This window comes from Bos taurus, chromosome X (assembly GCF_002263795.3).
Source record: "Bos taurus isolate L1 Dominette 01449 registration number 42190680 breed Hereford chromosome X, ARS-UCD2.0, whole genome shotgun sequence".
Lineage (NCBI taxonomy): Eukaryota > Metazoa > Chordata > Mammalia > Artiodactyla > Bovidae > Bos > Bos taurus.
The window spans coordinates 86,713,073-86,773,115 of NC_037357.1; the positions used below are offsets into that span (position 1 = coordinate 86,713,073).

The 60,043-nt window shown below is 44.5% G+C and overlaps 2 protein-coding genes, 2 non-coding genes and 1 pseudogene across 12 annotated transcripts in view; 3 read left to right on the forward strand and 2 right to left on the reverse strand.

Annotated features, from left to right (window-relative positions):
- The window catches only part of WDR13 (WD repeat domain 13), a 7,051-nt gene extending 5,976 nt beyond the window's left edge, over window positions 1–1,075 (forward strand). For 8 of the 9 annotated variants that reach the window (XM_005228134.3, XM_005228136.4, XM_005228140.3 and 5 more), the window contains 2 exons: window positions 263–381; window positions 804–1,074. In XM_005228134.3, coding sequence (XP_005228191.1) covers window positions 263–381; window positions 804–988 — 304 coding nt within the window. In that variant the 3' untranslated portion in view covers window positions 989–1,074. Of the gene's footprint in view, window positions 1–262; window positions 382–803 lie in introns of all 9 variants that reach the window. The other variant, NM_001075850.3, reaches the window with a different exon arrangement.
- A 27,817-nt stretch (window positions 1,076–28,892) lies between these two features.
- On the reverse strand, window positions 28,893–28,999 carry LOC112445308 (U6 spliceosomal RNA). The gene has a single exon (XR_003033665.1). It is a non-coding gene; the product is annotated as a U6 spliceosomal RNA (small nuclear RNA).
- A 6,535-nt stretch (window positions 29,000–35,534) lies between these two features.
- On the reverse strand, window positions 35,535–36,158 carry LOC107132067 (single-stranded DNA-binding protein, mitochondrial-like; annotated as a pseudogene).
- A 7,940-nt stretch (window positions 36,159–44,098) lies between these two features.
- Window positions 44,099–44,171, forward strand: TRNAE-UUC (transfer RNA glutamic acid (anticodon UUC)). The gene has a single exon. It is a non-coding gene; the product is annotated as a tRNA-Glu (tRNA).
- Window positions 44,172–52,441: 8,270 nt separating this feature from the next.
- WAS (WASP actin nucleation promoting factor) lies at window positions 52,442–59,701 on the forward strand. The gene is made up of 12 exons (XM_024988630.2): window positions 52,442–52,609; window positions 52,963–53,103; window positions 54,225–54,311; window positions 54,414–54,516; window positions 54,621–54,662; window positions 54,756–54,809; window positions 55,607–55,781; window positions 56,773–56,815; window positions 57,018–57,171; window positions 57,380–57,795; window positions 58,055–58,169; window positions 59,393–59,701. The coding sequence occupies exons 1-12, from the start codon at window positions 52,478–52,480 to the stop codon at window positions 59,446–59,448; spliced, it is 1,518 nt and encodes a 505-aa protein (XP_024844398.1). The 5' UTR covers window positions 52,442–52,477; the 3' UTR covers window positions 59,449–59,701.
- Window positions 59,702–60,043: the final 342 nt, after the last annotated feature.

A 60,043-nucleotide genomic window follows, 5' to 3' on the forward strand; every position in this document is an offset into this window, starting at 1 on the left:
CCAGGATATCTTAGGGATCCTTAGAGAAAGGAACTAGTGAATTAAACAGCAGAGGTTCCCCACATATATCAACAGATACAGCTTCCAAACAGCCACTATTGCACTCTAGCCTATGCTTTATATGTTTATGCAGTGGTCTCAAAACTGGATTTCATGAACCTTGAAAGGAGCTTGGGTGTGGGGATGGGGACACAGGCTAGCCCATCATTTGTCTCCCCCGGGGCTGATGCTGCCCCCCAACCCACTCTTCTCCTCCTCTCAGGGTGGTGGACAATGAGGGGACCCTGCAGCTGAAGAGAAGCTTCCCCATTGAGCAGAGCTCACACCCTGTGCGCAGCATCTTCTGCCCTCTCATGTCCTTCCGCCAGGGGGCCTGTGTGGGTGAGTCCCATGGGGTTGGGGTGTTGGGGTGGCCAGGGAGGAGCGGGGACCAGGGGTGGTGCTGTTCTGGCTCAAATATCAGGATACCCTAATTCCCTGACTTCCTGGGCTTCAAAAACTCCCGGCAACCTCACACTTTGAACACAGACCCCCAAACAGCCCAGAAACCTCATAGCCTGAGACACAGACCCCTCCTCATCCCCACCAACAAAGAACGCAGAGACCTCACACTCTGGACACAGAACCAACACAGTTAGGTGACCTCCCATCTAGGGCTGGTACACCCCAGGGCCCCCAGCCTGCGGACCTCACACCTTGGACATAAATCCGTCAACACCTCAGACGCCTCAGAGACTCCACACACAGGGCATCCCACTGCCTCCTGCGACACCTTCTGATGGTCTCTCCTCTCATCTGGGCAGTGACTGGCAGTGAGGACATGTGCGTGCATTTCTTTGACGTGGAGCGGGCAGCCAAGGCCGCCGTCAACAAGCTACAGGGCCACAGTGCACCCGTGCTGGATGTCAGCTTTAACTGTGATGAGAGCCTGCTGGCTTCGAGCGATGCTAGTGGCATGGTTATCGTCTGGAGGCGGGAGCAGAAGTAGACTTCCAGCCTTGCTACTGTTCACCTTCCCACCCACCTCCTGCCCCAGTCTTGTATTTGTAAATAAAGTTCCTATGGTTGTGCCGATGGTTGGCTTCCAGTTCTGCAGGGGGCGAGATGGGGGATAGGGCAGCTTTAGGACCCAAGATAGGATGAGGTTCACCTCCTCGTTCATGCCTTCGTACATTGATTCATTCATTCGTTCGACAACCATTTATGAACATCTCCCATGTCAAAGGCACTACTTCACGTGTTTTACACAGTGATGCATTGGACAGACATTATCAAGCACCTACTGTATGCCAGTAACTGTTCTAGGCACTGAGGGTACAGCTGTGACCTAAACTGACAAAAATCGCTGCCCTTGTGAGGCTTACGTTCTAGTGGAGTCAGGTAGATAATAGACAAAAATATATAATGGGTCAGCTAAAGTTGAGTGTTGTGAGGAGAAAGGATAGGGGATAGAGTTGCAAGAGGGTGGGGAGGATTAGGCTCTTTTGGGTATCATGATCACAGATGTTCCTGACCATGTAAAACTTATTTTTTATGTATTTTGTAAAATAATTTTATTTATTTTTGGCTGTGCTGGGTCTTCGTTGCTGTGTGGGCTTTTCTCTAGTTGCAGTGAGCAGACTTCTCATTGAGGTGGTTTCTCTTGTGGCACAGGCTTCAGTATTTGTAGTACGTGGGCTCAGTAGTTGTGGCTCCTGGGCTGTAGAGCACTGGATCAATAGTTGTGGCCCATGGGCTTAGTTGCTCTCTGGCATGTGGGATCTTCCTGGACCAGGGATCGAACCAGTGTCTCCTGCATTGGCAGGCAGATTCTTGACCCCTGAGCCACCAGGGAAACCTTTATTTTTTTAGATTTTATATTATATTGGAGTACAGTTGATGTACAATGTTGTGTTAGTTTCAGGTGTACAGCAGAGTGATTCAATTATATATATATACATGTATCTATTCTTTTTCAGATTCTTTTTCCATAAGGTTGTGACAGAATGTTGAGCAAAGTTCCCTGTGCTGTACAGGAGGTCTTTGTTGGTTATCTGTTTTGTGTATAGTAGTATATGTATGTTAATTCCAAACTCCTAATTTATTAATATTCCTTCTTCCCACCTTTTCTTTTGGTAACCATAAGTTTGTTTTCCAAGCCTGAGTCTGTTTCTATTTTGTAAATAAATTCATTTTTTTTTAGATCCTGCAAATAAGAGATATCGTATGATATTTATCTTTCTCTGACTTCACTTAGCGTGATAATCTCTAGCTCCATCCGTGTTGCTATAGATGGCATTATTTCATTCTTTTTTATGGTTGAGTAGTATTCCATTGTATATGTGTATCACATCTTTTTTGAAAAGATTTCTTTTCTTTTTTGGCTATGGGGGTCTTCATTGCTGCAGGCTGGCTTTCTTTAGTTGGAGCGAGTGGGGGTTACTCTTTGTTGTGGTGTGCAGGCTTCTCATTGTGGTGGCTTCTGTCTTGTTGCAGAGCATGGGCTCTAGGTACCTGGGCTTCTGTAATTGCAGCATGTGAGCTCAGTAATTGCAGCTCATGGGCCCTAGAGTGTAGACTTGGTAGTTGTGGCATAAGGGCTCAGTTGCTCTGTGGCATGTAGGATCTTCCCCGAGCAGGGACTGAACTGGTGTCTCTGCATTACAGGGTGAACTGTTAACCACTGGACCACCAGGGAAACTCTGTGTATCACATCTTTATCCATTCCTCTGTTGATGGACATTTATATTGCTTCTATGTCTTGGCTATTGTAAATAGTGCTACAATGAACACTGCTGTGCATGTATCTCTTCAAATTATGTTTTTCTCGGGACATGTGCCCAGGAGTGGGATTGCTGGACCATATGGTAGCTCTATTTTTAGTTTTTTAAGGAACCTCCTTACTGTTCTCCATAGTGGTTGTACCAAATTACATTCCCACCAACAGTGTAGGGGGCTTTCCCTTTTTTGCCACATCCTCTCCACCATTTATTGTTTGTAGAATTTTGATAATAGCCATTCTGACCAGTGAGGTGATATCTCATTGTAGTTTTGATTTGCATTTCACTAATAATTAGTGATAATCAGCATCTTTTCTTGTGCTTTTTTGGCCATCTATATATTTTTTGGGGAAATGTCTATTTAGATATTTGTTGGGGTCCTTTAATGGACCAGAACCTGGTGGTCTGGAGTCGACGATAAGAAAGTGAAAGAGAGAGCCGGAGGGAGGGGGAGAGAGAGAGAGAGAGAGAGAGAGAGAGAGAAAGACACGGGAAACCAAGCTCTGATGGAGCAAAGGTATTTTATTAGCAGAAATGCAGGCTTATATATCTTTAGTAAGATGATTACTCAGCTATTACACAGGATGAAATTTTATGAATAGCCACAATATGGATAGTCTAATACATACAAGGTCACTGACGCTGAAGAGTCACTGAAGGGAGTTACTGAAAGGAATCCAAGCAGATAGCGTTTCCCATGATCTCAGTCCTGAGAGCTGCATGCAGCTCTGCTCGTTCCCTGAATAGGAACTGATAAGGAACAGAGGATTTATGAGAAACAGCACGTAGGAATCCTCCTGTTAAACATTCCCTGACAGAGCTGCTCATTTTCGCCTGTTTGTTTCTTGTTTGGCTGCACCACACAGTAGGCTAGATCTTAGTTCTCTAACCAGGGATTGAACCCATGCTCCCTGCAAGGTAAGTGTGGAACCACTGGACCCCCAGGGAAATCCCAAGGGTTGTTTGTTTTTTTTATATTGAGCCACATGAACTGTTTGTATATTTTGGAGATGAATCCCTGTTGATTGCATCATTTGCAAATATTTTCTCCCATTCTGTGGGAGAAAATTGTCTTTTTTGTTTTGTTTATGATTTCCTTTGCTATGCAAAAAGCCTTTAAGTTTAATTAGGTCCCATTTGTTTATTTTCATTACTCTAGGAGGTGAATCCAAAAAGATATTGCTGCAATTCATGTCAAAGAGTGTTTTGCCAATGTTTTCCTTTAAGAGTTTTATAGTATCTGGTCTTCCATTTAGGTTTATAATCCATTTTTAATTTATTTTTGTATATGGTTTCAGAGGATGTTCTAATTTCATTCTTTTACATGTAGCTGGCCAGTTTTCCCAGCAGCACTTATTGAAGAGACTGTCTTTCCTCCATTGTATATTCTTGCCTCCTTTGACATGGATTAATTGACCATAGGCATGTAAGTTTATTTCTGGACTTTCTATCCGTTTCCTTTTATCTATATTTCTGGTTTTTTGCGCCAGTACCATAATGTTTTGATTACTGTAGCTTTGTAGTATAGTTTGAAGTCAGGAGCCTAATTCAACTCCATTTTTCTTTCTTAAGATTGCTTTGGCTATCTGGAGGTCTCTGTGTGTGCTCAGTTGCTTCAGTTGTGTCCAACTCTTTGCAGCCCTATGGACTGTAGCCCTCCAGGCTTTTCTGTCCATGGGATTCTCCAGGCAAGAATACTGCCTTCCTCCAGGAGATCTTACCGACCAAGGGATTGAACCCTCATCTCCTGCGTCTCCTGCATTGCAGGTGGATTCTTTACCCACTGAGTCACCTGGAAAGCCTGGAGTCTCTGACAGTGTGAAATTTATACAAATACCTGAATGAAGTGAGAGAGCCACTGTGTGTGAGGGAGAAGAATATTATAGGTTTAGAAAAGGCAGTGCAAATGCACCAAGGCTGGAGTGTGCCAGAAGGACCATCATAGAGGCCAGTATAGCTGGATCAAGGTTTGGTAGGAGATTAGGTTGGACAGGTCCAATGCTGGAGGGCTTTAGGAGCCACTGTGAGGACTTGAACTTTTTTTTTCTGAGTGAGGGGTGAGTTCCCAGAAGATTTTGAGCACAGTAGAGGAATGATCTGACTTCATTATGAGAGGATCCCTCTAGGCACTGTGAAGAAAACAGACTGAGGCAGGGGAGCAGGAGCAGGGGGCCAATCAGGAGACCCTGCATTAGTTGAGGGAAGCAGTGATGGGGTGGTGGCAGCAGAGGGCCTAAGGGAGGGAATATTGGCTTCTACCACGGAGCTTTCATCCTATTAGTCTGCAGGACTCCGCCTGCTCCTCAGAGGGGCTGAGGTTCCTAGGCTCCCCCCACCTTTGGGGCAGCCACTCTGTGAGCCCCACACCTGTTGGTGCATTGGTTGTTTTCTGCAAGTAGGGAGCAGAGGTGTTGAGAACGCCAAGGCAGTGCACAGCAACCATGGACCCCAAGGCTGAGGTGATGGTTCCTGTTGTGGGAGAAGGGGGATGAGGAATCTCTCTCCACCTCAGAGAAACCCCAGGCCACCCCCACCTCCTCCAAAGCCCACCCAGGGCCCAAATTCAGGGCCTGGAATAGCTCAGAGACCACAGAGTAATGTTCAGTATTTGAGAGGAGCCCTGAGTGTATTCTTGGCCTGGAAAATTCCATGGAGTTTGGCAGGCAGGCTACAGTCACAAAGAGTTGGACATGACTGAGCTACTGAGCACTGAATGAGGAGAGAAACTTTGGGGTATAGGCAGGGAGACAGATAACCCAAATCCCTTATCAATGACCTGAGTCACCCAGAAAATGTCAAAGTTCCATAATATCAAGGAGGCTCTTGCTCCAGTTGCTCTCTTCCCTCTAGCTTCATAGGCTGCTGGCTCCAGATGCATCAACGGGAAGTGTAGCTACCACCTCAGACGCAGTCCACAGAGTCACAGAGACCCCAGCCTGGCCCAACATAGTTGAGCTGCTGAACTAATACCAGCAGTCCTGTTGATGGAGGAAAGTAACCTCTTGTTCATCCAAGCCACTGTTACCGGACAGTGTGGTTACTTGCAGCCAGAAGCATTTGTACCTGGTAGTTCCATCTGACAGACCTTAAGGTAAATGGTGATGAGATAGTGGTGATAGTCCAGAGAGCTGGACTGTTCACAGAATCAGTCATTTGCTAGAAGGATTCTCAGTCTCACATATGGTTGTATGCATGGCTTTGATTTTTACAGCAAAAAGATACAGCGTACAATCAGCAAAGGGAAATGGCACACAGGGGTCAAGTCCAGAGGAGACGAGGCACAAGCCCCAAGGTATCTTTCAGCAAAGCCTCACAGGACACCCTTAATTCCCTCAGGTATGACAGCACATGTGAAACATTATCAACCAGGGAAGCATCCATGGTTTCTACTGGGGGCTGGTCACATAGGTACCCTCTTGCCTAGCACATACCCAACTTCCAGACTCCCTGAAAGAATGCAGCTATTTAGCATAAACCACAGTGCTTGGGTGAACAGTTCAGGCACATCACGTCACTCTTATCAGTTAAAAGAGTGGTGGAAATTTCCCAGAAGTTTCCAGATTCCAGCCAAGCACCCTCATTGAAGCAGGCTTTTCCAGGCCTGCTGCTAGCTCTTTCCTGCATAGTATGGAGCACCAAAAAGATGCTCAGATTTAACTAAGATTAGTCAACCTCAACATCATTTGGGGGAACCTCATTTTCCACTAACACCTTTCTTTCTTCACATTTTTCATGTTCTTTATTGCATCTGGATTCAAGATGACTGATCATGGATGTTGTTATACATGACTTGGGGGATTTTCTCCTTGCGAAATTCTGAAGTAACAGAGTTGACATTCTGTTTTAAATTGATCTTCATGATTTTCTTGACTTACAATCTAAGGAGAAATTAAAGAACAAATAATAAAAAATAAACTTAGTCAAACCTGGGCCTCTGTTAATTTGTCCATCATCACTGTGCCTCTGATTTGACATCAGATCTGGAACTCAACCATGCCACCATCAGTTCCCCTCTGGTCTTATTTGGAAATGAAATTCTGCCGACTGTTCTTTGGTCCAAACTTGAATGTAGCCCTCTAGTTAATATCCCACCATCCCTTGCTTTCTGCTCTGACTGGGCCTTTTTGAACTCTAGAATCATCAAGGCATTTCTGGTATGACCTCAAATTCAGACTCTGCTGGCTCTCATGGCATCAAGACCATCTTTGATACCACATGAGAATTTCTTAACTAATCCAACATGATAGGCTTCACATTCAACCAAAACCCAGAGCTTTTGTTAGTTATTCTACTGCTGCCCTGGCCTCTATAAACTATTCGACCATCATCAGCCTTCCGGTCTGACTGTGAGTAGAGAATTCTGTTAGCTATTCGAACATGAATTCCTCTGATCTAATTTTGTACTGTTTTAAGATGCCAGCCTCTCTGGTTTGACCTCCTCTATTAACAGTTCCACCATCAGTGCCCTTCTGGTCTACCTTAACAAAGTCTCTGTTAAGTATTCTACCATCACCACTCCTCTGACATGACATGAACCTACACCTTCATATTCTAACTGAAAGGCCCTTCTGGTATCAAATCAAATCCAGATGTCTTATTAATTCTTCATCTAAGACTCCTACCTTGGTTGTACCTGGGCTTCTTTTGAACTATTCAACCTTCAACCTCTCTGATCTGACTTTGGACCCAGGCCACTTTAACACAAGTCACAATGCTCTGTTAGTCTGACCTCAGACACGGTCCACTGTTAACTTCTGTAACAGTCTTGGTCTGTTCTCAAAACAGGGCCTGTTTTCTTGTCATCCCATCTTCAATGTCATCCTGCTTCCTAATCAAAGCTTTTCTACTATCCTTGCTCTCCCATCTGTCTAATGTTTACTCTTCCAGATTCAATGATCTACTGTCTTAACTATCCAACACAGCCATTTAAATCCCTCCACACCAGGCCTATCCTCAAACTTCTGTTACATGTGCCACCATTAACTCCCCTCTGACTTGACCTCAAACCTGATCTTCTGATGACTGCCCTGTGAGTCTATCATTGAACTGGTACAGTTATTTCTTCCAACATCAGTGTTCCTGGAATCTGAATTCAAACCCCAGGCTCTATGAACTATTTTAGAATTCCCCTCTTGACTGACCTCAAACCCAGATATTTATTCAGTTGTCTCCATCTCTGTTTCTCTGGACTGACCCTAAACCAAGGCCTCTGTTAACTGTTATGGCCTATCTAGTCTGAATTCAAGCATTTGCTAACTAGTCTAACATCAACACCACTCTGTCTATATAATCAAAACAGAATGATTGTTAGCTAATTAAAAAAAATCCTAGCTTCTCTTATCTGACCCTAAATCTGGGTCTCTTTATTCCCCCATCAGTGGTTTTTCTGGTCTATTATTACTGAACCCTGTGTGTTAACTCTTCTACCATCAACACTCCTCTTATCTGACTTTGAACCGCAGTCCCTGTTACTTCTTCCACTGTCAATTCCCCTCTGGTGGTGCTGCCTTCCACTGGGGCCTCTGATAAGGAAACTACTGTTACTGACCCTCTGGCCTGACCTTAAACACGGTTAGTCATTTTACCATCAACACTCTTGTTTTAGAGCACAGACCCTGGCATGCAACTAGTCTATCACCCATGCCCTGTTTTCTGACCTTGAACCTGGATCACTGTTATGTCTTTCACCATCTGTGCCCCTTTAGTAAAACTTCAAACCAGGACTTATGGTAGATACTCTAGCATTAGTGGCCTTCTTGTCTGAATTCAAATATTGGGGATAAAAACTACTGAACTTATAAGGACTTCAAAGTGGTTACTACTGGTGAAATACAGGCTACAATCAGATATAATGGGGTGGGAGATTGCAATGTGCACCAAACTGTTCACAGAGCTAAATGTAGGTTCTAGTGAAGTCACAGGCTGGAATATGGACACTCCCATCATGCATACCTGACTGTGTGTGAGCCAAGGAGTCTCCATATCATAGTCTTTATGAACACAAGTGTCCAAACTCCAGTCTGTAGACCCCCAAAGTGTCGACACTCCAGTCTGTGTGACTGCAGGAGGTCCCTACCTCAGGATATATGTACCCAGGAGTGTCCACATCTAGCCTTTGTGACCTGAGCATGTCAATACCCTAGTCTTTATGACTCCAGAAGTGTTCATACCACAGTCTGTGTTATACAGGAGTGTCTGTGCCTGGTCTGTCTAACCTGTTTCTAAATTACTCTGTGTGTGACTCATGGGACTCCGCATCCCAGCTGTTACCCCAGATGTGTCTGTACTCAGTCTGTGTGACTCGGAACATTCAAACTCATGGCTGTATGACCATAGGAGTGTTCACACTCCATTCACAAAGGAGAGAAATGAATAGATATCCTTCATTTCTGTTGTGGATAATTAGATAAAGGTAGATTCAACAAAGTCTTTTTTTAAAAAGACTTAGAGATAATCATAAGTTGAATTAAAAACAGGAGAGAGAAATTCCCATCACTTGAAAAACAGAAATTATTCTGTAACAAAAGATAGACCAAGAAGGAAATACCAAGAAGGCATAAAAAATACTGAAAACATAAAACAACACAGAATTAAAATTCTGAGGATAAATATTAATGGATTAAATTCCATACATTAAGTGACAAGGACATGCAGATTGGGCACACAGATTGAGTAAAAATTCAAAAATCAAATAATGTCTAAATCAAAATAATTCAGAAAGATTTTTTTAAACAGCAAGTAAAAATGTATGAGAAAAGTAAAGACAGAGAAAATAGTAGTTGCAATATAAATTCAAGATAAAATTAAGGAAAACAGCATGAAGCAGTCAAAAAGGACCCTTTTTATTGATCTAGAGCATGATCAAGATTGAAAATATAGTAGTCACGAATTTTTATAGTCCATATAACAGACCAGACCATCAGCTAAAGAACTAGAGGACAGCCAATTGAATCCTTGCCAACTTATCCATATGGCTGGATCAACAGTCTTCATACTAGACATTTAAAAATGAAATAGGCCTGCAGTTAGGTTTAGTGGAAAATGCAGCAAAATAGAGGAAGCGGTCTACCTGTTTTCCTCACCTCTGGACTCAAAGAAGGGTACTCTCATGGCCTTGGGTGTTCTCTCTTGCAGTGAATATGAGTGGCCACAGGTATAATGTCTAACGTTCATATTAGTTCTTGACTACCCTAGGCCCATTAAAAAAAAAAAGAATACATATTTATGATTCATTTGGTTGTGTCAGTCTTAGTTGTGGCATGGGGGAATTTTTGTTATGTCATGTGGGATCTTTTATTGCAGCTTAGTTGCCCTGTGGCATATGGATGGGATCTTAGTTTTCCAACCAGGGGTTGAACCCAAGTCCCGGGTACTGTAAGGCAGATTCTCAACCACTGGACCACCAGGGAAGTCCTATTTTTTTTTTATTTTAATTGAGGTATACTTGAAATACTATATTAGTTTCAGATGTAAATATAATAAAACATTAATATTTGATACTTTATATATTGTGAAGTGATCACCATAATAAGTCTAGTAAACATCCATCACCATATATAGTTACAAGTTTTCTTTTGTGATGAGAACTTTTAAGAGTACTTTCAAATATGCAACACAGTATTAACAGTATTATTATATTACAGTATTATAGTCACCATGTGATACATTATCTCCCCTTATTTGTTTTATAACTGGAAGTTTGTACCTTTTGACTCCCTTCACCCATTTCACATTGCCCCCACCCCACCTCTGGCAACCACCAATCTGCTCTCTGTATCTATGAACATCCCCTACTCCAGGTCCATTTTCAGGTTTTATTCGAAATGAGAAGTTACTCGTGGTCAAATTCTACCTCACAACCTCGTCTGAATAAAAAAGATGTGCACTACTCTATTACTGAACCACAAGAAACCCTCAAGTTATTTAAAAACATAACTTTCAATGACCATACTCTCAGACCATGATGCAATAGTGATTAGAAATTAGCACTCAGTTCTAAAAACGAAGACATCAGGGTCCTCCCACCACCCTAAATGAGGTTTGGGCTACATTCTCTGAGGCTGTTTCCTCTACCTGTCCCGGGTGATGCTCTAGTTTCCTGACAGGATTGATCTGGTCTTACTCATTCTTGCATCAGAAAGATTATTCAAGCATCAAGTATCATTGCTTTCTACTCCTCATTGTTGAGTGTGTCTTAAGCTAGAATAACCTGTTTGACATGATTCTTGAGCTACACAGCATGTTACATGTTTCAGGAGCTCTCGGAAGACTGATTTCCCAGATCCAGAAAAATGCAGTCCATCTGCTGTTCCCTTGGGCTTTTAGATTTTTTTCAGTTCCCTCAGAACTGCATGGAGATATGTTCTGAATAAAAGCCATCCCTGTGTTTTCATGCTCCATCCCACCTGCCTGCTTGTGTTGGACTGAGTTTAATACAACTCAGCACCAGTGAAATAAACACCGTCATTTCCTGCACCTTTTGGTTTGCATCATGTGCCTCCAGTATTCTCAGGTGAGCTTTAAATAAATTGACTTTTTCAACTAGTTAGACATCTATATTTAGCTGATAAATGAGGTAGCTATTCTATTCACCTGCTTCCCCCAAACTGGTGTAGAACTGGAGGCAGTGTTAAGGCCCCTGGGATCACTGGGGCATTTTATTGGGCCCTTGGAGAATAGTCAGTGTCAGAAGGTGGGTTCTCTCAAAGCAGAATTTCAGATGGAGTTTGGGGTATAACATGTTTATTAAGGATTGGTTCCTGCACAGGGAAGCAGGAGGAAGTGGGATTGGGGGAAGGGCCAGTTGATCTGTGATGAGGGCCCCACACAGTCTGGGTGGTCCCAAAAAGGAGCTCTGGAGCCAGAGCTGCCCATCAGAATGACCCTGTTGGGAGGAAACCATGGGGATTTATGTCTGGGCCTTGATGGGCCATCAGATGTGGGCTGGCCAAGGCAGGGCTTGACCTCGGGGAGGTGGCTCTCATCACCTGAGGCCCACCCTGCAGAGCTGACAACTGCAGCCAGGGCTTCCTTGAAACGGGGTCTAGGTGGTGCAGGGAGAGGGCTGGGAAAGAAACAGGTAGCCACTGGGTGAGTGAGTGAGGACCCAAGTTTTTAACCCATAGTCCTGAGCCAGTCACCTCTCTACTCTGTGGGTCAGTTTCCTCTGGACCCAGCTGAGGGTTAGGGAGTCAGTTCATTCATTCTTTTGACATGTAGTACCTGAGCCTTCACACTGTGCAAGGCACTGCAGCAGGATTTAACAAGAAATAAAACAGATAAAACCTCTGCCCTCAGGAAAACAGCCTTCCTGGTGACCCCTAAAACCCATGCAGTGATGCAGACTCAGAGCAGAGGTCACCCTTGGCCTTGCTTTTGATGATTGTGATGCCCGGTGAGCGCCGTGGCCTCGATGCATATTCAGACAGATGGCTGGCCAGCACAGAAGAGGAGGAAATGATCGGCTGAATCCATGTGATGACAGGAAGGAGGGAGCCACTGTGCGTTCTTGAAGAGGAGAACACAGAGATAAGTGTGGCATTATAGAAAGGCTATTCCAGCGGCAGCAGTAACAAAAGTGCAGAAAAAAGAAAGTTTTACCGCATATCACCCTACTTCTTGCAGGGATGAAAAGAAAAATAGACAGTCAAGGCCAGGCCATACCGCCTGCCCCGCTGGCTGTTAAATGTTTGTTTTGGGCTTATTGTAATCAAGTTATTGCCCATTGGTGGCAGCAATGATTGGGAATTTGCCTTTATGATCTGACAATTTGGGGGCCTCTGTGAATGAATGAATGGAGGTTGGGCAAGAGACCATACAGAGTATCTGGTGTGGTAGTTTGTACCTCTTGCAGCTAGCCCCTCCAAGGCCTCTCTCCTCCACATTGCCTTCATGGGATAGCCTGTACTTCTTTATATAATTGGCTGGGCTCCAGCTGAGGGAGGGAAAAGGCAATGGGTGGCAGCAGGGAGAGTGGAAGCCAGCAGCAGAGAATGTACCTAAGACAGAAGCTGCAGTCTTTTTATAAACTAACCTCAGAGATGCTACCTCATCACTTCGCCTAATTCTACCTGTTAGAAGTGACTCTGTAAATCTAGGCCACACTCAAGTGGAAGAGATGATATAAGTGCATGAGCCCCAGGAGGCAGGGGTCATGGGGGACCATCTCAGAGGCTGCCTACCACATTGCCTCTAAGGTGTTCGGGGCCACAGACAAATATTTTTGCGAGGTCTCCATCTATATGAATAGTTTGAATTAAAAATGTATTAAAATCATGGGTCCATATGTGGTATTATGATTTATTAATGAGGATTTAGAAAAAAGTGTAGAGAAGAGGTATTTTTATTAGAATATAGTTGCTTTACACTACTGTGTCAGTTTCTGCTGCACAGGAAAGTGAATCAGCCATACATATATACATAGCCCCTCTTTTAAATTTCTTTCCCATTTAGGTCACAAGGCACTGAATAGAGTTCCCTGTGCTCTATAGTAAGTTCTCAAGAAGAGAGATTTAGGTATCTGTTTATTGTATAGTCAATACACCTGAATAATCCTTGTATTTCCAGTCTCCATCTCTTCCTCTTCAGGTCCAGGAGCCATCTCCTTATGTTCTTTATGTTCTTTTTTGTCAAATGTGCCTAAAAAGGAAAAAAAAAACATCCTTCACCTTCCATGTAGGGAAAAACCAAGTTTTCCACCTCCTTCTGTGTTTCTCTTTCTGATGTGTCTCCTATACTACTCACACAGAACACTCACAACACCTCTGACACAAGATGTGTAGGGTTTTTTTCCCCCACATCAAGCAATTCTTTATGACACCAGCTGGGTGTCCTATAATTTAACTCAATTCCAACACTATCTACCTGGAGAATGCATCAGATCCCAGAGATTAAGGGCTCAGCCCCACGAGACTGCCCCTCACCCCACTTCAGATACCAATTGCAAGTAGTAGGTCCCCAGGTTACCCACAAATTCTGTCTGATTTGGTTGCAAATCAGAGGTTCCCATGACCTCCTCTTCAAGTTAGATTAATTTGCTAGAGCAACTCACAGAACTCAAGGAAATACTTACGTTTACCAGTTTATTAAAGGACATGATAAAGGATACAGATGAACAGTCAGATGAAGAGATACCTAGTGTGAGGTCTGGGAGACTCCTTAGTGCAGGAACTTCTGTCCTGTGGCACTGGGGTACATCACCCTCCTGGTATGTGGATGGTTCACCCACGAGGAAGCTCCCAGAACTTCACGCTACTGAGATTTTATGGAGGCTTCCTCACGTAGGCATGATGAATTATTAACTTCATTTCCAGCCCTCTCCCCTCTCTGGAGGATGGGAGGTGGGGCTGAAAATTTCAAGCTTCTAACTATGGTGTGGTCTTTCTGGTGACCAGCCCGCATCCAGGAGCCATCCAGACCCACCTAGAGTCACTCAATAGAATAAAAGATATTGCTAGTGCTCTGTTTCTTTTTTTATTTTTAATTGGAGGATAATTGCTTTACAATGTTGCATTGGTTTCTGCCATACATCAACATGTATAACTATGGCTGATTGATGTTGATATATGGCTGCTAGTGCTCTTGTCATGTAGGAATTTACAAGGGGTTTATGAGCTCTGTGTCAGGAATCGGGGGCAGAAACAATATATATTTTCTATTTTCTCACAGTGCCATTACTGGCTAATTTCATCTCCTACCACAAGTAGGTAGCAACGCCATTATTACCCACAATACTGTGGCTTTTTAGAATCTGTTTGTACTGGAAAATATAGAGCGCCTGCCTCTGCAGTTTCCTAATACCATTTACTTAATGCTGGTTACATCTTACTTGGGACATCACGTCGTACATTGGGCTGCCCATAAATCCTGGCCTCCAGTGACTCCTCATACTTCTGTGTTTTGCTGATAAGACCCACAACAGCAAATCTTACACAGAGTATGTGGGGAAATGTGAACAAAAATACTTCATTTTCTGGTCATGTTAAATTTTCTGTTTGGAATTTTATATCGTAAATGTAGAACAAGAAAACTTCTAGCCATGTCTTTTCTTGAACTCTTTAAACAATAATCACTGCATTCCTAGAATGAGATCTATTGCAAACTTGACTGCACCCCTACCTTCCACACATCCCCACTAGGGGGGAGGAAAGCATGGTGCCCATGGCAGAGTGAGAAGTCTCAGCTGTAGAAAGAATGTCCATTCTTGGACTCCCCTGGAAGTCCAGTGGTTAGGACTCCACACTCTCAACACACAGGGCATGGACGGCTTCAATCTCCAGTCGGAAAACTAAGATTCCCCCATGCCACAAGGCATGGCCAAAAATAAATAAATAAAAACAATCTATAATAATAATAAATGCATATATTTCATTTTAAAATAATTGTATTCATTTATGGCCACACTGGATCTTCATTGCTGGGAGCGGGCTTTCTCTAGTTGTAGCAAGTGGAGTTTACTTTCTAGTTGTGGTGTGCAGGGTTCTCATTGCAGTGGCTTCTCTTGTTCCAGAGCACAGACTCTAGAGTGCATGGGCTCAGTAGTTGTGGCACTCAGGCTTAGCTGCCCCACGGCATGTGGGCTCTTAGTTCCTGGACCAGGGATCAAACCTGTGTGAGCTGCACTGGCAGGTGGACCCTTAACCACTGGATCATCAGGGAAGTGGTTTTTTTTTTTTTTTTTTTTTGAAGAATGTCCATTCTTCATCTTGCCACCCCATGGACTGTAAACCACTAGTCTCCTCTGCCCATGGAATTTTCCAGTAAGAATACTAGAGTGGGTTGCCATTTTCTTCATCTGGCAGGGCTTGAGACCCACCTAGAGGAGCATGATATCACCACATTGATGAGCCAAGAGACCTGACTGGAGTTGTGGAGCAATTGTCTTGAAAGTTCCTAGAGGGAGTGGACATGGCCCAGAGAATTGCCTGATACCTGGTGCAGAGCCTGTGGAGGAAATGATTGCCCTGGATGCTATACAAGGTAAAGGCACCTGCCACCACCTCTGTACCTTTAGGTGCTCTAGACTGGAGGCATGAAAAAGTCATGGTGAGAGCTGATACACATGCAGCTCAAGCACAAGGGCTGGCACTGAATGTTCAGGCCTGGAGCCTTGAACTTGGCCTATGAACAACACAACTGAAAGTCACCCCAAATCAGTCTGTTGCCACCATTCTGCTGTCCTAGTCTCATAAGATCCTATGAAAGAAATGCCACACTAGCCAGCAGGAGCAATCTACTCGCCAGGCCCTGTCCCCCACTCCTCCACCCTGGGACTAGCCACAGAGCTCTGGGACAGCCCCATAGGGTTACATCAGTGACGATGGCTTGTCTCTGCTCCTCTTTGTCTGTAGCCCCAGCTGGAGACTTGAAGACCAGGGCCTGGGTCACCTGAAGGCTCCTTTACTCACATGAATGGACATTGATGCTGGTTGTAGCCTGGGCCTCTCCATGTGGTTGCTTTGGGCTTCCTCACAGCATGATGGCTGGGTTCCAAGGCCAAGGACTCTGAGAGAGAGGCAGGTAGAAGTTGTACCTTTGATGACCAGTTTTGGAAGTTACATAGTGTCACTTCCCCTATACCCTATTCATTGAGTCAGTCATAAAGTCCTGCCCAGGTTCAGAAAGAGAAGAAAAAGGTTCTGCTTCTTGATGGGGAGTGAGAAGGTTCTGGAAAGGCACATGGGGCCAGAAATATTGCTGCGACCATTTTTGGAAATTACATTGTTGCTGTTCAGTTGCTCCATGGACTGGAGCAGGCCAGATTCCCTTATCCTTCACTCTCTCTCAGAGTTGACTCAAACTCATGTCCATTGAGTCAGTGATGCCATCCAACCATCGCATCCTCTGTCATCCCCTTCTCCTCCTGCCTTCTATCTTTCCCAGCATCAGGCTCTTTTCTAATGAGTCGGCCCTTCACATCAGGTGGCCAAAGTATTGGAGCGTCAGCTTCAGCATCAGCCCTTCCCATGAATGTTTGGGGTTTATTTCCTTCAGGATTGGGTTGACTGGTTGGATCTCCTTGCAGTCCAAGGGACTCTCAAAAGTCTTCTCCAATACCACAGTTCAAAAGCATCAATTGTTTGATGCTCGGCCTTCTTTATGGTCCAATTCTCATATGTATACATGAGTACTGAAAAAACCATAGTTTGACAATAAGGACCTTTGTATGTAAAGTGATGTCTCTGCTTTTTAATACACTGTGTAGGTTCGTCATAGCTTTTCTTCCAAGGAGTAAGCGTCTTTTAATTTCATGGCTGCAGTCACCATCTGCAGTGATTTTGGAGCCCAATAAAATTAAGTCTGTCACTGTTTCCATTGTTTCCCCATCTATTTGCCATGAGGTGATGGGGCTGGATGCCATGATCTTAGTTTTTTGAATGTTGAGTTTTAAGCCAGGTTTTTCACTCTCGTCTTTCACCTTCATCAAGAGGTTCTTTAGTTCCTCTTCACTTTCTGCCATAAGGGTGGTGTCATCTGCATATCTGAGGTTATTGATATTTCTCCCAGCAATCTTGATTCCAGCTTGTGCTTCATCCAGCCCAGCATTTTGCATGATGTACTCTACATATAAGTTAAATAAGCAGGGTGATAATATACAGCCTTGATATATTCCTTTCTCACTTTTGAACCAGTCCATTGTTCCGTGTCCAGTTCTAACTGTTGCTTCTTGACCTGCATACAGGTTTCTCAGGAGAGAGATAAGGTGGTCTGGAGAAATCTGTATGATTTTCATAATTTTGAAAATTATAATCTACTACCTGTATAATTTCCATAATTTTGGAAATTATAATCTACCACTAACTGAATGAGAAACTTGGCAAGTTGCTTCACCTCACTAGGCCTCAGTTTCCTTATCAATTAAATGGGTATAATAATAGTGTCTATGGTGGAGGGAAAGAATCACATGTAATAATGCACATTAAGTACTTAGTCCAGTGCCCACAGTATGGCAAGTGCTCAGGAAAATTAGAAATTATTGTCAGTAATCATTAGCATTGACCAATGAGGCATCCTGGTATAGCTGAAACAAGGTGTTGTGGGTTGAATTGTGTTCCCTTGCCCCGCCCCCCAAGTTTATTCAAGTCTTAACCTGTGAATGTGACCTTATTTGGAAATCAGTCTCTGCAGGTGTGATTAAGATGTAAGTTAAGATGAGGTCATCCTAGATTAGGGCAAGCCCTGAATACAATCACTGGCATCCTGATGAGAAGAGGCTCAGAGATACACACACGGGGAGAATGCCATGTGACAATGGATACAGAAATTAGAGTGATGGGTCTGCAAGCTACGGACCACCAAGGATTGCTGGCAACCCACCAGAAGCTGGAAGAGGCAAGAAAGGACCCTCCCCTGGGGCCTTCAGGGGGCCCTGCCACCAACACCTTGATTTCAGACTTCTAACTTCCAGAACTATAAAATAACTTCTATTTTTTTTCTCTTTTTTCTTTTTTTTTTGGCAGCACTGCATGGCTTGTGGGTCTTAGTTTCTGACCAGGAATTGAACCTGGGCCCTTGGCAGTGAAAGTATGGGTATCTAACCACTGGACAGCCAGGGAATTCCCAAAATTTCTGTTGTTTTAAGCACCCCCCACTAATGACTCAACAGACACTGGGACCCTATTCTTTTCTAGGTACTGAGAATACAGTGATGACTAAAGTAAGAATTCTGCATCTGATGAGCTGGCAGCAAAACAAGCAGTAAAGTGACAGATGTACAAGCTGGATTTAGAAAAGACAGAGGAACCAGAGATCAAACTGTCAACATCTGGTGGATCATAGAAAAAGCAAGGGAATTCCAGAAAAACATCTACTTCTGCTTCATTAACTATGCTAAAGCCTTTGACTATGTGGATCACAACAAACTGGAAAATTCTTAAAGAGCTGGGAATACCAGACCACCTTACCTGCCTCCTGCGAAACCTGTATGCACGTCAAGAAGCAACAGTTAGAACTGGACATAGAACAACAGACTGGTTTCCAACTGGGAAAGGACTATGTCAAGGCTGTATACTGTCACTCTGGTTATTTAACTTATATGCAGAGTACATCATGCGAAACGCTGGACTGGATGAAGCACAAGCTGGAATCAAGATTGCCAGGAGAAATCTCAACAATTTCAGATATGGAGATGACACCACCCTTATGGCAGAAAGTGAAAAGGAACTAAAGAACTTCTTGATTAAAAAGCTGGCTTAAAACTCAACATTCAAAAAACTAAAATCATGGCATCCAGTCCCATCACTTCATGGCAAATAGATGGGGAAAAAGTGGAAACAGTAACAGATTTTCTTTTCTTGGGTTCCAAAATCACTGCAGATGGTGACTGCAGCCATAAAATTAAAAGATACTTGCTCCTTGAAAGGAAAGCTATGACAAACCTAGACAGCATATTAAAAAACAGAGATATCACTTTGTCGACAAAGGTTGGTATAGCCAAAGCTATGGTTTTTCCAGTAGTCATGTATGGATGTGAGAGTTGGACCATAAAGAAGGCTGAATGCTGAAGAATTAATGCTTTTGAACTGTGGTGCTGGAGATGATTCTTGAGAGTCTCTTGGAAATTAGCGAAGAGATCAAACCAGTCAATCCTAAAGGAAATTAACCCTGAATGTTCATTGGAAGGACTAATGCTGAAGCTGAAGCTCCAGTACTTTGGTCTCCTGATATAAAGAGCTGACTCACTGGAAAAGACCCTGATGCTGAGAAAGATTGAGGACAGGAGGAGAAGGAAAAGACAGAGGATGATGGTTGGATGGCATCATCGACTCAGTGGACATGAATTTGAACAAACTCTGTGAGATAGTGAAAGACAGGGAAGCCTGGCATGCTGCTGTCCATGGGGTAGCAAAGAATTGGACAGAATTTAGGGACTGAACAACAACAACAACAAAGCAATGAACAAAGGGGCTCTGAGAATGATGGCATGAGACTGTGGGGAAGAGGCTCTGTGCCTCAAGTCCCTAAGTTTGATAATTCACTCTGAGGACTCCAGACTCTGTGGAGTCATACTCACGGTGATGATTTGTTACAGTGAAAGGACACAAAACACAGTCAGCACAGGGAAAAGGCACATGAGGTGAAGCGGGGAGGGAAACACGAACAAGCTTCTTAGGCTCCTGTCCTGGGGGAGTCCCACGGGACACGCTTAATTCCTCCAGCAATGACCAGTGACAAAGCATCTGAAATGCTATCACAGAGGAATTCACCTGGGGTAAGAGTCTAAGATTTTTCTCAGAGGCCAGTCATGTAGGTACCCCCTGGTTAACAGGCACCAGAATGGTAGATCCCCAGAAGGAAAGCAGGTGTTAGGCATAAACCACAGAATTTGTCCAAACTATTTAAGCACAGTCACCTACTTGTCATTTAGAGAGTGCTGGGAATTCTCCCGAAATCTGAGTTCCCAGATGGCAGCTATATTAGTCAGCTCGGGCTGCCGTACGAGTTACTGCAGACTGGGTGGCTTAAACCATAGAAATTTCTGTTCTCACAGTTCTGAAGCCTGGAAGTCCAAGATCAAGGTGCCACTAGGGTTGGTTTCTGGTAAGGACTCTCTTCCTGGCCTGTAGATAGCTGCCTTCTTGCTAGGCCCTCACATGGCTTTTTATCTGTGCGTGCACCAAGAGAGAGAAATTTCTAGGGTCTCTTCCTCTTCATCTAAGGACACCACCCTTATGGCCTCATTAGGTGGTGGGACCCCACACTTATGGCCTCATTTAACCTTGATTACCTCCTTAAAGGCCCTATCTCCAAATACATTCACTTTGGGTAAAGGGTTGCAACATAGGACTTTGGGGTGGGGGCACAATTCAGTCTCTTACACTAACCAGTGTCCAAGTTTTCAAACAGGCCTTCCTAAGGACAGCAGTCACAGGCCTTCTGTGCTACATCTTTTCAGCACAGGCTCCAAACCCAGTTCTGGAAGCCTTGAAATGGCTGTCAATCACATTGTTCCCTGGGAGGAAGTGGGCCCCATTCGGTGCTGTGGTCCAGGTTACAATGACTCCTTCACTGTGTGTGGAGTACCTTCTTGCCAGCTTGGTCACCGCTGACGAAACCAGAAGTAGATGTAAGAGCAGAAGGCATCCCTACAGGTAAAGGACAGAATGTGTCCTTTATTTAGCGGGGAGTCATTGCAGGGTTTTGAGTAACACTAACAGCTAACACTGCTGACTGAGAGAAGCTTCATTTCTCACAAGTGGCAAAAACAAGGATTTCAGACATGCAATTCACTATGAAATGGATCAGGGCAAGTTGAGACCCTCTGACTGTATTTACTAGACCTCATGTACATACAATAATTCCATGTATTAAATACACATAAAATGCAGTACCATGTGAATTCATGCATGTGTTTACCAGAAAAAAGAAAAGCTAAACATGGATTGAACTGCTACTTCCTTAACCGGAAGTAGGTGTCGTGGATTTTGGAAATGACTCATAAATTGTGAGATGACTCAGGACTGTATGAAACTAGGCCATCTAAAACTTTATTAAGTCTCATTTCATACAAGCTGTATGTATACAAATTATATAAATAGAGTATGTGCTAAGAGTGTATTCAAAGCTAGATCTGAATTAAGGGCACTGTGCTTATAAAAGGCATAATTCCAGCAATCTAATTTTATTTTGACAGTGTATTAAGAGAAGGCAATGGAAACCCACTCCAGTACTCTTGCCTGGAAAAGCCCAAGGGTGGAAGAGCCTGATAGGCTGCAGTCCATGGGGTCGCAAAGAGTCGGACACGACTGAGCGACTTCACTTTCCCTTTTCACTTTCATGCATTGGAGAAGGAAATGGCAACCCACTCCAGTGTTCTTGCCTGGAGAATCCCAGGGACGAGGGAGCCTGGTTGGCTACTGTCTATGGGGTCACACAGAGTCGGACAAGACTGAAGTGACTTAGTAGCAGCAGCAGCAGCGGCAGGGCATATTAGAAACTTACACAAAAATCTAGAGAACAGCAAAATGAACATTCTGTACCACATCCAGCTCCAACATTCATAAGCTCATGGCCAATCATCTACATATCCCATCGACTATGTACCCTTCAGATTATTTTGAAGCAAATCTCAGACATCATATTTTTGAATGTACAATATGTGTATGTGTATCTGAAAGATAAGGACTCATTAGAAAATCTAACCTCAATACCATTTTCTCATTTAAAACAATAATAAGAAATCCTAAATAGTTTCAAATATCCATTCAGCCCTCATATTACCCTAATTTTTTAATATATATTCAAGATGGCTTTATATGGATGCTTTATTGTTGTTGTTGTTCAGTCATCCAGTCGTGTTCAACTCTTTTCGACCCCATGGACTACAGCATGCCAGGCCTCCCTGTCCCTCACCATCTCCCGAAGTTTGCCTAAGTTCATGTCCATTGCATGGGTGATGCCATTCAGCCATCTCATCTTCTGACGCCCTCTTCTCCTTCTGCCCTCAATCTTTCCTAGCGTCAGGGACTTTTCCAGTCAGTCAGCTGTCTGTATCAGATGACCATAGATGTTCGCATCAGGTGGCCAAAGTATTGGAGCTTCAGCTTCAGCATCAGTCCTTCCAATGAATATTCAGGGTTGATATCCATTAAGATGGATTGGTTTGATCTCCTTGCCATCCAAGGAACTCTCAGGAGTCTTCTCCAGCATCATAGTTCGAAGGCATCAGTTCTTTGGCATTTGGCCTTCCTTAAGGTCCAGCTCTCACAACTGTATGTGACCACTGGGAAGACCATAGCCTTAACTATATGGACCTTTGTCAGCACAGTAATGTCTCTGCTTTTCAACACACTGTCTAGGTTTGTCAGTGTGAATGCTTTGCACCCCCATAATTAGGCACATACTGTTGGCTGTCTCTTTTTATGATGTCACCAGGCATTGATGAGCAGTGACTGGATCCATTTATTTACAAGAGGGTGAAAAAGTAGAATATTTTGATTCTCTTATTCTTTCATTTATTAGCCCAAATATATTTATAAAAGGATCTCCCCCCCCAACTCTTTGCTTGTATAAGAAAAACAGGATCAATACTTGATACTTGATTCTTTCCCTGTATTTATCAGTTTCCAACATAAAGAGCTGTTTTCCAAGACTTCCCTGGTGGTCCAGGGATTAAGACTCCCTGCAGGAGTCCACAGGGACTGCAGGTTCCTGCAGGGACCACAGGTTCCCCTGGTGGAAAAACGTATCCCACTGGCCACATGATGCAGGGGAAAAAAGAAAACAAAAAAACCCAGGTTTATATTTCATGTATTTCAAACCACTGCAACCTTGTTGATGCTCAAATTGTCCCATCGACAAATCCCTGGGATTATCTTCAATTTGGCTTCTGAGTCAGTCACTCGTGACTTCTGGATTTTCTGTTCCACCAAAGCATTCCTTTCTTTCTGGTATTGTAGAAAGATTGAGGGTAAGAGAAGAAGGGAGCAACAAAGGATGAGATGATTGGATGGCATTATCCACACAATGGACATGAGTTTGAGCAGACTCCAGGAGATAGTGAAGGACAGGGGAACCTGGTGTGTCGCAATCCATGGGATTGCAAAGAGTCAGACACAACTGAGCAACTGAACAACAGCCTCCTTTTGTTTGCTCACATGGCTTGAGGCTTTGTTACATTTTCCTCTTGGTGGCAATGTTGCTCCAGAAATGCCAAGAAGCCCTTAATTCCTCACCCCCACCCCCATCTACACTGCCTCTTCACCCGCCTTTCGCGTCTGAAAAAAACGCAGCAGAGCCCTTTGGCGATTGGGAAGGAAGCTGCTGGCTGCCGTGTTTGCGGGAAACCCGCTCACTGCGGCAGTACTGCCCATCTTTCTCCTTTGATGAATCTGAAATAAATCTGAAGTCTAAGCTGCAAAGTCTGACATCTTCTAGAATTCCATTTCTACTCGACCTGCTGCTGCTGCTGCTGCTAAGTCGCTTCAGTCGTGTTGGACTCTGTGCGACCCCATAGATGGCAGCCCACAAGGCTCCGCCGTCCCTGGGATTATCCAGGCAAGAACACTGGAGTGGGTTGCCATTTCCTTCTCCAATGCATGAAAGTGAAAAGTGAAAGTGAAGTCGTTCAGTCGTGTCCGACCCTCAGCGACCCCATGGGCTGCAGCCCACCAGGCTCCTCCGTCCATGGGATTTTCCAAGCAAGAGTACTGGAGTGGGGTGCCATTGCCTTCTCTGCTCTGGCCCATAGGACAGTAGCAAATGTGATGAAAACAGAGGCTTGAGGTGTGCTTACATATGCTGTTCTTGGGAACCCTAAACCCAGGCTAGCCTACCAGAATGGAGGTGAGCCAGGTCAGCAGAGGCCTCTCTTATACCTACCAGCCTGCCAACTGCTACATGTGTGAGCGACACCATCTGGTACCCTCCAACACCAACTGAGTTGGCCTACCTACACCAGAACAACCACCCAGCTGACCCACAGAATCTTGGGAAGTAATTTAATGTTTACTGTTTTAAGTCACTACGTTTTGGGGCTGTTTCTTATGCAGCAGAAGTCAACTAATATGCAATTCTTAAAATGATTTCTAAATACTAACATAAAAATGGAAAAAGATATTTTTAACAAACCCCTTGTCACTGTGCAAGCATATTCAAAAGTATCTTTGAGTAGAGCTTCTTTTCTTTTGGCTGTACCTTGCAGCCTGTGGGATCTTACTTTCCTAACCAGGAATTGAACCCACATCGTTTTCACTGGAAGTGTGGAGTCTTAACCACTGGACCACCAGGGAAGTCACTAAGCATTTCATTCAGTTCAGTTCAGTCGCTCAGTCGTGTCCGACTCTTTGTGACCCCATGAATCGCAGCATGCCAGCCCTCCCTGTCCATCACCAACTTCCGGAGTTCACTGAGACTCACATCCATCGAGTCAGTGATGCCATCCAGCCATCTTATCCTCTGTCGTCCCCTTCTCCTCCTGTCCCCAATCGCTCCCAGCATCAGAGTCTTTCCCAATGAGTCAACACTTCGCATGAGGTGGCCAAAGTACTGGAGTTTCAGCTTTAGCATCATTCCTTCCAAAGAACACCCAGGACTGATCTCCTTTAGGATGGACTGGTTGGACCTCCTTGCAGTCCAAGGGACTCTCGAGAGTTTTCTCCAACACCACAGTTCAAAAGCATCAATTCTTTAGTGTCAGGAATAAGGTGAAGATGTCTGCTCTTGCCATCTCCATTTAACACTGTAGTGGAGATTCTAGCTAGTACAATCAACAACACCAAGTAAAGCTATCTTCATTCATAAACAATATGGTCCTATATGTAGAAAATAGTATCCTAAGAAATCCTTTTAAAAATAACTTCTAGAGGACTTCCCTGGTGGCCCAGCGGTTAAGAATCCACCTGCCAATGCAGGGGGCACCGATTCAATCCCTGCTCTGGGAAGATTCCACACGCTGCAGGACAACTAAGCCCATGCACTTCAACAGTGTATTAAAAAGCAGAGACATTACTTTGCCAACAAAGGTCCTTCTAGTCAAAGCTGTGGTTTTTTCCAGTAGTCATGTATGGATGTGAGAGTTGGACTATAAAGAAAGCCGAGTGCCAAAGAATTGATGCTTTTGAACTGTGTTGTTGGAGAAGACTCTTGAGAGTCTCAAGGAGCTCAACCCTGTGCTCTGTGACAACCTAGAAGGGTGAGATGGGGTGGGGATTGGGAGGGAGGTTCAAGAGGGAGGGGACATCTGTATACTTACGAATGATTCATGTAGTTGTATGGCAGAAACCAACACAACATTGTAAAGCAATTATCTTCCAATTAAATATAAATTTAAAAAATAAAAAATAATACCCATTAAAATGAAAAAAATTAATTACAGAAATATTTAGCAAGAAGAGTAAAAAGCTTACTACCTAAAATTTCTATTGCCCCAGAATAACCACTGTTGAAGACTTGATATATACTCTTCCAGTGTATTTCCAATGAATATTATAAAATAAAAATAAACTTTTCTCAAAAAAAAGACAAACCATAGACTGGAAGAAAATATTTTCAAATCACACGTCTAATAAAGGACTTATATCTGAAAAATACAAAGAACTCTTCAAACTTAGTAAGAAGACAGGCCAATTTAAAAATTGGCAAAGGATTTGAGTACACATTTCACCAAAGAAGGTATAGAAATGGCTAATAAGCAAATGAAAATGTAGATACTTAGCATCATTAGTCATTAAGGAAATGAAATGCAAATTAAAACCACAATAAGATGTCACTACATTCCAAATGGCTATTGAATGGCTATTACCAAAAAGGCAGATCCAAGTGTTGACACAAATGTGGAGAAACTAGAACCGTCATGAATGGCTGATGGGAATTTTAAATAGTACAGTCATTTGTAAAGGAGTTTGACAGGTTTCTTGAAAATTTATCAATAAACTAATCATGTTGTTGTTGTGCTTAGTGACTCTGTCATGTCCGACTCTTTGCAATCCCATGGACTGTAGCCCACAAGGCTCCTCTGTCCATGGGGATTCTCCAGGCAACAGTACTGGAGTGGGTTGCCATGTCCTTCTCCAGGGGAACTTCCCAACTCAGGAATCGAACCAGGGTCTCTTGCATTCCAGGCAGATTCTTTACCAGCTGAGCTACTCTCATACAACCCAGCAATTTCGCTCCTAGGAATCTACTCAAGAGAATAAAAATATGTTCACACAAAGACTTGTATGTTAATATTTTTTAACTTTTTTTTTTTTTTTTACTATTTATTTATTTTGTTGCTTGGAGTCTTAGTTTTATTGCTGCTCAAGGACTCTCTAGTCATGGCAAACAGCCCTATGGCACTCAGAATCTTCTTGGACCAGGGTTCAAACTTGTGTCCCTGTATTGGCAGGCAGATTCTTTACCACTGGACCACCCAGGAAGTCCATTATTTATAGCAGCATTATTCATAAATACACTTTTGAACTGTGGTGTTGGAGAGGATTCTTGAGAGTCCCTAAAGGAAATCAGTCCTGAATATTCATTGGAAGGACTGATGCTGAAGCTGAAACTCCAATACTCTGGCCATCCGATGCAAAGAACTGACTCATTGGAAAAGACCCTGACGCTGGGAAAGATTGAAGGCAGGAGGAGAAGGGGACGACGGAGGATAAAATGGCTGGATGGCATCACTGACTCGATGAACATGAGTTTGAGCACGCTCTGGGAGTTGGTGATGGACAGGGAAGCCTGGCATGCTGCAGTCCATGGGGTCACAGAATCAGACACAACTGAGTGACTGAACTGAACTGAACTGATTCATAATAATGAAAGTCTAGGAAGTATCCATATGTCCAATACTGGTGAATGGATAAACAAAACACGGTATATCCAAGCAATGGATTACTGTCAGCAATAAAAAGGAACAAAATACTGATACATACTACAACATTGATGAACCTCAAAAGTCTTATACAGAGTGAAGGGAGCCAGACAGAAAGGCCTACACATTGTAAGATTCCATTTATGTGAAATGTCCAGAAAAAGTATCCACAGGGACTTGCCTAGGGCTGGGCATCAGGAGTGGAAAGTGACTACAGGTGGGCTTGAGGGAAATTTTAGATTTGATGAAAAACTTCTGAAACTGGTTCATGATGATAGTTGTATGATTCTGTCAATTTATTTAAAAATCATTGAATTGTATACTTACAATAGGTGAATTTTATGATATATAAATTATACCTTGATGAAGCTATAAAATACATGTACAGACTCAGGAGAGACAGACGGGCTTTATTATCTTGCCCTGGCAGCCATAGCAACACCAACCACAGTGTGTGCTTGGAAGATAAACCAGATGAGAAACCAGGGCTGAGGGCATAGTGCAGCCACCACAGTTCTCTTGACCAAAACTGGTGACTTCCTCAAGGACCTGCTATTAGCATTGTGAGATGCTCTTCTAGGGTTCTTCACAACAAAATATTTCATTTTCTTGACTTGAAATCAGACTTTTCCAGGCCATGGTTTCTGCGCTCTCGTTTCCCTCCAAATCATCACCAATAACTAGTAAGGTGCTGCTGCTGCTGCTGCTGCTGCTAAGTCGCTTCAGTCGTATCCGACTCTGTGCAACCACATAGATGGCAGCCCACCAGGCTCCCCCATCCCTGAGATTCTCTAGGCAAGAACACTGGAGTGGGTTGCCATTTCCTTCTCCAATGCATGAAAGTGAAAAGTGAAAGTGAAGTCGTTCAGTCGTGTCTGACTCTTAGCGACCCCATGGACTGCAGCCCACCAGGCTCCTCCGTCCATGGCATTTTCCAGGCAAGAGTACTGGAATGGGGTGCCATCGCTTTCTCCGATAAGAGGTGCAGCCACAGCAATTTCTTAAACAAGAAGGGCATCAAACCTGGACTGGCATCTCTTTTCATACATGATATTTTACATGTTTCAATGCCATTTTCCCAAATCTTCCCACCCTCTCCCTCTGGATGGTATGGGGAGGGAGGAGGGAGGAGGGTTCAAGATGGGGAACACATGTATACCTGTGGTGGATTCATTTTGATATTTGGCAAAACTAATACAATTATGTAAAGTTTAAAAATAAAATAAAATAAAAATAAATAAATAAATAAAAAATAAATAAACAAGAAGGGATCACAGGTGCTGTTGGGCCTTACTACTATCCAGAAGACCTTTTGTTTGCCTTTGGGAAGAAATTCCCATTTCCCTCAAAAGATCTTCCAAAGTTTTATGACTACCCCCCAGGCTTATTTCCTTTATCTTTCTAGCAGATGATCTGGTACTCCAAGATCTGGAAAAATGGAATTTTCTTTACTTTTCTTCTCTCCTTCCTGCTCAGTCTTTGACATCTTTATCCCCATTCTCGCTTCCTTCTCTGGATTTCTGGAACTCCGGAGAATGACATGGCTAGATTCTGAGATTAGGTCATTTCTCCTTTTGTTTCTAATGTGAAAATTTTGTCTTTTTTCACAAAAAGATGGCAAGAATAGTTCGAAGTTGAGGCTCTGTTAGATTGCTAAGGTTCTAAAACCTTAGCAATTTTTTTGGTAAAAAAATTTTTTGTGTGAATATATCTTGTAGGATTTTATTTAGGCCAAGTTCTTAGTACACAGCAACAATAAATTCCAAATACAATTTCAAAATTAAAGAACGAGTGTTCCCCCATCTCATCCAGAGGTGGTTTAATGGCACATACAAAAAAAAAATATGGACTGCTTCATGAATTTGCATGTAATTCTTGAGCAGGGGCCATGCTAATCTTCTCTGCATTATTCCAGTTTTAGTATATGTGCTGCCAAAGCGAGCACTAACTTGGTAAATTGAAAGTTGGCCAACCTCTTCCCCTGTCACATGTGTACATACATGGCCATACCTGTTTTGGGGGGAGGGGAGGAGGAGATTCATTAGTCCATCAAAAATTTGACTAGAGTCCATGTTATATATTTAAATTATACTTTAAAATGTACATAAAATTTATCATAAATAAATTATAACATTTATTTTAAAAAGTCACCAATAGTCTCCATATTGTGTCTAAAAAATGGCAAATTTTGCAGAAGGCTGGATTCTGCTAAAAGACCAATAGGAAAAATAGTAATAATAGCTGAAAGTTTGGTTTTGTGCCATTGCTTAAATGAAATGACAAGAGGCAATCTTGGAAGAGTGAAGTGAAGAAGAAATGGGAAAAGAAGAAGAAATTGGGCCAGGAGGTACCCAGCGCCCTACCAAAGTGTCCTGGGGGCAGCAGCAACCTCCCTCCCAGGACTGAGGGGACTTCTAAGAAAGTGGAATTTATGTGTTCAATTTGTTTTCAGGTACTAGCCCAGGGTTATCCTTCTCCTGTGTCCCCACATAGAAAAAGGAACAATAATTCTGGATACAGAGGAATCAGAGCCAGGGGCAGCTACCAAGACATTATTTAGGTAGCAGCTGCCAAGAAGTAAATAACATGTAATATAAAAGTAAAAAAAAAAAAATGATGATGATGATGACAGAAAAAACACAATGTAGGAAAACCTGGACTCTTGCCTAAGGGGGCCTTGTTTAGTAAACTACATGGGATTTCACCTCAACTGCTTCCATTAAATTTTGTTTTCTGATGGCCTCGTTCCTTGCTTTCTACCCTTTCTTCATCTTGTTTTCAAAATATATGTGTCTCTGGTCATAATATGTTAAAGGGAAATAACCTTGTACCTGTATCGGTTCACCTTGGTTCTGTCCTGTATCTTGTACCCCTGGGCCCTTTTCTCAATGAGAAATTTCTGGAGAAGAGAGGCCAGGCCTGTTTCATTATCCTTCTGCATTGCCTGGAAAACTGGCATGTGCAAAAAGGTATTTAATAAATATTTTGAAAAGCAACTTCTAATCTCTTCAGAATCATTGAAGAACTGAGAGGTTGAATGAAGTGTCTGATGAAGGCCTGAAATGGATGCTATTTCTACTGTGAAGATATCAAACAAAGGTTCAATGGTGAGTAAAGGAATTAATCAAAAGGATAAATCTTCAGCAAGATCCCAATTCGGTTTCCCCTTGAATTCCAATCAAACACTGACTTTGGTTATTCATTTTCCCAGAAAGTGGCAGCAGGAATCTCTTCTTAAGCCCAGGCATTGCCAAGAGGCACCTATTAGGAGGTCACTCTGAAAAAGGTAATGATAGTCACCAATTACAGAGCTTCAGCCTTGGCTCAGAGGCGCTCATTTCTTCTCTCTTATCGTAGTATGAAGGGCATAGGGCCTTGGCAAGCAGGAGGAGCAGTGAGACTTATCTGCAGCTGTCACACAAACCAGAAAGCCAGTGTCTCACCAGCAGGCTAGGGTCAGGTCTGGGGTAGTCTTCATGTCTCCTCTTTGCCCATACAAAGAACCAAAAGAGAAAAAAAAGAAAAAATGTTGAATGACAAGAATTACTTGTGTCAAACAAATACCATCAAAGACAATTTAAGAATTGCTCATCTGTGTGGGAGATAAGGGCTTCCCAGGTGGTGCTGCTGCTGCATCACTTCAGTCGTGTCTGACTCTGTACAACCCCATAGACGGCAGCCCACCAGGCTTCCCGTCCCTGGGATTCTCCAGGCAAGAACACTGGAGTGGGTTGCCATTTCCTTCTCCAATGCAGGAAAGTGAAAAGTGAAAGTGAAGTTGCTCAGTCGTGTCCGACTCTAGCGACCCCATGGACTGCAGCCTACCAGGCTCCTCTGTCCATGGGATTTTCTAGGCAAAAGTACTGGAGTGGCATGCCATTGCCTGGTAAAGAACCCACCTGCTGATGCAGGAGACTGAAGAGAAGTGGGTTTGATCCTTGGGTCAGGGAAGATCTCCTAGAGGAGGGCATGGCAACCCACTCCAGTATTCTTGCCTGGAGAATCCCATGAACAGAGGAGCCGGGTGGGCTACAGTCCATGGGGTTGCACAGAGTTGGACATGACTGAGCACACACACACCGTACAATAGATAATACATCACTCACAGGTAAGAGTGTATTTAGCCTATTCATCCACATCTGACTGTAAAGGTACATCTGACTATAAAGGCTTGATTGCCCAGTTCAGAATTTTTTAAAATATTTGTAAAAATTTTTATGTATTTGTGGCTGTGCAGGGTCTTTGTTGCTGTGAGGGCTTTTCTCTCATTTTGGAGAGTGGGGGCTACTCTAGTTGTGGTGTGTGGGCTTCTCATCGTGGTGGCTTCTCTTGTTGTGGAGCATGGGCTCTAGCGTGCATGGGCTTCAGTAGTTGCGACATGGGCTCGGTAGTTGCAGCTCCCAGGATGTAGAGTGTGGGTTCAATAGTTGTGGTGCATGGGCTTAGTTGCTCCATAACATGTGGGATCTTCCCAGACCAGGATTGAACCTGTGTCTCCTACATTGGCAGGAAAACTTTTTACCACTGAGTCACCAGGAAAACCCCACCCCCTAAGTTCATACTTTATATTCATGTGATTGTTTTCATATTTGGACTGAGAAATGAACTTGGATGAACCAGACTTCTATTTGCCTCTTTGCCAATGACATCAGTTGATTTTCCTGCCTCAGCTGGCCTCTATCCACTCCACCTCTAGCTCAGAGGACACTGCGTTACCAATTATTGTTTTCTGGATTGTCTCTCTAACTAGCAGTAAAGCCACAAAGGCAGAACTCATTCATCTCTGGACATTTCCCCCTACCCTAGAGGGTTCAGCACTGGGCTTACTGTGGCTTATGGGAGATGATGGGGTTTTGTGGAAACATGGGGATTGGCCTGCTTGTGCATTTGTTTATTTACTCATCCCACAGCTATTTCTCTCTCTTTTTTTTTCACATTCCTGTTTTTAAATTTTATTATTTTTTAAGACCAAAAACATTTTGTGTTGGGGTATAGCTGATTAACAATGTTATGATAGTTTTAGGTGAACAGGGAAGGGACTCAGCCATACACACACATGTATCCATTCTCCCCCAAGCCCCCTCCCATCCAGGTTGGCACATAACATTGAGCAGAGTTCTCTGTGCTATACAATAGGTCCTTGTTGGTCATCCATTTTAAATATGGCAATATACACATGACCTTCCCAAAGTCCTTAACTATCCCTTCCCCCTGGCAACCATGAGTTTGTTTTCCAAGTCCCTACAGCTATTTCTTGAACATCTCCTACATGCTTAAAACTGTAAAATCAAGCCACAAATCTCTTGGCCACTTAGGGATTACAGAGGAGGGATGATGGGGTAAGTCTGGGGGCCACGGGAGCCCACAGGAGAAGCTCAGAAACTGAACTCAGGGTGTCAAGGAAGGAAAGAGATGTTTCAGCTAAAATCCAAAGGATCAATAGGAGGTTGATAGACAAATGAGGTGAGGGGATAGGGGAACTGGGGACAGCATTTTATAAGACACTGCTCAGCCTTATTTGCACTAGCTGTGTGACCTTTAGCAAACCGGTCCCCTAAATTCTCTGAATTTCAGTTTCCTCATTAGTAATATGTGGACAAAAGTAGCTACCTTGTGGGTTGGTTGTGAGGGTAAAATGAGAGAATGTATATAACGTATGAGGCAGAACACTTTGAACAACATGTTCAAGAGACATCTCGGGGAGTAGAGATGTCTGAGTAATTCATCAGCTCAATCCCCTGTATTAAAGCGGGGACAGAGCTGTTATATGGGGGCAAAGACTCAGTCTGAGATCCAGTTCACTTTGGCTCTGCAAACTTGAGTCAACTAAGGGTGAACCAAGACGGCATTGAGTGTTCAGCTATTGGTGACGACTGACCAAACCAATAGATGGTAACTATAGTTGCAGGCCATCGGATGTCAAATAATTTTGTCTCAGAAATGACCAAAAGGGAAACTCATCCTGAAATTTCGAATTCATGGCTACAGGGACGCACTCCAGAAACCTCTACCATGAGACTTGGGAAAGTGAGGCTGATGGTGCTCTGGTTGGTTTAGTTACACCTCCCCTCACCGGCTGAAGATTCATGTTCTAATAAAAGGGCAGATTTGGTGTTTAAGGTCCTAAATATCCCTGTGTGCAAGTGACCAGATCAGATCTACTCAAGCTGGGAAATGCTCAATTCAGTGCCTAAAATAGAATCAAGTTATTGAGATTCAGAAATCCCTCATTTTTGCTGAGTTAGCCGAGTTTAGGAAACATGTTAACTGGATTTTAGAACTTGCCTTCTTCTTTTTTGCCACACCACGTGGCATGTGGGATTTTAGTTCCCCGACCAGGGACTGAACCTGAGCCCCCTGCATTGGAAGCATGCAGTCTTAACCACTAGACCATCAGGGATGTCCCATTAACTGTATTTGAAAAGACACAATGCTGTAATGATGTTTTTAGAATGAGATAGTAGTTGCTAGGGGCTGGAGGGAGGGAAAGGGCCACTGAGAAAAATGGGGAGATGTTGGTCAAAGGGTACAAATGTCCAATTATGAGATGAATAAGTTCTAGAGATCTAATGTACAGTGGTGTGGTGGCTATAGTAACGCTGTATTGTAATACTTGAAATTTACTAAGAGAGTAGATCTTAAATATTCTCACCACACACAGATACACACACACAGGGTAACTTCTATTAGGTGATGAGTGCGTTACCTAACTTGATTGTGATATAAAATAGAGGCATAGATCAATGAAACAGAATAGCGAGCCTGGAAATAAACCCACACATATACACTCAATTAATTCATGACAAAGGAACTAAGAATATAAAATGGGGAAAGGACAGTCTCTTCAGTAAATGGTGTTGGGAAAACTGGATATCTACAAGTAAAAGATGAAACTAGACCAATATCTTACACTATACACAAAAATTAACTCAAATGGATTGAAGACATGTAAGGCCTGAAACCATAAAACTCCTAGAAGAAAACAAAGGTAGTAAATCCTTGACATCAGTCTTGGAAATGATTTTTTGGATCTGACTCCAAAAGCAAAAATAAACAAGTGGGACTACATCAAACTAAAAAGCTTCTGCACAATAAAGGAAACCATTGACAAAATGAAAAAGTCAGCCTATGGAATGGGAGAAAATATTTGCAAAGTACATATCTGATAAAGGGTTAATACCCAAATATATAAAGAATTTATACAACTCAATAGCAAAACACCAAACAATCCAATTTAAAAATGGGAAGAGGATCTGAATAGACGTTTTTCTAAAGAAGAGATACAGATGGCCAACAGGTTCATGAAAGGATGCTCAGCGTCACTAATCATCAGGGAAATGCAAATCAAAGCCATAATGAGATACTACCTCACTCACATCTGTCAGAATGCTTATCATCAAAAAAAAAAAAAACAAGAAATAGGGACTTCCCTGGCAGTCCAGTAGTTAAGACTCTGCCCTTCCACTGCAGGGGGTGGAAGGGAACTAAGATCCCTTCCCTTCCCTGATCAGGGAACTAAGATCCCACCAAAAAAAAAAAAAAATTAAAGACAAGAAAGAAAAGTGTTGGTGAGGATGTAGAAAAAAGGGAACTGTCGTGCTCTGTTGGTGGGAATGTAAATTGGTGCAGCCACTATGGAAAATCATATAGAAGTTTCTCAAAAAAATAGAACCAGTAATTCCTAAATGAGAACACTGATTTGAAAAGATATATACGTGCCTCTATTAACTGCAGCATTATTTGCAATAGCCAAGACATGGAAACAGTCTAGGTGTCTATTGATGGATGAATGGATACAGAAGATGTGGTAAATATATATACACAATGGACTACTACTCAGCCATGAAGAATGAAATCTTGCTATTTGCAACAACATGGATGGACCGTAAGGGTATTATGCTAAGTTAAAAAAGTCAGACAGAGAAAGACAAATACTATATGACTTCCCATATATGTGGAGTCTGAAAAACAAAATGAACAAACTAAACCAGACTAAACTCACAGATACAGAGAATAGATAAGTGGTTGCCAGAGGGACTGGAGGTTGGAGGGTGGACGAAGGAGGCCAAGAGGTATAAACTTCGGTTGTAAAATAAATAAGTCATGGGGATATAACGTACAGCATGGTGACTTATCGATAATATTGTATTGCATGTTTGAGAGTTGCTAAAAGTAAATCTTAGAAGTTCTCATCCCAAGAAAAAGCATTTCATAATTTTATATGGTGACAGATGGTAACTAGATTTATTGTGGTGATTATTTTTCAATGTATACAAATATCCAATCATTATATTGTATGCCTGAAAATAATATGTTATATGTCAATTATATCTTAATAAAAATGTTTCTTGAATAAATGAATTCTGATTGGACAGATCTAATACAGTCTATAAATTTTACAGGTGTTCCTCTCCTGCCTAAGATGGAATCTCAAACTCTTGTGTGAAATCCTCATTGAATTCTTTCTTTCTTTTTTTTTTTTTTTTACAACTAAGAGTATTTTAATTCTTGTCATTAGAAACTATAAACACTAGCATGATTTGGAAATGAGACTGTACCAAACACCAGCCAGAGAAGAATCATCCAGTCTACGGCTTCTCTTTCATGGTCACTCAGAAATATAATATTGTCAGCTATAATTGTTGTTGCTTGTCATCTGACATTATTTTTATCCGTATATTCACCATAGTCTACTTTCCCTTCCACATAAATTCGAGACCCCTTTTTCACATACTGATACGCCACATCTCTGAGGCCTGGTTGGAACACTGAAATTCTATGCCATGTTGTCTTCTGACTGACATCACCCATTTGGTAGGTTTCGTTTTCCCCTGATCGCCACATCTCATTTGTTGCTAGGGAAAATATCGTGACTGGGTTTTTTCCTTCTACCTGTCTCATGACAGGGTCCTGACCTACTCGACCAAGTAACTGCACGCGATTCAGAGATCTTTCGAGAATCAAACTGCTAGCTACTTCAGACTCATGCCTTACAAACTGACGAAGTACCTGTACTACAGGTCTTCAAAACATGGCTTCTACTCTCTCTTCTTCCAATCTAATCTTTAGTCTTTTCCTGAGACTCTGGTCCACACAGCCTCCTGAATTATTTTAAAAGAATAATTTGGTATCGAGGATGGGGTGTCCAATCACTTTGATCAGTCCACAAAATTAGGCTTGAGGCCCCTGACCAATCTATGGTTCTACATTCACACAAATATACACACATCTATCTGTGTGAGTGTGCCTGTAAAGTATATACACACACACGTTTGTCTGAGAAGAGCCATATAAAGATCTCATAGCATTAGCTGAGTTTCTGGAGGTTTCTTATCCTTGTGGTTCAGCTTTTCCTCTGTCAAGTGGAAATGTGTTTCAGTTTCCTATTTCAGTGAAGGTTTTACAAGGATTACTATGATATCACTTTCCCAAATGAAAAATGTCACTTGACCACAGGGAATAAATTTGAGGAATCTAAAGCCTGGAAGCTGAGAGTTTATATCTCAAGACAGTATTGTTAGCATGTAAGCCTTTATGTTGATCAAAAACACACCTATTCACTGCTTAATCAAAATATGACATGGAAAATGCTAGCCTGAAATTCAGTGCTCATTTGGGCAGAGAGATAAAAGACCTTTTAAATAACATTCATTAGAGAATGTTTTTGAAAGTTCAGCAGAAGTCATACAAAGGGATTTCCTCTCACACAATGCCCACAAATTACTGATGGAGATTAACAATATGGATTTGGTTTAAAATCAAGTGAAAAATCTGACTACTCTTGGCAGTGGAAAGAATTCTGTAATAGCTTGGGCAAATATCTTAAAATACCCAGGAAATTTTTTGTGCATTTTTCATCACAGCTGATTGTGGTTTTTTGTTTTGTTTTTGGCCATGCTGCACAGCTTGTGGTATCTCAGTTCCCTGACCAGGGGTTGAACCCAGGCCCTATCAGTGAAAGCCCAGAATCCTAACCACAGGCACCAGGGAACTCCCTATTCGTGTGTTTTAAAATAATAATGAGTGACTATAATAATAAACAGTAAGTTGTTTGAGAGTTGTAGGATTATAAAGCGATTTTCTGTTAAAAACTTAATAAATGCATGATTGATTTTCATCATGAACCAAAATATTAAAAGATTATATACTTCAGTAATATGTAAAATGATCTTGATAATCAAAAACATTAAGAGACAGGGGTAGTGATAGACTATTGACTTTGGATCTGGGGAAAGCTCCCAGTCATGAGCCTGGAGTGTCTTCTCTGCCTGTGTGTGGGAGCTCCCTGGCCTAGGGACAAGAACTGGTCCTTTGGCTGCCCAAACAGAATTTGCCCTTTAGGAATATCGTCGGGTTCACTCAGCCCTAGCCAGGGAGAGAAGAATGCTGTGTCAGCTTGGTTACTAATTCAATGCAAAGGACTGTAAAACATAGCAGCTTTGAATTACAACAGTGTATTTGCTCACAATCCTGTAGGTAGGCGATTTGAGCTGGGAATGGCTGGTGGTTCCACTCTTGGACTTTCCTCTGCTCAACCATGTTGCCGCAGTGAACTGGAGGATAGGCTGGGCTGGAAGTTTCAATGGCCTTGATCACATGTCTGGCGTTGGTGCCAGCTGTCAGCAGGGGTGCTTTGGGTCTCTGTCCACTCCCTCTTATTCTCCAGACCAGCTTCCTCACATGGAGGGCTCAGTGCAGCATTGCACTGGGGCCCAGACAGATGCTGCAAGGTCACTTGAGGCCTAGGCTCTAGATTTCATGTGATGGCAGTTCTGTTGCATGCTGTTGGCCAAAGCACAGGCTCAAGGGGTGAGGAAATAGACTCTGCCTCTGGGTGGGGAGGTGCAAAGTCCCATTGCCAGAGGACATAACAACAGACAAGGGAGGAATGTTGGCAGCCATCTGTATTTATCTGCTTGGGCTATCATAATGGAGTACCATGGACTAGTTGGCTTAAACAGCAGAAATGTATTTTCTCAGTTTTGGAGGTTTGAAGTCCAAGATTAAGATGTTGGCAGGTTTGGTTCCTGAGGCCTCTCTCCTTGAAAGGCTGCCTCCTTTAACGATGGCTGCCTCTTTACCGTTCCCTCACGTGGCCTATTCTCCGTGTACATGCATCTCTAGTGTCTCTCCCTCTTCTTATAAAAACACCAGTTCTATTGGATTAGGGTTCCATTCCCGGAGAATGCAATGGCACCCCACTCCAGTACTCTTGCCTGGAAAATCCCATGGATGGAGGAGCCTGGTAGGAGGCAGTCCATGGGGTCACTGAGGGTCGGACACTATTGAGCGACTTCACTTTCACTTTTCAATTTCATGCACTGGAGAAGGAAATGGCAACCCACTCCAGTGTTCTTGCCTGGAGAATCCCAGGGACGGGGGAGCCTGGTGGGCTGCCGTCTCTGGGGTCACACAGAGTTGGACACGACTGAAGCGACTTAGCAGCAGCAAGATTACATTTAACCTTCAGTTCAGTTCAGTCGCTCAGTCGTATCCGACTGTTTGCGACCCCATGAATCACAGCATGCCAGGCCTCCCTGTCCATCACAAACTCCCGGAGTTCACTCAAACTCACGTCCATCGAGTCCGTGATGCCATCCAGCAATCTCATCCTCTGCCGTCCCCTTCTCCTCCTGTCCCCAATCCCTCCCAGCATCAGAGTCTTTTCCAATGAGTCAACTCTTCGCAGGACGTGGCCAAAGTACTGGAGTTACAGCTTCAGCATCATTCCTTCCAAAGAAATCCCAGGGCTGATCTCCTTTAGAATGGACTGGTTGGATCTCCTTGCAGTCCAAGGGACTCTCAAGAGTCCCAACACCACAGTTCAAAAGCATCAATTCTTCGGCGCTCAGCCTTCTTCACAGTCCAACTCTCACATCCATACATGACCACAGGAAAAACCATAGCCTTGACTAGACGGACCTTTGTTAGCAAAGTAACGTCTCTGCTTTTCAACATGCTATCTATGTTGGTCATAACTTTCCTTCCAAGGAGTAAGCTTCTTTTAATTTCATGGCTGCAGTCACCATCTGCAGTGATTTTGGAGCCCTAAAAAATAAAGTCTGACACTGTTTCCCCATCTATTTCCCATGAAGCGATGGGACCAGATGCCATGATCTTAGTTTTCTGAATGTTGAGCTTTAAGCCAACTTTTTCACTCTCCTCTTTCACTTTCATCAAGAGGCTTTTTAGTTCCTCTTCACTTTCTGCCATAAGGGTGGTGTCATCTGCATATCTGAGGTTATTGATATTTCTCCCGGCAATCTTGATTCCAGCTTGTGCTTCTTCCAGTGTTTCTCATGATGTACTCTGCATATAAGTTAATAAGCAGAGTGACAATATACAGCCTTGACGTACTCCTGCTCCTATTTGGAACCAGTGTGTTGTTCCATATCCAGTTCTAACTGTTGCTTCCTGACCTGCATACACATTTCTCAAGAGGCAGGTCAGGTGGTCTGGTATTCCCATCTCTTAATTACCTTCTTAAAGGCCCCATTTCCAAATACAGTCACACTAGGGGAAATCAGTCCTGAATATTCATTGGAAGGACTGATGTTGAAGCTGAAGGTCCAGTACTTTGGTCACCTGATGGGAAGAACTGACTCATTGGAAAAGACCCTGATGCTGGGAAAGATTGAAGGTGGGAGAAGAAGGGGATGATAGAGGGTGAGATGGTTGGATGGCGTCACCGACTTGATGGACATGAGTTTGAGCAAGCTCTGGGAGTTGGTGATGGATAGGGAAGCCTGGTGTTCTGCAGTCCACGGGGCTTGCAAAGATTGGACACGACTGAGCGGCTAAAGTGAACTGAGAGGTTAGGACTTCAATATATGAATTTTGAAGAGTCACAATTGGGTCCATAACATCATCTTTGCAAACAGTCTACCCAATGCATTGAGTTACAAACCAATTACAAGACATTTTACTCCAATTATCTGTTTTTTTTTTCCTTCAAATCATTTTAATATGGCAGTAATTCAAAGTAGGAAAAAAGATTCAAACATCTTCCTTTTAAAGGGGATGCTTCCTTGACTGCCTCACAACAAGCATGACCAGAGGCAAAGATGAGACCAGATTCAAGGAGCAAGGGTCATAGGAAGGCTTCAAGGCTCAAGATTGAAGAGCTTGGTTTCAGAAAGTCTCTTTAGGGCTAGCAGGCAGTAGAAGAGACATGAAATTTCAAGAGATCCTTAGAGGATAGGACGCAGTTGCTGGGTCCTGACACCTTGAATACTCAAACTACCGCACAATTGCACTCATCTCACATGCTAGTAAAGTGATGCTCAAAATTCTCCAAGCCAGGCTTCAGCAATACATGAACCATGAACTTCCTGATATTCAAGCTGGTTTTAGAAAAGGCAGAGGAACCAGAGATCAAATAGCAAACATCCGCTGGATCATGGAAAAAGCAAGAGAGTTCCAGAAAAACATCTATTTCTGCTTTATTGACTATGCCAAAGCCTTTGACTGTGTGGATCACAATAAACTGTGGAAAATTCTGAAAGAGATGGGAATACCAGACCACCTGATCTGCCTCTTGAGAAATCTGTATGCAGGTCAGGAAGCAACAGTTAGAACTGGACATGGAACAACACACTGGTTCCAAATAGGAAAAGGAGTTCGTCAAGGCTGTATATTGTCACCCTGTTTATTTAACTTATATGCAGAGTACATCATGAGAAATGCTGGACTGGAAGAAACACAAGCTGGAATCAAGATTGCTGGGAGAAATAGCAATAACCTCAGATATGCAGATGACACCACCCTTGTGGAAGAAAGTGAAGAGGAACTAAAAAGCCTCTTGATGAAGGTGAAAGAGGAGAGTGAAAAAGTTGGCTTAAAGCTCAACATTCAGAAAACTAAGATCATGGCATCTGGTCCCATCACTTCATGGGAAATAGATGGGGAAACAGTGGAAACAGTGTCAGACTTTATTTTTCTGGGCTCCAAAATCACTGCAGATAGTGATTGCAGCCATGAAATTAAAAGATGCTTACTCCTTGGAAGGAAAGTTATGACCAACCCAGATAGCATATTCAAAAGCAGAGACGTTACTTTGCTAACAAAGGTCCGTCTAGTCAAGGCTATGGTTTTTCCTGTGGTCGTGTATGGATGTGAGAGTTGGACTGTGAAGAAGGCTGAGCACCAAAGAATTGATGCTTTTGAACTGTGGTGTTGGAGAAGACTCTTGAGAGTCCCTTGGACTGCAAGTAGATCCAACCAGTCCATTCTGAAGGAGATCAGCCCTGGGATTTCTTCAGAGGGAATGATGCTGAAGCTGAAACTCCAGTACTTTGGCCACGTCCTGCGAAGAGTTGACTCATTGGAAAAGACTCTGATGCTGGGAGGGATTGGGGGCAGGAGGAGAAGGGGACGGCAGAGGATGAGATGGCTTGATGGCATCACTGACTCGATGGACTTGAGTCTGAGTGAACTCCGGGAGTTTGTGATGGACAGGGAGGCCTGGCATGCTGTGATTCATGGGGTCGCAAAGAGTTGGACACGACTGAGCAACTGAACTGAACTGACACCTTGAAGCATTTGTTGATCATGATTCTGTGTCAAGAGTATTTGTTGTCTGGGAAAAGCTGAGCTGAGGGGGCTGAGCAGATCTGTTGTCCCACAGGGTCAAGATTTATCAGTTTGTAGACCCAGTCTCCCTGCTCATTGAAGTAATATTGGAGACACATGACTACCCCAAAGCATGAGCTTCCAATTTCACCCATAGCTGCCTCTAACTCTCCATTTACTTGTTTTGTTTCCTGACATGGTTTATTCCTTTTGGGAGAATAAATTTTGGGATGAGGCTCAGATGTTGTCTGGCCACTAATTGCACTGTAGCCTAGCATCTCTTTTTACTCTTTGTGAAATCTAAACCGCTAGGACTTTCAGGGAGGCTTCCCTTGGGGACCTTCCTTGTGGGCTTCCCTGGGGACTTCCCTGGTGGCTTAGATGGTAGAGAGTCTGCCTGCATTGTGGAAGACCTAGGTTCGATTCCTGGGTGGGGAAGATCCCCTGGAAGAGGGCATGGCAACCCACTCCAGTGTTCTTGCCTGGAGAATCCCATAGACAAGAGGAGCCTGGTGGGCTACAGTCCATGGGACTGCAAAGAGTCGGACATGACTGAAGTGACTTAGCATGCATATGTGCTTAGGAATAAAACATGACTGAGTAGCATATTAAAAAGCAGAGACATTGCTTTTCCAACAAAGGTCCGTCTTGTCAAGCCTATGGTTTTTCCAGTAGTCATGTATAGATGTGAGATTTGGACTATAAAGAAAGCTGAGCACCGAAGAATTGATGCTTTTGAACTGTAGTGTTGGAGAAGACTCTTGAGAGTCCCTTGGACTGCAAGGAGATCCAACCAGTCCAACCTAAAGGAGATCAGTCCTGACTGTTCATTGGTAGGACTGATGCTGAAGCTGAAATTCCAATACTTTGCCCACCTGAAGCAAAGAGCTGACTCACTTGAAAAGACCCTGATGCTGGGAAAAATTGAAGGCAGGAGGAGAAGGGGACGACAGAGGATAAGATGGTTGGATGGCATCACCAACTCAATGAAGATGAGTTTGAGTAGACTCTGGGAGTTGGTGATGGACAGGGAGGCCTGGTGTGCTGTGGTCCATGGGGTAGTGAAGAGTCAGACACCACTGAGCGTCTGAACTGAAGTGAACTGAACGCCAAAGCTCACAGGACCTTCAGGGGTATCACAGATAGAACTTTATGGAGGGAGGAGAGATTCTGTTAAGTAACTGGTCTCACTCATTGCCAAATATCTGGCACTGCTATAATTATTTTATAATTAAAAATTTACACAAGGAGTTCATCTATCTTTGATAAGACTATTGCTAGATATTAGGAAAAAACTTTGAAAAGATTAGTGTTTTTCTCTCTTTTTAATCCCTGCCCCCACAGTGTCCTGGGCCTGCAACTTGCCACCACATTCCACTTGCCCCCACACCCAGCTGCCTAACTATTTTTAAACATTGACAAAGTACCTTGCAATCATAAATCAAAGAAGATAAAAAAGCTTTATTTCTTTAAAAGATTTAGAGGGGACTTCCCTGGCAGTCCAGTGGTTAAGACGCCATGCTTCCACTGTAGGGTGTGTGGGTTCAATCCCTGGTGGCAGAATTAAGATCCCACATGCCATGCACGGCAGCCAAAAAACAACAACAAAAAAAGATTTTGCTTTGATTTCAAAAGTCCATTGTTGGTAACGAATAACTTTTTAAAGCCTCCTGTCCAACTTCTAACACACAAGTTATGCTAACACTATGCATATGTGCATCTTTATCGCCCAGTTTTCTGAACGCTCTATTGATCATAAGATTGTAAACACACACATTGGGTTCTCCCGTAGTTGCCGAACTTAGCCAATTAAATAAAAAAACAAAAGCTTTTCTCTTCAAGTTGCCTGTAGTCAAGGCATAAACGAGTTGATAATGATGGAATTGGAAAAATTAAAGGGCTATAGACATAGTGCATGCTATATTTTTGGAGTTTTTTTAATAAAAAAGCACTTTATTTTATTCAAATAAGCTCATCCTTTTATTCATAAGCTAAAGATTTCTGTCTTCTTTAATTATATCATTTTGGGGTACATTTCTGTAATAGAGACTATATAGTTTATTACATGTTGGGTTATACTATTACTGCAAGATCCCAAACAAAGACAATGCACCCATCACTAACCTGAGTGGAGATACTAAATTGAAGTACATATATTGCAAATCCAGCCACTATCAGAAAGAAGCATTCAGGGATGACCAAGTGCCCATACTTCAACCAAGCTTTTCATTTGTTCTACCCAGCACCCCAAACACCCATACACACACTTAAAATAACAATCTTTCTAGGATCAGAACGGAAACAAAGACCAGCTTGTGTTTTCAGCAGTGGAGGCAGTGCTGGACATAGACTTAGAGTTTCCAAGCAAATTAAGGGAAATTTTTCCTATTTGGTGAAAGCAGACGACTCAGAGCTCAGCCTTGCTAAAATTGGGAGCACTATGTAAAATTAGCAACAGTCTTCTCCTGGGAATTCCTCTGTGGTCCAGTGGTTAGGACTCTGCACTTTCACTGCTGAGGGCCCAGGTTCAATCCCTGCCAGGGAATCCTGCTAGCCACTAAGTGCAGCAAAACAATAAATTAATTAATAAAAACATAAAAACAGTCCCATCTCTTTAAGCATGTGACTGACCAAGAGCAGTGAACTGGGGCCTCACTACTCCATCTATATCATCCATATCTATACCCTTATGAACCATGTACTTATTTATAGATATCCTATATATTTATAATGTGTGTAACTTAGCGACTAAACCACCAATCTATGTTTATATTTTAATTTATATGTGTGCATGCATGCTCAGTCATGTCTGATTCTTTGAGACCCCGTGGACTGTAGCTCACTAGGCTCTGCTGTCCATGGTATTTTCCAGGCAAGATATTGGAGTGGGTTGCCATTTCTTCCTCCAAAGGAATCTTGCCCACTCATGGATTGAACCCATGTGTCCTGCGTCTCCTGCACTGGCAGGTGGATTCTTTACCACTGTGCCACCTGGGAAGCCCTTAACTTACGTATATAATGTAAAAATTGCAGATTTTAAAGTAGGTAACTGGCTATACTGCCTATGATGTATATTAAATAACACATCAATCATTGCAATCCTGTCCCGTCTGAGAAGGCCTAATGCTCCAAAACCATCACTTTGCACGTTGAATACTGGATAAAGTGTATTCTCTTACATACCTTATGTTAGGGCTTGTAACTGCTGTAAACTTGTTGCTGAAACTCGGCCTCTGTTCACCGGTGCCAAATAGGAACAGGGAGACAGAGTTTTGGGTGAAGTAGGCATTCTGAAGGAGATCAGCCCTGGGATTTCTTTGGAGGGAATGATGCTAAAGCTGAAACTCCAGTACTTTGGCCACCTCATGCGAAGAGTTGACTCATTGGAAAAGACTCTGATGCTGGGAGGGATTGGGGGCAGGAGGAGAAGGGGACGACAGAGGATGAGATGGCTGGATGGCATCACGGACTCGATGGACGTGAGTCTGGGTGAACTCCGGGAGTTTGTGATGGACAGGGAGGCCTGGCGTGCTGTGATTCATGGGGTCGCAAACAGTCGGATACGACTGAGCGACTGAACTGAACTGAACTGAGGAAAGAATAGTTTTTTTTTATTGCCTTGCCAGGCAAAGGGGGCCACAGTGGGCTAATGCCCTGAAGACCCTGTGACCCAGCCTGGAGAGGGTAGTAAGGAGTTCTATAGTGTTCAAGGAGCAGGGCATGATCAGCTCGTGGACAGTTCTTGGATTAGTTGGCATCAAGGTAACATTTCAAGCATTATCAACCTTCTGGTTTCAGCCAGTCTAGGGCCTGTGTTCTTGCAGTTAGCAGTTTCCATCTGGTTGGGGGGCGCGGGGGGCGGTGTCTGCTTTCTGTAAAAACAACTTAGGAATGTGTATCAGGCCTTTATCTATATCCTTCAGGGAACTGGGAGTTCGGGTGATTCTGTTATGTGGCAGAATTACAGTCTACATTGTTACCAGTTCCTTAGCCCAACAGCTATCCTTTGTTTCTAAATCTTCACATTTCCCAATCATTGCCTCAAGTCAGCATTTTACTTCAAAAGACAAGGCCATAGAGGCTTGAACACAGTTTCAAACTTTGTACCAGTTTTGTCAGGAGTAAAGTTAGTGATTTTAGTACATCACATTCAAAAACTACAAGATATTGCTCTGTAATTCATAGTCTTGGGAGAGCCAGACACTGTGGCAGAACTTAATTTTATTAAAGTAACTTCTGAGAGTTTTTCTAAACCCATAGAACGGTTTCTATTTTGAGTACACTAGAGAATAAAGGGAGAAGGCAATGGTAACCCACTCTAGTACTCTTGCCTGGCAAATCCCATGGATGGAGGAGCCTGGTAGGCTGCAGTCCATGGGGTCGCTAAGAGTCGGACACGACTAAGCGACTTCACTTTCACTTTTCACTTTCATGCATTGGAGAAGGAAATGGCAACCCACTCCATTGTTCTTGCCTGGAGAATCCCAGGGACGGGGGAGTCTGGTGGGCTCCCGTCTAAGGGGTCGCAGAGTCGGACACGACTGAAGCGACTTAGCAGCAGCAGAGAATAAAGGGATGCAGAACCACTTGGTACACGCACTGAAAACCCTGAAAGTGACAGTCACTCAGTCGTGTCTGTGTGATCCCATTGACTATACAGTTCACGGCATTCTCCAGGCCAGAATACTGAAGTGAGTAGCCCTTCCCTTCTCCAAGGGATCTTCCCAACCCAGGGATCGAACCCAGCTCTCCCACATTGCAGGCAGATTCTTTACCAGTTGAGCCACCAGGGAAGCCGAGGAATACTGGAGTGGGTAGCCTATCCCTTCTCCAGCGGATCTTTCCTACTCAGGAATCGAACTGCGGTCTCCTGCATCACAGGCAGGTTCTTTACCAACTGAGCTACTTAGGGAAGCCCATGGAAAACCCTAGTGGGTGAGCTACAGAATTTACGATTGTATCACCCAGTGCAGCAGGCGTCCTGATGCGTGATCTTACTAACCCTCCAGCAGTAAACACCACCTTCTACCCTTCTACACTTGAGCAATCTGAACCTCTGGGGCGGTATTCGAACCCATCATCCGAAATCCTCAAAGCCGGCTTAAGCGGCTCGGCACACTGCTCTGGCATCCACTGCGCATGTCACGGAACGATGACCAATGGGAGCCCCGAGCGCGGGAGCGGAGGTGGGGCCATGTTATTCGCTGAACCCTTGCAGCTTCAAAGAATAGCAAGGACGAGAATCCGGTCATCGACCAATCAGAGCCCGTAGCGGTCCTGCTCTCCCCACCCGTAGGCCAATTGCCAGCTCCGGTGCATTGCGAGCGGCTACGAAATTAAATGGAGCGGGGCGGCGGGTGGGGGGGGTGGTGGTGGTGGTGACAGTAGTTAAGATGGCTGATATGAGAGAGGCTGAGGGTGGGAACCCAGAGAGAGGCTCGCCCAAAGTGGGTGAGAATCAGGAAATCTTGGGACTAGCAGGATTGCGACACTCCACTCTCCGTTAGGGAACGAGGCAGCCATCGTATCCCTCCCCCACAAGCAAAATGGTATGTTGCAAGACGGCCACCCTCTCCACAGTGGTACGATCCTGGACGGACTGCTCCATTTTGCGTTCCTCCCCTTTCCCGCAGTCGTCCATTCCAGACTGCCTCGCTAACCCCCCTGGGCTCACACTGTTAAGGTGTGGGCGGCCCTTGGGACCCACTGACCAGAAGGTGGACTCTCTTGAGAGTCTCACACAGACTCGGTTGTGGACCCTTCTGGTGTTACAGAGCGGGAAATAGACAGTTGGGGTCACAGATCAGGGTAGGGGTTAGGAAGGACCCATTTAGGGAAAGTTGGTGGTGATTCTGAGGCTGTGATCAGTGTAGGGACTAGGAGGGGACCTTTGGCTGCCTGGCTGGTCCGAGATGAGTAGCGCAAACCTAGAAGGGATGGAGAGAGCTGGCTGGCACCGTGTTTTCCCATGCAGGTGAGAGGAGTAGGGCAGGAAACGTGGTGGGTGGGACCTCCGAGGTTGATGGGGAAGAGCCCTAGAATAGTGTGACTGGGCCCACACAATGGATCTCCGACATGGGCTTTGCAGCACGGAAAAGTAGGGAAAGGGCAGAGAGAAGGTGGCCATGTTCTGGGTCTCTAAATATCCACCAATGGTGGTGGGACTTAAATGTCTAATGGAGGAGGGTGAGAAAAGGATTGGAGCAGGAATGGGGAGAATGCTAGGCTGAGGGAAGGATAGTGCCTTTATCCAAGTTATTCAGCCATTTCATGAAAACAAACAATGCATAATTATAACATGTTAAGCTCTGTCCTCGTCACTTGACATGAATTATCTCATTTAAATCTTCACAACAGTCTTAACTGCTATTGTTATCCACTTTATGGATGAGAGAACTAAGGCACTGAGAGGTTACCAGACTTTAAACAGTTGATAAAAAAAAAGATTAAAAAAATAAATAAATAAACAGCTGATAAGTGCCAGAGCCAGGTTATAAGGCTCGAGAATTTGGCTCTATCCACTGAGCAGTTCTTATCCCTACAGGCATCTCTGCTTTTCTGTGCACGCCCTTTCCTCAATCAACCCCAACCAGGACTAGAAATCAGCCCCTCTCCTAAAACATCCCTTTGGCTGTAGCATCAGTGAACAGTGTAGACATCTCTGTGGGAGGGCCTGGTTCTTGCACACTCGAAGCTGTTTTTCTTCTCTCCCCCCAGGCAGGGAGGTGAAGAGAGGAGGTGGGGGCAGTGAGTAGAGAGCAATAGGTCACAGCATAGGTAACTAGACCATAGAGTGATTATTCAACAGATACTGATTGAGCTTCTGCATGCAGGGTCTTGTGCTAGGTGGTAAGGATATAGCAATGAACAAGACAGACAAGAGTCTGGTTCCTGCCTGCCCTAGGAGTGTGTTTTGGGAATTGCTGGTAGGCAGACTTTGGTTATCACAATGATGCGGATGTTTTGGCATTAAACAGGCAGGGGCCTGAGATGCTGGGGGATAGCCCCACACCACCAAGACTTGTAACATCCATGAATGTCATTCTAAGGTGGTAAAAAGAGGCTTCCCAAAATGTTTCTTATGGAAAGGGTGCATTGTATCCAAGGGTTGGGAACTGCTGTTTCCTTAAGCTAGTCCCAGGAAACACCCCTCAGTCAAGGGTAGGGAGGACCACAAGGGGCAGGAAGGAAAGGGGAGAATAAGGACCAGGGTGTGGAAGAAAACCCTCATGTCTTTTCACTGACAGTGTCTTATTACCTACTCAGGACTTAGGCATGGCAATGGGTATCTTTAAGCAATATTGGATCCCCCCGCTCCCCCTGCCTTGAGACTTCCCTGGCGGTTCAGTGGTTAAGACTTCACTTTCCAGTGCAGGGGGTGCAAGTTCAATCCTTGGTTGGGGAGCTAAGATTCCACATGCCTCTTGGCCAAAAAAACCAAAACGTAAAAAACAGAGGCAATATTGTAACAAATTCAAAAAGACTTAAAATGGTCCACATTAAAAAAAAAACTTTAGAAAAAAGCAATATCCCCTCAAAATAAAGTAAAATATGCACAAGATATAAACAGGAAATATCTCTTCATATGGTGATCCCTGGGAGTTTGACAGAGTTTGGGGTTGATGGGAGAGCATCAGGTGGGTGCAAGTCATTGGGCTTATCATGGTTCTTGGGGGTTCCTGGGTATTCACTGGATTACTGAGAAGTAAGTTAGAACGTCTGCTTCCTGCTGCAGTAGACTGACTTGTGTGGTAAGTATTCAATCCACTTTCCTGCTGGGAACAACTGGAAAAGCTTGATTAGGGTTTTTGGGGTTTTTTAAATCTATTTGAAGTCCCAGGTGAGCAAATTACCTTTGAGGTCATCACCTCACCAAATACTGTCATCCAGTGCAGAGAAGCAAGTGTCGAAGGGAACACATAACAGTAAACTAAACCAGCTCCAAATTATTAATGCAGGTCAACAGAGCAATTCAATAATCTGAAAAAGATTTAAAATGATCATAAAATGATTAATGAATCACTGTATTCCAGGCTGAGGAAACTCATTGTATCAGGGACAAAAATAATAAAAATAAATCTACTTAGGTTTTTTATTTGGAGAAAAATACAAATTTTAAACTTGTCTGCTCCTTAGAAGTAAGAACATGAAATATACAACTTTTACATGTTAATTTACAAAATCACCAGCAAATGTAGCAGAGGTTTAAAACCCCCTGAAATAGACGTAAAGGGGATAGATCTAGGAGCAGAGAAAGAAGGAAAACAAAAGACCAAAGTAGCAGAAGAATTTCATCCTAGGCCCCATGTGGCATTTTAGAGTTTAGGAACCATTTCTCACAAAACTGGCCTCAGCTTCAACTCTCACAAGCTGTGTGACCTCGGGCAACTTAGCAAAGCTACTCTGGGCCACTGCTTCCCTATCAGTAAAATGTAAACAGTTGAAGCTCTCACCTCCTTGGGTCGTCTGTGCATGTGAAATAAGTACATAAGTGTGAGGCACTTAGAAAAATATCAGAAAACACTAAATCAAATTAGATATGAATCCCTCACTCATTCCTTCAAGAAACATTTATTGAGTGTCTAGTTTGTGCCTGGCACACAGTGAGAGCTCAACAAACAATGTCAACATGAATGAATGCAGTGACTTTCTAAGGAAAAAACAGGTGCTTGCCCTAGTGAACAGGCTGGAAGGGACTCCAGACCAGGAGGTATGAAACTGCCCAGTGACTTGGAAGCACCATATGCTGGTTGGTGAGCAGAGAAAGGAGGGAGGGAGGTTGGAATTGCCACACCAGAAGTGGCTTTGATGGTGCTTCCCTGGCGGCTCAGACAGTAAAGAATCCACCTGCAATGCAGGAGACCCAGGTTTGATCCCTGGATTGGGAATATCCCCTGGAGAAGAGAATGGCTACCCACTCCAGTATTCTTGCCTGGAGAATTCCATGGATAGAGGAGCCTGGCGGGCTACACAGTCCATGGATGGGGTCGCAGAGTTGGACACGACTGAGCAACTAACACAAGTGGGTTTGAGCCTTGGCTTAGGAGAGAAGCTTGGCACCTGCAGGCATGGGAGCCATACAGGTTTCCAGGTAGGACTGTGGGTCCCAAGTTGACATGTGCTGTTTTCCTCCAGGTACATGGGAATGCCAGACACAACCCAGATATGCTCAGCTCCCCTCAAGCTGCTGTATGTGTACCTGAAAACTTCACATCTCCAAATGGGAAATAGGTCCAGGGAGGGGTGGGGACTGAGCTGCCATTCTCTTGGGGAAACAGTCTGTCAAAGTTCGAGCTATGCAAGCCCTACAATGCCCCAATTCCCCTCCTGAGAGTGTGCTTGCCTATTTGGAACAGGAGATGCATATAGGAGCAAATAAGGCAGCATCGCTGCCAACCATGAAAGCCAGAAACAGCTCAGATATCTGTTAACAGGAGAATATGAATAAACAAATTGTCTAGTAACACAATGCAGGCTTCCCTGGTGGCTCAGCGATAAAGAATCTGCCTGCAATGTCTCCCGCAATGCAGGAGACACAGGAGATGCTAGTTTGATCCCTGCGGGAGTTGGGAAGATCCCCTGGAGGAGGGCATGGCAACCCACTCCAGTATTCTTGCCTGGAGAATCCCATGGACAGAGGAGCCTGGCAGGCTACAGTCCAAGTGGTCACAAAGAGTCAGACACAACTGAAGCGACTTAGCACGCACACGCACACATAGTAACACAATAGAATGCTATATAGCAGTAACAACTACTGCTACAGGCAAATATGAATCTTAGTAACAGAGCAGGCTGTGGAGCATCTTGATGAACAGTGCACACTAACCAACCTGCCTGGCATGCTAGCTCAGAGCTACTGGGGAAATCATTTAACCACTCTGGGCCTCAGTTTCCCTCCATCAAATGGTAAAAATAGTGAGTGTCCCCCAGGCCAATAGGAGGATTTATATGAGTCAATATTTTCAAAGAGGTCAGAAGAGTGCCTGGCACACATGTTCAGGCTACATGAATGTTTGTTAGATAAAAATAGAATGTTGAGGGACTTCCCTGGTGGTCCAGTGGTTAAGAATCTGCCTTCCAATGCAGGAGATGCGAGTTTGATCCCTGGTTGAGGAACTCAGATCTGACATGCCAAGGGGCAACTAAGCACTCGCATCACAAGAGAATCCCAAACACCACAAGGAGAAACCCTTGCACTGCAACAAGAGAAACCCTTGTACTGCAAAGAGCCTAAATAAGTAAATAAAACATAGAATATTGAGCGGGGGAAAAGACAAGACTCCAAAGATTACACACTTTCAAAAGTTCAGAAGCAAGAGCAACTAAATGAGATGGTGTGGTAGGGATGGGGAAGTTGAGCCAGGTGTGAGCAAGTTGGGGTCTCAGGAGACAGGTGGGGTCCCAGGTGCTTGCTGTGTAATTAAAGGACAATCTTTACTGCAATAACCCTTCAGCACCAGAGCCTTGGACCTTGGGCCCAGAGTAACTGGATGCTTTGGGGAGGAAGAAGGCCACTCAGCCCATGACTGCCCACCGTGGCACTGCAGAAATGCTGTAGTGGCCTATCCCTCTCTGCCAGCCAACCAGAGGGAGGAGGGTCCAAACAAGTCAGAGGGAGATGGGCCCCAGAGAGTAAGAAAGGAGGACAAAAGCTGGTCCAAAAGATGGATCTAACCAGTCAAATGGAGGAGGGCCCCAGTCTAAGGGAGGAGGCCAGGCCTACCGAGGGGCCCCTAGAGGACTTGTTTCCCTTGTGGTTTTTTGCACTTCCTGTTCCCCCGCTCACTGCGGAAGTTCCTCTTCTTACCCTGCACTCAGAGCCCAGCCGGAGAGGACAAGGGCAGGAGGCACCATGAGTGGGGGCCCTTCGGGAGGCAGGCCTGGGGGCCGCGGAGGACAAGGGGTTCAGCAGAACATCCCGTCCACCCTCCTCCAGGACCATGAGAACCAACAACTCTTTGAGATGCTCGGACGGAAGTGCTGGGTGAGCTGGGAATCTTCTGGCCCTTCCTGTCTCCCTCTCCTCCTCTTCTCCTCCTCTTCGTCCTCTTCATCTTCCCCATCCTCTCCCTCTCCTCCTTTCCTCCCCTTCCTCTCTCCTCATCTTTCCCATCTTCCTCTCCTTCTCCTCCTCTTCCTCTCCATCATCTCCTTTCAGAATCCACTTAACCCCATTCACCAATCCCAGGAAGAACTCAATGTTCATTCACTTTCCCTCCGGTTGTGGCTCTTCCTTTGGAGCCATGATGGCCATGGGCAAGAAAGGACCAGGTCTGGTTCCCAGACCCTCTGGCTGCCCCTGACCGGATTCCAACGAGTCCTACTCTCCCCTCCCAGACGCTGGCCACTGCGGTTGTTCAGCTGTACCTGGCGCTGCCCCCTGGAGCCGAGCACTGGACCAAGGGACACTGTGGGGCTGTGTGCTTCGTGAAGGATAACCCCAAGAAGTCTTACTTCATCCGCCTTTATGGCCTTCAGGTGATCCCTGCCCCCCCCCGCACTGGACAGACAACCCAGTTTTCAACCCATAAACCTAGATCTGTGTCCATAACCCTGAGCCCTCAGACAGATCAGTGAAGCCCCTGAGCCCTAGAACCAAAGACTTTATCCAGATGCCAGCCTCTGGTTTGTCTTTCTAAGCCTGTGATGACTGACCCCAGAGTCTTTGTGTCAAGGTCTATAACCCCCAATATTAGTATACCCCCTAAATCTAATCTGTTCCACAAACTCCATACACACACACACACACACACACACACACTATATTTTTACCTGAACCTCATATCTATTTGAAACTCCACATTTTAGGTCTCAGAAACCTCCCATCAGTACTCCTGAACTCCAGAATTTTGCCTAGCTTTTAAGTCATAAATATATTCCACAAATCCCAAACCTAAGTATGCCATTGAATCTTCAACCCCAAATCTGTCCTTTTAAGCCCACAGCATTGGATCCCAGAATTCCTATATGAAAACTCCTAATCACCTAAATATTGAGGTAGCTCTTAAGTCAAAAACCTATTCCACAAACCCTTAACCTAAATTTTCCAAGCATAAACCCCAAAGTCATCCCACTAAACCGATAAAGATAGATCCAGTAGAACCACATCAAGATCCCAGGGTCATCAAATATTGACCAAACTCCTAATTCATAACTCTGCTCTACAAACCTGAAATTGGCTCAACTGCCTCCAAAAAAACCTTCCCAAGTCTGTGTGTCTGAACCTCAAATCTCAATCCCAACTCCTAATACTGGAACCCTACCTGCTCTAATGAAGGCCCCCATATAAGGGGGGGATTTGGGACAGATTCTCTGAATGGACTCAGTTTCCTAGAACTAGAGTCCAAAATCCTCAAATTCAAGTCCCCTTATTCCACATCTGGACCCCAAATCCAAGTTTCTCGCTGAAGGGTCTGACTCCCATTCTGTACCCCAGTCCTCCACTTCTGACTTCTAGATTCCCAACTCTCCAGTTCTGAGCTGGAAATCTCCAAATCAAATTTTGGGGCCCCAGATTTGTATACCATGCTCCCTATCTGGAAAACAGAGGCCCTCCACCCAGGGCATGCCTCGGTGTCAGTGTGCTCCCCCCTCTCCAGGCTGGCCGGCTGCTGTGGGAACAGGAGCTGTACTCACAGCTGGTCTACTCTGCTCCCACCCCCTTTTTCCACACCTTTGCTGGAGATGTAAGTGACCACCTAAACCCTGGGCCTCAGTTGGGGTGCAAGGAGGAGTGGGGAAAGGTGTGGGGAGGTCTGGAAGGCAGCTGACTCCCCAGGCATGTGCAGGACTGCCAAGCGGGGCTGAACTTTGCAAACGAGGGCGAGGCCGAGGCCTTCCGGAACCTGGTGCAGGAGAAGATACAAAAACGGAATCAGAGGCAAAGCGGGGGTAAGAAGGCCTTGGGGAAGGGAAAGAGGTTGAGCAGAAGTGAGGGCAAGAGTGGGGAGCTGGAAAAGCCCCTCTCCTGATTCTGATTTCCTGTCTCTCCACAGACAGGCGCCAGCTCCCGCCTCCACCAGTGCCAGTCAGTGAAGGTGAGTCCTCTAGTGCAAGGAGGAGTAATAAGGGGCTAGCGCAGAAAACTGAGGCAGGGTTGTGATAGTTCTCTATTCATTCTATCTTCCCAGAGAGAAGAGGAGGACTCCCACCCCTGCCCCCTCACCCAGGTGGAGACCAAGGGGGTGAGTGCTGAATATTCCCTGTGTCTCTGGGTGGGCAGGTGTCACCAGCCCCAGAGACACTGGACTGGCTGCTGGGCCTGTGGGGAAAATGGGTGACTGGGCCATTGACCCATTTACCTACCAACCAGAGCATAAGAGTTAGAGACAGGAAGGTGGTTGGGAGAATCAGTGTGTTAGATGGTCATGGAAGGAGTGGGAGAGTGAATAGATACACAGGTGGGGCGTGGGTAGATAAATGAGTAGATGGGTGGGTGCAGTGATAAATAGGTGAATGAATAGGTGGATAGATGTGTGGGTGGATGGATTGGTGGTGGACAGATGGTTAAATGGGGGCATGAATTGATGGAAGGATGTAGATGTACAGGTGGGTGTATAGATGTAGGTGAATGGGTATGTGGGTGAATGGATGAATAGATGGATGGATGATTGAGTAAATTAATGAATGAGTGATGGAATGAATTCAACAGTGAATAAATGAATAAGTGACTAAATTTCAATCAATGGAGAAAGCAATGATTGAATGAGTGAATGAATAATTTAACAAATTAGTCAATGAGCCAGTGAATAGATAAGTCAATACTTAAGTGTGAGTAAATTAATTAATGAATCAGTGAATGTATGGATGGTGTGCAGGACCTACCCACCCACTTCTCCATAAAACCTACTTGGACCCCTCACCCACTCCTTCCATGACCATCTAACACACTGATTCCCCCAACCGTCTTCCTGTCTCTAACTCTTATGCTCTGGTTGGTAGGTAAATAGGTCAATGGCCCAGTCACCCATTTTCCCCACAGGCCCAGCAGCCAGCCCAGTGTCTCTGGGGCTGGTGACAGTGGACATCCAGAACCCAGACATCACGAATTCACGATACCGTTCGCTCCCAGCACCTGGGCCTAGCCCAAGTGATAAGAAACGCTCAGGGAAGAAAAAGATCAGCAAGTCTGATATTGGTGCACCCAGTGGATTCAAGTGAGAACCTCTCTCCAGTGGGCCCATGGATCCTGGGGGTGGGGGAGCAGAGATCAGGTGGATAGGAGGAGAGCTGAGTGAATGGAAGGATGGAAAAATGGATGGGTAGGTGAGAGATTAGGCAGATGAGTGGATGGGTGGGGGGGCGGGCGGGGGGAGTGCAAAGCCAGGACTAGGGAGAGATACCAAAGGCACCAAGATTGCAAATTTTACACAGGCAGTCACTCTCCACCACATCACCCAACTATAATCCAGGACTCCAAGAGTGAGTGCCTCTTTAAATTTTGCTCCCTAGGCATTCCACTCAACCTAGTCCCTCCCTGGTTAGGCTGGTGGGTGAATGGATGGATGGGTAGATATATAGATGGATGAATGAATGGTTGGGTTGGAGAACGAACGGATGGGTAAATGGGAAGTGGGTAGGTAGATGGGTGGGTGAGTGGATGAGTATGTGGACAGAATGATATACAGGCCAATGGGTTCATATACAAGGTGGATGGGGATGGACAGGTTGCCACATATGTGGATGAAGGACAATTCAGTGGCTACATAGAAGTGTGTGATTGAATGGGTAGTCAAGTGAGTGAATGAATGGAAAGATGGGCATATGGGTAGATGGATGGGTGGATGGATAAGTATGGGTTAAGACAGACTGGTGGACAGATGGGTAAATAAATGTGTGTGGACAGATAAATGGGGAGACAAATTTATATAGATCAGTGGTCTGACAGGTGAATGTGAACAGCTAGGTGGACAAATAGATGGGTGGATGGGTGGTGGAAAGAGGGATGGGCAGACAGATAGGCACCACAAACTGTGAACCCTCTTTAGTTCCATAACTACTATTCTCACTCATTTATTCACTTAAGACTCATTCATTAATTCTGGCTCCTGAGAGTCCCTCTGGGCAGGGGAGGGCAAGAGAGCTTCACTAGGAAGGGAGGGAAGGAACAGCCATGGCGATTCACTGGGGTCTCCTCACCTCCCTCAGACATGTCAGCCACGTGGGGTGGGACCCCCAGAATGGATTTGACGTGAGTAACTCCAGAGTCCCCTGGACTCCACTCAACTCCTGCCTACCCTTCCATAGTCCAGAGCTCCAGATCTACCCCCAGACCCCATCCTTCCCACCCTCCTCTCAGATCCCTCTCTGGGGTGGACCCCATGATAATCTGTGCCCCTCCCCTCCCCACCTTATTCCCCGACCCTTGCCGGGGCCTTTTTCCTCCTGGGAAGGTGAACAACCTGGACCCAGATCTGCGGAGCCTGTTCTCAAGGGCAGGAATCAGTGATGCCCAGCTCACCGATGCTGAGACCTCCAAATTTATCTATGACTTCATTGAAAACCAGGGTGGGATGGAAGCTGTACGGAAGGAGATGAGGCGCCAGGGTGAGCCCCCCGCTTTCTGGATCACCTCTTCTTCTCCAACCCTGGTAGCTGATTTCTAAGAGATACCTTGCAGGCTCTCAGTCCTCATAGAAACCCCTATACTGCTTGAATCAGGAGTTGGTCGGTTGGGGTACCCATTTTACAAGTGAGTAAAACTGAGGCTCTGAAGAAAACTATAATAATAGCTATGTGTTGTCTTTCCCCTCAGAGCCACTTCCACCGCCCCCACCGCCATCCCGAGGAGGGAACCAGCCCCCCCGGCCCCCAACTGTGGGGAGTAACAAGGGTCGCTCTGGCCCTCTGCCCCCTGTACCTTCGGGAGGTGCTCCTCCCCCACCAACTCCCCGGGGACCCCCACCCCCGGGCCGAGGGGGCCCTCCGCCACCACCCCCTCCAGCCACTGGACGCTCTGTGCCACCGCCCCCTCCACCCCCTGGAGCTGGGGGTGGACCACCCATGCCTCCGCCACCACCGCCGCCGCCGCCGCCGCCACCACCCAGCTCTGGGGATGGACCAATCCCTCCCCCAACCCCTCCTTCTCTGGGGCTTGTGGGGGGCCCCGCCCCTGGTGGGGGTCGGGGGGCACTTCTGGATCAAATCCGGCAGGGAATTCAGCTGAACAAGGTGAGGACCAGTGTGATGGAGGATTGAGGAACTGGGACTCTGGGGTGTGCTGTGCAAGTGAGGATGGTAGGGGGCTGGGGCTGAGAGTGATGGGGGTCCCACGATTTGGGGGTTCACTGATAGAGTTGGGAGGCTGGTGGGGAGAGGTGAGTTTCAAGGCAACTATAGTATGTGGAAGGAGAAAGAATGATGAAAGGGTGGGGAGAAGTGCTCCTCTCACAGGCCCTGAGCCCTCTGTGCTGGATCCTGCTTGCTGCAGACCCCTGGGGCCCCAGAGAGCTCAGCGCTGCAGCCACCACCTCAGAGCTCAGAGGGGCTGGTGGGTGCCCTGATGCACGTGATGCAGAAGAGAAGCAAAGCCATCCATTCCTCTGGTGAGAGTGCACCCTCCCCGTGAGCCTGCCATTCAGAGCCCATCCTGCCAGGACCTGTGGCTCTGGTTCCCAGCTAGTGTTGACCTAAAAACACCCCCAACAACCTCCAGCAATTAGGCCCATCTGTTGATGTGAGAATGAACATGAATCTGTAGCAGTCTCTTTTTTGACAGTGTTAACTGTCATTATGTAACAGTAATATGATTAGCTCTCTTTGACAGTGATATTAACATTAATCCCATATGTTCAATAGTATTAACATTAGCCCACTATGTGATGATAATATTACAAAGAACCCTTTCTTTGACACTAATATTAACTCTAATGTCATGTGTCAAAAGATTAACTCATTAAGTGACAATATTATAACTAATTCAATCTTTTACAATAGTGTTAAAGTTAGTCCCTTAATGTATCAACAACATTGTCATTAGGGCTTCCCAGGTGGCTCAGTGATAAAGAATCTGCCTGCCAATGCAGAAGATGCAGGGCACGTGGGTTCGATCCCTGGATCAGGAGGAGCCCCTGGAGGAGGAAATGGCAACCCACTCCAGTATTCTTGCCTGGGAAATCCTACGGACAGAGGAGCCTGGTGTGCTACAGTCCAAAGGGTCGCAAAGAGTTGGACACGACTGAGCAGAGCAGAGAAAGAGAGAGTATTAGCCTCAACCTACTGTGTGACAATAATATAATTAAAGTTCAGCTTTGACAATAATACTGACATCAACCCAGGAGTCTGTTCACAGATCAACAGGAATCCATTATATGACAGAATTATAACAAACCTCATCTTTTGACCATGACATCACTAACCCCATTCTGTGTCAACAATGTTAACATTAATACACTATGAAAAAACAACATTGTAACTTCCTCCACCTTTGCTAATATCTAAATCAGCTCCACTGAGTGACAAGCCTGTTAACAGTAACCCTTTGTGTGACAATAATATCCCAACTAACCACACATTTTTTATAATAATATTAACCTCGCCTCCAACTAGAACCTAGACCCCAGCTATAGTCCCTATCTTGCCCCTAACTCTCCTTCCTCTTAAGAGGTCTCTTTATCCAACACACAAACCTCAGATATAACTTCCAAGTGGGAGATCTCAGCCCCCAGGGTTTAGTAATCCCAACCTCCCAGACCCTAGTAACTCCTCTCTCCAGGGCCTTTGAACCCTCCTACCCATCCTGAGTTCCACTCTTTCTCTCTCCCTCCAGACGAAGGGGAGGACCAGGCCGGGGATGATGATGATGATGATGAATGGGACGACTGAATCACCACCACCTCTGCTGTTCTGTGCTGGGCTCCCCTGGCAGCCCTCCTCGCCACCCTCCACTTAACTTCCAGGCCCCCAAGCCCCTTTTCTTTCCCACCCACCCCTCCAATGCTGTTATCTCTGACTGGCCTCCTCCCACACACACTCACCCTAGCAATAGCCAGGGACCTTTTTATATAAAATGTCTCAGTTCTCCTCATTCAAGGATTTTTAAACAAAAATAAAATAACTGTCTTTTTGTTTCTTTAAATCTCAGTTTCTTTACCTACCAAATGTGAGAATTTGGGGTCATTTTTCCCCCAAAGTCCCTTTTATTCCCATTTCATTTGTTTAGCCGTACATATGTATATTTACTCATTCATTTGTTCCCTTAGTCATTTAGTCTGTATTTCTTTGTTTCCTTCTGCCCTTCCTTCTTTCCACAGATATTTATTACCAGGCACTACTTTGGGGGCTAGGGATAAAGCAATGGGAAACAAACAACAAAAAGTCTTGGTCTTGTGAGGTCAACATTCTAGGGCAGGAGATAGACAAGAAACAAGGAATTAAATAAAAACAGAGTTACAGATCGTGGTAAGAGCTATGTTGTGCT

Coding starts and splice junctions, on each gene's coding strand:
- WAS (XM_024988630.2), top strand. CDS start 52,478: ATGAGTGGGGGCCCTTCGGGAGGCAGGCCTGGGGGCCGCGGAGGACAA. Junction 54,312..54,413: donor TCCACACCTTTGCTGGAGAT/GTAAGTGACCAC, acceptor AGGCATGTGCAG/GACTGCCAAGCGGGGCTGAA. Junction 58,170..59,392: donor CAAAGCCATCCATTCCTCTG/GTGAGAGTGCAC, acceptor CTCTCCCTCCAG/ACGAAGGGGAGGACCAGGCC.